Source organism: Nicotiana tabacum, chromosome 6 (genome assembly GCF_000715075.1).
Source record: "Nicotiana tabacum cultivar K326 chromosome 6, ASM71507v2, whole genome shotgun sequence".
Lineage (NCBI taxonomy): Eukaryota > Viridiplantae > Streptophyta > Magnoliopsida > Solanales > Solanaceae > Nicotiana > Nicotiana tabacum.
This window is the reverse complement of record NC_134085.1, coordinates 172,769,186-172,841,274: the sequence shown is the minus strand read 5'-3', so window position 1 is coordinate 172,841,274 and position 72,089 is coordinate 172,769,186. Positions and strand designations below refer to the sequence as shown.

Sequence of the window (72,089 nt, the reverse complement as noted above, 5' to 3'; positions counted from 1 at the left end):
CTAAAGTTCGACGGTTCAAAGATATCAAATCTACCGATTGACCGAGTATATCCGACATAAGTTCACTACGAAAAGTTCAAAGGGAAACCTACTTATCCATATGCAACTAATTCTTGCTTGCAAATCACACAAGTTTTTGATGCATACTTCCGTGATATAGCCATTCCCCATTCATGTGGGGGATTGTTGAGTTTTGGATTGTTGAGTTTTTGTTTAAGATGAAATAGTTTTAAAATGAGAGTGAATGAGAAATGGGATTTGGATTTGGATTTGATCAAATGATCGATCGATTGATTAATTATTTAGACCAAATTTATTTGTTTATAGTGAATATTAACGTGATATAATCCGTATTTGTAATGGATGTTTTCCAATTCGTGTATTGTGTTGCACCAAGAAAGCAACAAGATGCCTAGTGCACCTCCCACCATGACCAAGTGCTCCTCCCACCAAGCAAGTGTTCATTCCACCATGTAAGTGCTTCCTCCATGATATCCTAATGCTTGTTCCACCATAGAGGGGGTGGATTTCTCTCACATGACTGCTATAAATAGAGCAGATGTTGTAGATAAAGAAGAACACACCGGAAAAAAAACACTCGAAACACTCAGTATACAATTGATATACACTCTGTATATAATTGATATATACACTCTGTATACAGTCAAACTACACTGTGTATACACTGGAAAAACGAATTGCAATCTGATATCCTCTTCAGTAAGAATTCAACATCGGCTATATATTGCATTTTTTCCTCTCAGAATTTCCATTCAACTTCTGAGTTCTCCTCCCTTGTTCTGCATTGTTTTAAAACGACAAACAAAGCAAATGTAAGTGTGATTTGCTGTAGAACTTTGCGTTCGTTGAAATACTGGGGTTTAAAGTACCACTACACCAGTGTGTAATTCGTTCTATCCTGAGAGAAAATAATCCATAACTTTGGGTACTATGAGGGGATTAAATTCATTAAGCTTAAGGAATTTATTAATTTTAATTTCTGTATTTGTGTTACTTTTATTATTCTGGAAATTTAAAACCTTTGTGGTTTTGTGTACTCCCATTTGGAGAGTAAAGCCTTCGTGGGGTTTTGTTGGAGATTTAAGTCTACGTGATTTTTCACTCTAGTTTTAAACGTTTATTAAACGTTTGTTTGTGTCATTTTTATAGTAAAAATGGCGAATGACGGAAATCAAGTTGTTCCGATGATGACTGCCAACGCATCGACAAGTCGAACTCCGGCGTTGGCACCGACAGAGAAACCCGAAAAATTTTCCGGGATGGATTTCAAGCGCTGGCAGCAAAAGATGTTCTTCTACTTGACTACGTTATGTCTACAGAAATTCATCAAGGAAGATGTTCCTGATCTTCCAGATGAAACTCCAGAGAATGATAGCTTTCTCGTGATTGAGGCATGGAAGCATTCTGACTTCTTGTGCAGGAATTATATTCTTAGCGGACTGGAGGATAATCAGTATAATGTATACAGTGGCGTGGAGACGTCAAAAGAATTGTGGAATGCGCTTGAAAAGAAATACAAAACTGAAGATGCCGGGATGAAGAAATTCGTCGCTGCAAAATTTTTGGACTACAAAATGGTAGATAGCAAGTCTGTTATTACCCAAGTCCAGGAGTTACAAGTGATTATTCATGATTTACTGCTGTAGGTAGCTGATAAAAAGGATAATATATATCTAAGAGAAGAAAAGTTAAAACTTTATCTTCCATCATTCCATATTTATACCAGATAAAAAGTACTATACAGGAAAAACAACAACAAGAATTGTTGAGTTTTGGATTGTTGAGTTTTTGTTTAAGATGAAATAGTCTTAAAATGAGAGTGAATGGGAAATGGGATTTGGATTTGGATTTAGATTCGGATTTGATCAAATGATCGATCGATTGATTAATTATTTGGACCAAATTTATTTGTTAATAGTGAATATTAACGTGATATAATTCGTGTTTGTAACGGATGTTTTCTAATCCGTGTATTGTGTTGCACCAAGAAAGCAACAAGATGCCTAGTGCACCTCCCACCATGGCCAAGTGCTCCTCCCACTAAGCAAGTGTTCATTCCACCATGTAAGTGCTTCCTCTATGATATCCTAATGCTTGTTCCACCATGGAGGGGGTGGATTTCTCTCACATGACTGCTATAAATAGAGCAGATGTTGTAGAGAAAGAAGAACACACCGTAAAAAAATACTCGAAACACACAGTATACAATTGATATACACTCTGTATATAATTGATATACACTCTGTATACACTCAAACTACACTCTGTATACACTGTGTATACACTGGAAAAACGAATTGCAATCTGATATCCTCTTCAGTAAGAATTCAACATCGGCTATACAATGCATTCCTTCCTCTCAGAATTACCATTCGACTTCTGAGTTCTCATCCCTTATTCTGCATTGTTTTAAAACTACAAACAAAGCAACTGTAAGTGTGGTTTGCTGCCGAACTTTGCATTCGCTGAAATACTGGGGTTTGAAGTACCGCTACACCAGTGTATAATTCGTTCTATCCTGGGAGGAAATAATCCATAACCTTGGGTACTAGGAGGGAATTAAATTCCTTAAGGAAACACTGTGAATTCAGTGGGCTCGAATTAATTTTTGTTTCAGTTATATCATTTATATTTACGTATGTTACTGCTGTAGGTAGCTGATAAAGAGGATAATATATATCTAAGAGTGGAAAAGTTAAAACTTGATCTTCCATCATTCCATATTTATACCAGATAAGAAGTACTATACAGGAAACAACAACAACAAGCTTAAGGAATTTAATAATTTTAATTTCTGTATTTGTGTTACTTTTATTATTCTGGAAACTTAAAACCTTTGTGGTTTTGTGTACTCCCATTTGGAGAGTAAAGCCTTCGTGGCGTTTTGTTGGAGATTAAAATCTACGTGATTTTTCACTCCAGTTTTAAACGTTTATTAAACGATTGTTTGTGTCATTTTACAGTAAAAATGGCGAATGACGGAAATCAAGCTGTTCCGATGATGATTGCCAACGCATCGACAAGTCGAACTCCGGCGTTGGCACCGGCAGAGAAACCCGAAAAAAATTTCGGGATCGATTTCAAGCGTTGACAGCAAAAGATGTTCTTCTACTTGACTACGTTATGTCTACAGAAGTTCATCAAGGAAGATGTTCCTGATCTTCCAGATGAAACTCCAGAGAATGATAGTTTTCTCGTGATTGAGGCGTGGAAGCATTCTAACTTCTTGTGCAGGAATTATATTCTTAGCAGACTGGAGGATAATCTGTATAATGTATACAGTGGCGTGGAGACGTCAAAAGAATTGTGGAATGCGCTTGAAAAGAAATACAAAACTGAAGATGTCGGGATGAAGAAATTCGTCGCTGCAAAATTTTTGGACTACAAAATGGTAGATAGCAAGTCTGTTATTACCCAAGTCCATGAGTTACAAGTGATTATTCATGATCTACTTGCTGAAGGTATATTTCAAAAGAATGCTAATGTTGAAAGTAAAATTTTTAGTAATTTTACTAACGGAATTTTCATTGAAGGTCTTGTCATCAATGAGACATTCCAAGTAGCAGCAATAATTGAGAAGTTGCCTCCATTGTGGAAGGACTTTAAAAATTATTTGAAACACAAACGAAAGGAGATGTCCCTTGAAGATCTCATTTGTTCGATTGAGAATCGAAGAGGACAATAAAGCTGCTGAAAGGAGAGGCCGTGGAAATTCAACAATAATGGGAGCAAATATTGTTGAAGATAACAAAAAGAGAAAGAAGGCTTCTGGTCTGAAATACAACCCAAGCAAGAAGCGGTTCAGTGGAAACTGCTACAACTGTGGGAAAATCGTACACAAATCTACGGAGTGTCGTGCTCGGAAGAAAGACAAGCAAAGGGGTCAAGCAAACATGGTAGAAAAGCATGATGATGTTGATGACTTGTGCGTCATGCTTTCTGAATGCAACCTGGTAGGAAACCCAAAGGAGTGGTGGATTGATTCTGGAGCCACTCGCCATGTTTGTGCTGTGAGGGAAGCATTTTCTACATATGCTTCTGCTGGACCCGAAGAGACGCTCTCTATGGGAAATGCTGCTACAGCAAACATTGAAGGATACGGTAAGATATTTCTCAAGATGACTTCTGGCAAGGTCATGACTTTGAACAACGTCCTTCATGTTCCCGAGATTAGGAAGAACTTAGTCTCTACTGGACTTCTTGTAAAGCACGGTTTCAAGTGCGTTTTTGTATCTGACAAGGTAGTGATTAGTAAGAATGAAATGTTTGTAGGAAAAGGTTACCTTACTGAGGGCCTTTTCAAGCTGAATGTAATAGTTGTTGAAACTAATAATAAAACTTCAGCTTCTTCTTACTTACTTGAGTCAAATGATTTATGGCATGTACGTTTGGGTCATGTCAATTATAAAACCTTGCGAAAAATGATTAACTTGGAAGTATTGCCTAAGTTTGAATGCGAAAAATCAAAATGTCAAATATGTGTGGAATCTAAGTATGTTAAACATCCTTATAAGTCGGTTGAAAGGAATTCAAATCCTTTAGACTTAATTCACACAGATATTTGTGACATGAAATCAATACCATCTCGCGGTGGAAAGAAGTATTTCATAACTTTTATTGACGATAGTACTCGATATTGCTATGTTTACTTACTTAATAGTAAAGATGAAGCAATAGACGCATTCAAGCAATACAAAAATGAAGTTGAAACGCAACTTAACAAGAAAATCAAAATGATAAGAAGTGATAGGGGTGGTGAATATGAATCTCCTTTTGAACAATTATGTTTAGAATATAGAATTATTTATCAAACTACAGCCCCTTACACGCCCCAATCCAATGAGATTGCGAAAAGAAAGAATCGTTCATTAAAGGAGATGGTGAACGCATTGTTGATAAGTTCTGGTTTGCCACAGAACTTGTGGGGGGAAGCCGTTCTTACGGCCAGCCGATTACTAAATCGAGTACCCCATAGCAAAACACAATCCATTCCATATGAAAAATGGAAAGGAAGGAAGCCCAACTTGAATTATTTTAAAGTGTGGGGGTGTTTGGCAAAAGTGCAAGTTCCAAACCCAAAAGGGTAAAAATAGGACCGAAAACAGTTGATTGTGTTTTCATAGGATATGCGACTAATAGTAAAGCATATCGATTTCTGGTTCATAAATCAGAAAATCCCGACATTCATAATAATACGGTTATAAAATCAGATAATGCTGAGTTCTTTGAAAATATATATCCGTATAAAAAGGAATGTGAGTCGATTGATGAAGGATCTAAAGGACCACGGGAAGAAATAAAAGAAAGTACATTTAATCAGGGGGATCCAAGACGTAGTAAACGTCAAAGAACGTCTACTTCGTTTGGACCAGATTTTGTGACTTTCTTATTGGAAAATGAGCCTCGAACATTTAAAGAAGCTATGTCTTCTTCGGAATCATTGTTCTGGAAAGAGGCAATCAATAGTGAAATAAAATCCATATTGAACAACCATACATGGGAATTGGTTGATCTTCCTCCTGGAAATAAACCTTTGGGTTCTAAATGGATTTTTAAGAGAAAAATAAAAGATGATGACACTATTGATAAATTTAAGGCAAGACTTGTTGTCAAAGGGTATAGACAACGAGAAGGTCTTGACTACTTTGATACATACTCCCCAGTTACAAGGATTACGTCCATACGGATATTAGTAGCATTAGCTGCAGTGTATGGTCTTGAAATTCATCAAATGGATGTTAAAACAGCCTTCTTAAATGGAGAGTTGGAGGAAGAAATTTACATGGAACAACCTGAAGGGTTTGTGGTTCCAGGTAAAGAAAAGAAGGTATGTAGACTTGTTAAGTCTCTTTACGGACTAAAACAAGCACCCAAACAATGGCATGCGAAATTTGACCAAACAATGTTGTCAAATGGTTTTAAGATAAATAAATGTGATAAATGTGTGTACATTAAAAATGTTCCAAATCACATAGTCATTGTTTGCCTATATGTGGATGATATGCTGATAATGAGTAATAACATTGCCAACATAAATGCTACTAAGCGTATGCTAACTAGCAAGTTTGATATGAAGAACTTGGGAATTGCGGATTTAATTCTGGGGATTAAGATCCAAAAGACTCCTCAAGGTCTGGCATTGTCACAATCTCATTATATTAAGACAGTACTTGAAAAATTCAAGCACTTGGGCTTTAAAGTTGCAAAGACTCCAATTGACGTAAATCTTGCACTAGCAAAGAATAAAGGCCAAAGCATATCACAATTGGATTATGCTCGTGTGTTGAGATGCTTAATGTACATCATGAATTGTACACGACCAGATATAGCTTGTGCTATAAGTAAACTAAGTTGATACACGAGCAATCCAGGTCAATCTCATTGGATGGCAAAGAAACGAGTTTTGGGATACTAAGAACATACCCAAAACTTTGATTTGCACTACAATAAATATCCTGCGGTGATTGAAGGATATTGTGATGCAAATTGGATCACCGGTTCAACTGATTCGAAGTCCACAAGTGGATATGTATTCACTATTAGTGGAGGAGTGGTATCTTGGAAGTCATCCAAACAAACAAGTATTGCCCGCTCTACAATGGAGGCTGAGTTCATAGCCTTAGATAAAGCCGGTGAAGAAGCTGAATGGCTCCGGAATTTCTTGGAAGACATTTCATTTTGGCCCAAACCGTTGGCACCAATATGCATACACTGTGATAGCCAAGCGGCAATTAGAAGGGCTGAGAGCATTATGTATAACGGTAAATCTCATCATATACGACGAAGACATAAAACCGTTAGGCAACTTCTTTCTAGAGGAATTATCACGATTGACTATGTAAAGTCAAATGATAATGTGTCAGATCCACTTACAAAAGGCCTAACTAGAGAGGTAGTTGAGAAATCATCGAGGGGAATGGGACTATGACCGAGAACAAGTCATTGTGGCGGTAACTCTACCTAGAAGACTGGAGATCCGAAGATCTAGGTTCAAGGAGATCAAACAAAGTCATTAATGACGGTTCAACATTGTCAACAAAAATTTTTAGTCCATTCTCGTGATGAGACAATGTTCAGTACCAAGGATAAAGTATTAAGGCTTTTTAATGATTTCTAAATTTTATACAGGGTATATTAAATAGTGTATCTACGGGATGACACGTTTAGGAATCACCTATGTAAGTGTGAAGTGTTAGCCGTTTCAAGGAGAATTTTGCAAGGCCAATTCTCTACGCACTTATGAAACTAGGCAGTGTTCATGGCTGAAACGAACACAATAATGAGAACTAAAGACGGTTAAGGGATTGATTGTGTAACTTATGGTTGTCTAGGTATACACTAAAGTTCGACGGTTCAAAGATATCAAATCTACCGATTGACCGAGTATATCCGACATAAGTTCACTACGGAAAGTTCAAAGGAAAACCTACTTATCCAGATACAATTAATTCTTGCTTGCAAATCACACAAGTTTTTCATGCATACTTCCGTGATATAGCTGTCACACCTCCTTTTTCCGCACCCGAGGGGGAACAAGGGAGTTTTTTCCAATTAAAGGACAATCATTTGCTTATTTATTTCAGAGTCGCCACTTGGGAGATTTAGGGTGTCCCAAGTCACCAATTTTAATCCCGCATCGAGGAAAATAATGACTCTATATTATAGTCTGCGTACCAGAAATCCGGATAAGAAATTCTGTTAACCCGGGAGAAGGTGTTAGGCATTCCCGAGTTCCGTGGTTCTAGCACGGTCGCTCAACTGTTATACTCGGCTTATTTATCTGATTTTAAATACAATTATGAGCCATGTGCAAATTTTATCTTTTACCGCTTTATTATCATTATTTTTTAGGAATGTGAACATCGCTTAAAACATATCTTTGGACTGTGTCACATGAAATGCACCCACAATCCGAAACATATTTTATTTGATGTTTTAGGATTTGGACTTGGGTCGCATGAAATACACACCCGAGTTTAAGAAAGTAGATTATTAAACGCGCGCCTAAAGAGACTAGCGTGTTGTTATTTTGGGAAGGCCGTGAAATTTGCTAAACGGACCTCCTGAATTCTAAGTAATTTTAAAACAAGTATTTACTGAGGGCCCCGCAATTTGTCCCTTTTATTTGGCGAGGCTCGTCACATTTTTTTTTTATTTATTATTATATATTTTTTTTTTATATTTTAAAGGGATGCCATTTTTACGCCTTCAACCATACTAAACCTTACAGCTTCTTTACAACTAAAATCTCATAACTTGTTAGAAGTTTAATAAGAAGAGTTTTAGCGAATGAGTATTTCGGGAGTAGTAATAACATGTACTAATAATTTTGTCCGAATGAACTAAGCAAAGGACCCCGAACAAATTAACGTCAACTTGTGTCATAGAACAACCAGTCAAACTTAATTAAATGACATCAAATAAACAAGAATCATATAACGCAGAATGAGCAAAAATGCATACAATGAAAACATAAGCAGAAAATTATCATACCAATTTCTACATTGCATTTTCGAACATTTGACGTAACATTTTCTTATCTAATACTTGAGGTTTACTAACCTTTGTACCTCAGCAAACTCAGGGCGACAAACACGCTCCCGACGGGACTCAAGTCGAACCTCACTGCACGAGGAACAACGACGAAACCTCGGGACAAACTCGACGTACCGGACCTCGACGAACAACGACGACCTCAATGGAGGCGGAAAGCTCGGCAAAAACAATCAACGCAAGAGATGTTAGCTGCTGGATTTTCTCAACGCAGCATGTTGGCTCGAGAGAATGCAACAGGAGGGGTCGTTCAAGTATGAGGAAGAAGCAGGCTGCGGAAGGTCGTTTGGACAGTGGTCGATGGAGCTGAACGACGAGCAGCAGAGGCTGTTGGGGAGGCTTGGTGGTCGATGGAGCTGAACGACGAGCAGCAGAGGCTGTTGGGGAGGCTTGGTGGTCGACGGACTGGTGGAGCTGGAGTTCTGACGAGGGGGTGGCTGACGGGTCTGCTAGGTTTTTATAGGGTTTGATGGTGCTTTTACGGGAGGGGACTGTTTGTTGGTAGTAATGGAGGAGTGGTCGTTTGGTGGTGGTGTTTGGACAGTGACGGAGGTGGAGGGAGTTAGTAGTTGACGGACGCTTGGTGTGGCAATGTGGTCGTGAGGGAGTAGGGGTTTCGACCGGGGAAGTCACTGGTTTTGGTTCATTTCTGGGGCTCGAGGGGTCGTTTGGGCGGTGTCGATGGAGGCTTCTGGGTGGTGTGGTTGTTTGGTGGTCGTCTGGAACTGACGACGGTGGGGGGGGCTGGTTGCTCGGTGGTTATGGCGTTTGTGAAGGGAGGGGACGGGTGGTCGTTTGGTGGTTTGGGTGAGGGTGGTCCTTGGACGTGGAAGGAGGGTGGTTTACCGGAGAGGTCGTGACGGAGGGGTTCAAGCGTGGGGGGGGGGGGGCCGGTGGTTGAAGGGTTTTTTTTTCTTTTACAGTAGGTTTTTTCGTTTTTTCAAAGGAGGAAGACGGAGGAACAGTGCTTTTCCAAAACAAAATTTTCAAAATCCCCCCTCTTTCAAAGTTTGTCCGTGTATTTGTATAGTCTTTGCCCAGAAAAATGAGCCCCACGCGTGGTGGGGTTCAAGGTTTATGTCCCCCACGCGTGGTGGGGTTCCCCGTGTACGGTGGACTCGGTTTATTATGGGCTAGGTCCGAAAATTAGGCCTAAAACCGGGTAGTTTGAACCCGAATATTATTCTTTCGCCCGGATCCGAGAAATAGGAACACGTTGCTTAATTAGTCCTATGTAAGCAAAATAACTACCAAAAATAAGACTAGTATTTAAACAAAACTATATCTTTTTTTTTTTAAATATTTTTCAAGATTTAAAATAGCTACAAAATATTAATAAAACTATTTTTTGTAATTTTCGTTTTTATATAAAGATAAAATATAAAATAATACTTTTGCATTTTTTCCAAATTAAAATGACTACAAAACCTTAATAGAATTATATTTTTTTTGTAATTTTCGAAATTATATAAAGTAAAAAAAATAAAGTGCAATTTTTTATTTTTTCAAGTTTATGAGGGATATATAAACTAAAATTTATATATTTTTTGTAATTTTTCTTTTGCGAGAAAAATAAAGTAAAAATAGTCAAAATAGCTATATTAGTCCTAAATTAAGTATTTAAGCTTAAGAACGTAAAATTCCCGGGGAGGGTCAAAAATCACGTGCTTACAGCTGCCCCTCTTTGACTGGAAACACGAAGAGTTTTCCGACAAAGAACGACTAGACGTGTTTTTGACCCGACCATTACTTGGACGGACTACACTAAGGAAAGGGAGGGAATGTGACCGAGCCCTGGCATCTGAGCTGCCTACATATCCTTGGTTATACAGGAATCAGGCCACGTGTAGTTCGGGAATGAGAGAGAGATGGTAGAGTGCACCGAGGTGGAGAGCCGATCGAGGTGTCGTTCCGTTGAGGTTCCGGTCCGCGGTCTTGTCATTACAACAAAAATGAAAACTGAAAAAAGACTAACTAAGCCTATCAGCTACTAGTTACAGGGATTCCTATCTGTAAGTCTTCTGAAACTTGGTCTTGAGTCTTGAATGGTGCTTCATACCGACTTCAGATTTGAACCTTGATACTGCTAGTTGTAGGTGCTAGTTCTTTGAGCGGACCACATCTGTTCTCCACTTCCGTACCTTGGGTTCTTTTCCCCTCTTGTTTCTTGTTGTCTTTTGTGACCAGCCTGCTGGGGATTTTATTGCTTCCTGCTGGAGATTCCTGTTGTATTCTTCTGCTTCACTGATTCTAAGTGTGCTCCTTCCTCATATGAGCGGGATTTTGACTTCAATACTTCAATTGTATTCCCTTATTCTCCAGGTGGGTTCCTGATTTCTATTTCTTTTATCCTTTCTCCAGGTGGATGCCTGATTTCTTCTTTTCTTTATCCTTGTTCTCCAGGTGGACGCCTGATTTCTTCCTTCCTTTGTCCTTATTCTCTAGGTGGACGCCTGATTACTTCTTTTCTTTGTCCTTGTTCTCCAGGTGGACGCCAGATTTCTATTTTTCTTTGTCCTTGTTCTCCAGGTGGACGCCTGATTTCTTATTTTCTTTGTCCTTATTCTCCAGGTGGACGCCTGATTACTTCTTTTCTTTGTCCTTGTTTTCCAGGTGGACGCCTGATTTCTATTTTTCTTTGTCCTTGTTCCCCAGGTGGACGCCTGATTTCTTCTTTTCTTTGTCTTTGTTCTCCAGGTGGACGCCTGATTTCTTCTTTTCTTTGTCCTTGTTCTCCAGGTGGACGCCTGATTTCTTCTTTTCTTTGTCTTTGTTCTCCAGGTGGATGCCTGATTTCTATTTTTCTTTGTCCTTGTTCTCCAGGTGGACGCCTGATTTCTATTTTTCTTTGTCCTACAACAAACTCCGTTCTACAGGCGGGTCTCCTATTGGTAAGATTAAACTTAGGAAGTGCGTCTCCTATGGTGAAACTAAACTGAGGAAGTGCGTCTCCTATTGGTAATGACATGCCTGCATTTATACTTGTGGGCGACCTAGAATATGGAATGAACAGACAAAATGTATTCCCGCATTATACTGGTGGGCGACCTAGAACTTAAAAGTATTCCCGCATTATACTGGTGGGCGACCTAGAACTTAAATGTATTCCCGCATTTTACTGGTGGGCGACCTAGAACTTAAATGTATTCCCGCATTTTACTGGTGGGCGACCTAGAACTTAAATGTATTCCCGCATTATACTGGTGGGCGACCTAGAACTTAAATGTATTCCCGCATTTTACTGGTGGGCGACCTAGAACTTAAATGTATTCCCGCATTTTACTGGTGGGCGACCTAGAACTTAAATGTATTCCCGCATTTTACTGGTGGGCGACCTAGAACTTAAATGTATTCCCGCATTTTACTGGTGGGAAACCTAGAACTTAAATGTATTCCCGCATTTTACTGGTGGGCGACCTAGAACTTAAATGTATTCCCGCATTTTACTGGTGGGCGACCTAGAACTTAAATGTATTCCCGCATTATACTGGTGGGCGACCTAGAACTTAAATGTATTCCCGCATTTTACTGGTGGGCGACCTAGAACTTAAATGTATTCCCGCATTATACTGGTGGGCGACCTAGAACTTAAATGTATTCCCGCATTATACTGGTGGGCGACCTAGAACTTAAATGTATTCCCGCATTATACTGGTGGGCGACCTAGAACTTAAATGTATTCCCGCATTTTACTGGTGGGCGACCTAGAACTTAAATGTATTCCCGCATTTTACTGGTGGGCGACCTAGAACTTAAATGTATTCCCGCATTATACTGGTGGGCGACCTAGAACTTAAAAGTATTCCCGCATTTTACTGGTGGGCGACCTAGAACTTAAAAGTATTCCCGCATTTTACTGGTGGGCGACCTAGAACTTAAATGTATTCCCGCATTTTACTGGTGGGCGACCTAGAACTTAAATGTATTCCCGCATTATACTGGTGGGCGACCTAGAACTTAAATGTATTCCCGCATTTTACTGGTGGGCGACCTAGAACTTAAATGTATTCCCGCATTATACTGGTGGGCGACCTAGAACTTAAATGTATTCCCGCATTATACTGGTGGGCGACCTAGAACTTAAATGTATTCCCGCATTATACTGGTGGGCGACCTAGAACTTAAATGCATTCCCGCATTATACTGGTGGGCGACCTAGAACTTAAATGTATTCCCGCATTTTACTGGTGGGCGACCTAGAACTTAAATGTATTCCCGCATTTTACTGGTGGGCGACCTAGAACTTAAATGTATTCCCGCATTATACTGGTGGGCGACCTAGAACTTAAAAGTATTCCCGCATTTTACTGGTGGGCGACCTAGAACTTAAAAGTATTCCCGCATTTTACTGGTGGGCGACCTAGAACTTAAATGTATTCCCGCATTATACTGGTGGGCGACCTAGAACTTAAATGTATTCCCGCATTTTACTGGTGGGCGACCTAGAACTTAAAAGTATTCCCGCATTTTACTGGTGGGCGACCTAGAACTTAAATGTATTCCCGCATTATACTGGTGGGCGACCTAGAACTTAAAAGTATTCCCGCATTTTACTGGTGGGCGACCTAGAACTTAAATGTATTCCCGCATTATACTGGTGGGCGACCTAGAACTTAAAGTATTCCCGCATTATACTGGTGGGCGACCTAGAACTTAAATGTATTCCCGCATTATACTGGTGGGCGACCTAGAACTTAAAAGTATTCCCGCATTATACTGGTGGGCGACCTAGAACTTAAAAGTATTCCCGCATTATACTGGTGGGCGACCTAGAACTTAAAAGTATTCCCGCATTATACTGGTGGGCGACCTAGAACTTAAAAGTATTCCCGCATTATACTGGTGGGCGACCTAGAACTTAAAAGTATTCCCGCATTTTACTGGTGGGCGACCTAGAACTTAAAAGTATTCCCGCATTTTACTGGTGGGCGACCTAGAACTTAAATGTATTCCCGCATTATACTGGTGGGCGACCTAGAACTTAAATGTATTCCCGCATTATACTGGTGGGCGACCTAGAACTTAAATGTATTCCCGCATTATACTGGTGGGCGACCTAGAACTTAAATGTATTCCCGCATTTTACTGGTGGGCGACCTAGAACTTAAATGTATTCCCGCATTATACTGGTGGGCGACCTAGAACTTAAATGTATTCCCGCATTATACTGGTGGGCGACCTAGAACTTAAATGTATTGAAATTGCTTCCCCGTTCTTCCGAGAAAATTTTCGATAATCGGCAGAAAATTTTCTGCCCCGTTTTTGGTGACTTCCCTGGCGTTGCCTCTTGCTGCCATCATCAATCCTTTGTTTTCCTGCAGCAGACAAAAGAATTTAATTAGTTTTAATTGTGGTGGTAGAGGGTGCCTTTCCGGCGGATGATTTTTCCTCTCTTCCCCTTTTCTCGCTCTATGTCCCCATAATTGGTTAGTGGACAAAATTGCCTGCTGGGGGTCTCTAGCCTGCTGGGGATTGGCTTTCAATTAATCCCCTTTTCTGCTTTCTCTTTAAGCACATGCTGTGGGAGTCTGTTTTTAATTCCCGAAACCACTCCCTTTATGAGCTTACTTCCTCCAAAATTGCCGGGCACTATCACTGCATTGCCTGGGATCGGCCTTTAAGACTGTTTGTATTATCCTGCATTGGATGAATTCCCCTCCGGTTTCTGGTAGTAAGCTTTGAAAAATCCTTTCAAGACACATTTTAGGAAAAGAAATAAAAGATAGAAAAAGGAGAAAATCTTTCTGAACCAATATTTTGGTGGGAAAAGAAACTCAAAAGAACTTATCTGGAGGACATGACTGGTCCCCGTGATCATGACGTGCACCACCGATTCCTGACCCAGTCTATTTGTATCAATCGATTTGCCCGATGGTTTGATTTGCTGGGGCTGATAAAGGAGTGTCCATTTCGAATGTTGTAGCTTTTGTTGACCTGTCTTGTCGCCTCATAGTGCCCTTCGAGGGGTTTTCACTAATGAGACTCTCTCTTTTCTCTCATCTCCCGGCGCCTTATGGTGCCTGTGAAGGTTTTCACCAATAAGACTCTCTCATTTCATGTCCCTCATCTTACATCGCCTCTCGGTGCCTGCGAAGGTTTTCACCGATAAGACTCTCTCATTTTATTTCTTTCGGGGAATCGGGGTGTTGTAGATACGACCCTCTTTTCTGGAGATTCCCTTGACCATCAATTCATTCCCAGTCTTACGATCCTCTTCCTTGCTTGGGATGTATCATTCTCGGCCTTATTTGCCGGACTTGGCATCTCTTGAACAGTGATCGGGAGGTCTTTTGGACGTCGATGTTGGCACTGGTGTGGGGTTAAAGAAAGGCTATAAAAATGAAAATAATTTGATGGGTGATGTGCTACAACTTTTGGAATCAAACCTTTGTTGGAACTTAAAACATAACCTCTGCCCCAGTTTTCTTGCTTGGGGAATTTATTTTTTACACTTGTGTTGCGCTATGTGCGTTACGCACACTGTGCCTATTATGCACACTATGTACACTATGCATCTTATATTCACTATGATGCACACTATGACCGAGCCGTGAGGCGCCTACGTATCCTCTTCGAGGAATCAGGTCAAACGTAATTCCCATCGGTTTTGTATTTTCTTATGATTTTATCTTCTTCTTTTTTTTTCTTTTTCTCTCTTTTTTCATGTCTTTTCCATTAGTGATTCCAAAAGAGGGGTATGAAAGAATTACTTAAGGCTCAAAGGGGGAAGCAAGGGTTAAAAGTGTTTGGATAGAAGAAAGAATTGCCTCCGTCATCTCATTATCCAACAAATGCCAAATACAAACAAATAAACCAAAAATTGCCATAATTAAAGAAATTACGCATAATATCTCTTGACTGCATCTGAATTGATAGCCATGTCGACACATCTACCCTCGACATCTGTCAAACACAAAGCACCGTTGGACAGTACTCTGGTCACGATATAAGGCCCTTGCCAATTTGGGGCGAATTTGCCTTTTGCCTCGACCTGATGCGGGAGGATCTTCTTCAATACCTGCTGCCCTACTTCAAACTTCCTGGGGCGCACCTTCTTATTATATGTTCTTGCCATTCTCTTCTGGTACAGCTGACCATGACACACTGCTGCCAATCTTTTCTCATCTATCAGGCTCAACTGTTCCAATCGAGCTTTGACCCATTCATCATCATTAATCCCGGCTTCAGCGACAATTCGGAGGGACGGAATTTCGACCTCCGCTGGTATTACGGCCTCAGTTCCATACACCAACAAATAAGGAGTTGTGCCTATGGAAGTTCGGACGGTAGTGCGGTAACCCAACAAAGCAAAGGGTAATCTCTCGTGCCATTGTCTGGACCCTTCCACCATTTTTCGCAGTATCTTCTTGATATTCTTATTGGCTGCTTCGACTGCTTCATTCGCCTTGGGACGATATGGGGTGGAATTGCGGTGTGTAATCTTGAATTGTTGGCATACCTCTCTCATCAAGTTGCTATTAAGATTTGCACCGTTATCCGTGATGATCACTTTTGGGATCCCAAATCTGCAAATGATATGGGAGTGAACAAAGTCCACCACTGCCTTCTTGGTTACTGATTTGAAGGTTTTAGCCTCAACCCATTTGGTGAAGTAATCAATGGTCACTAGAATAAACCTATGACCGTTGGATGCTGCCGGCTCGATGGGCCCAATGACATCCATGCCCCATGCCACAAACGGCCAGGGTGCTGACATTGTATGTAACTCTGTTGGCGGAGAATGAATCAAATCTCCATGTATCTGGCACTGATGGCATTTCCTCACAAAAGTGATATAGTCGTGTTCCATGGTGAGCCAATAACACCCTGTTCGAAGGATCTTTCTTGCCAATACATATCCGCTCATGTGTGGCCCACAAACTCCAGCATGCACCTCTGCCACAACCGTCGTTGCTTGACTGGCATCTATGCATCTCAACAATCCCAAATCTGGGTTTCTTTTGTACAATACTCCTCCACTGAGGAAGAAACCATTCGACAAATGCCGAAGGGCTCTTTTTTGGTCTCTAGAGGCATGTTCTGGATATATCCCCATTCTGAGGTATTCCTTGATATCATGAAACCAGGGTTCGCCATCTGCTTCTTCTTCTATGGCATTGCAGTAGGTGTGCTGATCACGGACCTGGATGTGTAGAGGATCAACATACATTTTGTCAGGGTGGTGCAACATTGATGCTAAGGTGGCCAAGGCATCCGCAACCTCATTGTGAACTCTCGGGATGTGTTTGAACTTCATCGATCGAAATTGCTTGCTCAGATCATGCAAGCATTGTCGGTATGGTATGAGCTTTAGATCTCGTGTTTCCCATTCACCCTGAATTTGATGTACCAAGAGGTCCGAGTCTCCCAAGACCAAGACATCTTGGACATCCATGTCAGCAGCCAAGCGCAGACCCAGAATGCAAGCCTCAAACTCGGCCATATTGTTGGTGCAATAGAAACGTAGTTGAGCTGTAACAGGATAATGTCGTCCTGTTTCAGAAATGAGTACTGCTCCTATTCCAACCCCTTTCGCGTTTGCAGCTCCATCGAAGAAAAGCTTCCAACCCGGTTCCTCAGGCAATTCCAACTCATTTGTATGCATTACCTCTTCGTCAGGAAAATACGTTCTTAAGGGCTCGTATTTTTCATCAACGGGATTCTCTGCCAAATGGTCTGCCAGCGCCTGGGCTTTCATGGCCGTCCTCGTTACATAGACGATATCAAACTCTGTGAGTAGAATTTGCCATTTTGCCAACCTTCCCGTGGGCATAGGTTTCTGAAAGATATACTTCAATGGGTCCAAACGGGATATGAGATAAGTAGTATACGAAGACAGGTAGTGTTTTAACTTCTGAGCTACCCAAGTTAGGGCACAACATGTTTTCTCGAGTTGAGTGTACTTGACCTCATGTACTGTGAATTTCTTGCTAAGATAGTAGATGGCTTGCTCCTTCCTTCCTGTGTCATCATGTTGCCCCAATACACAACCAAATGAATTTTCCAAGACCGTCAGGTAAAGAATTAGGGGCTTCCCGGGCTTAGGCGGGACCAATACGGGTGGATTAGACAGATACCCTTTGATTTGGTCGAAAGCCTCCTGACACTCTGCCGTCCAACCTACCGCAGCATCCTTTCTCAGCAGCCGAAATATGGGCTCACAAGTTGCTGTGAGTTGAGCGATGAACCTGCTGATGTAATTGAGTCTACCCAGCAAACTCATTACCTCTGTTTTGTTCCTTGGCGGTGGCAAATCTCGGATGGATTCAATTTTGGATGGGTCTAACTCAATCCCCCGTCGACTGACGATGAATCCTAGCAACTTTCCTGATGGAACCCCAAATGCGCATTTGGCCGGGTTAAGCTTGATATCATACCTTCGGAGTCTTTGGAAAAATCTCCTTAGGTCTGCCACATGGTCCTCCTGACGCCAAGATTTGATGATCACATCATCGACGTACACCTCGATTTCTTTGTGTATCATGTCATGAAACACGGCAGTCATTGCTCGCATGTACGTTGCCCCGGCGTTCTTTAACCCGAACGGCATTACCCGATAGCAGTAGGTTCCCCATGCCGTAATAAACGCTGTCTTCTCAGCATCCTCTTCGTCCATTAGGATCTGATGATAACCCGCATAGCAATCCACAAAGGATCCGATCTCGCGCCCAGCGCAATTATCGATCAGGATATGAATGTTGGGTAACGGAAAATTGTCCTTGGGACTTGCTTTGTTGAGGTTGCGGTAGTCGACGCACACCCTGATTTTTCCATCCTTCTTTGGGACTGGTACCACATTGGCCAACCACTCGGGATATCGAGTGACCTGAATGACCTTTGCCTGCAACTGCTTAATCACCTCTTCTTTGATTTTTACACTCATTTCTGTTTTAAATTTCCTTAGTTTTTGCTTGACCGGAGGGTATGCCGGGTCAGTGGGCAATTTGTGAACCACTAAATTGGTGCTTAATCCAGGCATATCGTCATATGACCATGCAAAAACATCTTTGAATTCCATGAGGGTTTTGATCAATTCTTCTCTGACATTCGGCTCAATGTGGATACTAATTTTGGTCTCTTGGACATTATCAGCATCTCCTAGATTCACAGCCTCGGTGTCATTTAGGTTAACTTGGGTTTCTCTTCAAATTGGCACAGTTCTCGGTTTATCTCTTCGAAGGCTTCCCCTTCGTCACATTTAGATTCATCATCACAAACGACCTCTTGCATCATTGAGTCAGATTCAGATTGATTTATTAGACTAGGTCGAAGATCCGCTGTGCACGCCATGTCATTAGAACCAGTAAAAAGAGAACTGTTCAGAAAGACAAAAGAACGAAACAAAATTAAAATGTGCAAAAGAAGAGAAGTTTATTAAACTTGCGGGATAAAAGGGTTCACACTTTTACAAAAACGAAAGTAAAATTTGGATTACACCCTGGGATAATCCGAACAAAACAAAACACACAAAACATAAATCAAAGCCTACTACCAAGACTCCCCTCGGACAGGAAGAGGAGCAACTGTCCAATTGTTGGTCTTGGCCTCAGGTCCCACAAACTGTATCTCTATTCTGCTGGAACCTTCCCCAGCTTCTACCACGCTGACATCAGCGAAGAGCCTCTCAAAACTCTGATTCAGGTCTTCATTTATACCGATCAAAGTTCCTAGAATCTTTGGGACCGGTGACCCCTTGGCACTTGCTTTGACAAAAGACCTTGAGAGGCGTGGCACTGGTTTAGGCAGAAACCAGACCATCTTCTTCATTTTTCGCGCTTGCTTCCTGTCTGCTGCGGTTGGTTTGAACCCCAATCCGAAAGTTTCCAGATTTTTAGGAAGGGAGACAGGTTGGACAATCCCTTGAAGCTCGACTCCCAGTCCTTTTCCCGGCACAAATCCATTACCCAGCATTTCTGAGACCATCATGACTATTGCGGCAGCTACCCTAGGGTGCGGGATGATTTCTCCTTCAGAAATTTTATTGGCCGACCCTGTATCGAAAATCTGGTAGACCCAAGGACCTTTGTCATCAGCGGTCTCTATGAAAGGTACAATGGTTCCGCCCATGGTGCACGTTGTATCCTCGCCGTGTAACACGACCTCTTGTCTTTCCCACTCGAACTTCACCATCTGATGTAGGGTGGAAGGCACCGCTTTGGCTGCATGAATCCATGGTCGACCTAACAGCAGGTTGTAAGATACCGTGGCGTCTAATACCTGAAATTCCATGGTAAACAGGACCGGACCGATGGTCAGTTCAAGTACAACATCCCCTACAGTGGCCGTTCCGTTTCCGTCAAACCCTCGGACACAGATATTGTTCTTGTGGATCCTTCCGTGGTCGATCTTCAACTGGTTCAAAGTAGATAGTGGGCAAATATTGGCGCTTGAGCCGTTATCCACCAATACTCGAGTTACCACCGAGTCTTCACATTTGACAGCTAGGTATAGAGCTTTATTATGCTCCGTACCTTCCACCGGCAGGTCATCATCTGAGAATGTTACCCTGTTCACCTAGAAAATCTTGCTGGCAATGGTTTCTAGGTGGTTTACAGCAATCTCACTGGGTACATGAGCTTCGTTCAATATCTTCAGCAGGGCCCGACGATGCTCCTCAGAATGGATCAGTAACGACAACAGTGAGATCTAGGCCGGTGTTTTTCTTAGCTGTTCGACCACAGAATAGTCCTGTACTTTCATCTTCCTCAGGAACTCTTCAGCCTCTTCTTCGGACACAGGTTTCTTGGTTGCAACTGGGTTGGTTCTTCTTAGCACCATCGGAGCAAAACATCGACCTGATCGAGTCAGCCCTTGCGCTTCACAACTGACTTCTTCCACCTGTTTTCCTTTGTACATCACCACCGCCTTTTCATATTTCCAAGGCACAGCCCTGCTGTCAATCATCGGCAGCTGGACCACAGGCCTTATGGTCACCAGTTCTCTACATACCCCTTTTAACATGACTGCCGGTGTGGGCGGGATCCCTGGTATTACCAACTTGCTTGGCTCAGGTTTGCTCGTTATGGCGGGCGGGCTCTTTCCCAATATCACTACCGGCTTGACGCCTTCTCCCTGCGACTGTACACTCGTTCCTCCACTGGTTGAGACTTCTTTCGGGGCGGCTTGGATCATCATCACTGTTTGTGAGGGTTTTCTCAATTCTCCTCCCTCACACACCAACTAAATCATGTGAGTTTCGTGGTGCGCTGGCAGTGGGTTTTGGTTGATGTTAGGAGCTTCTGGTGTCTGGACCTCGATCTTATTGGTGTCGATAAGATCCTGTATGGCATGCCTTAATTTCCAGCACTTCTCGGTATCATGCCCGAGCATCCCTGAACAGTATTCACAACTGATTGATTGATCCAAGTTCTGAGGTGGGGGATTTGGTTCTCGAGTCTGGACAGGACTAACCAAACCCAATTGCCTCAGCTTGTGGAACAAAGCGGTGTAGGTTTCTCCCAACTCCGTGAAAGTTCTCTGCTTCCGCAACCTGTCATTCCTAGCATCTGGATTTCCCCGGAAGCCTGCCCCTGAAGGGTTTCTATACGCCCTCGGTGGAGGATAGGTGTTTTGTGGTGGTGCATATATGTTCTGGGGAGCTGGCGCACGCCATTGTGGGCGAACCGGAGGCTGAGTGTATGCTTGGGCCTGGTGTACGGAACAATGTGGTTCTCGAGGCGGATATAAATTTTGTGGTGGGTTGTATGGGTAGTTTGACCTGTGAGGTCTGGGTTGGTTGTAGTGCGGCCTGCCAACCCTGGACCAACTGCCTGCCTCGATCGTGGCAACCTCTTCTTTCTTTCTTCTCAGCGCACTTCCCGTGCCGCTTTGAATAGCCTGGGTTGTGGCTTTGAGTGCCAAATAGTTCAAGATTTTGTCAGACCTCAGACCCTCTTCTATCATGACCCCTATCTTGACCACCTCGTTGAAAGATTTTCCAACTGTTGTCACCAAGTGACCAAAATAGGTTGGATCCAGTGTCTGCAAGAAATAGTCCACCATCTCTCCCTCTCTCATGGGAGGATCGACTCTAGCTGCTTGCTCTCTCCAGCGGAACCCGAACTCGCGAAAACTTTCCCCGGGTTTCTTCCCAGTTCTCAATAATGTGAGACGGTCAGGGACTATCTCGAGATTGTACTGGAAATGACCTGCAAAAGCCTGCACCAGATCATCCCACGTGTACCACCTGCTGGAATCCTGCCTGGTATACCATTCTAGTGCAGATCCGCTCAGACTTTGGCTGAAATAAGCTATCAGCAGCTCATCCTTGCCGCCTGCCCCCCTCATTTTGCTACAGAATCCCCGCAAATGTGCCATGGGATCACCGTGCCCTTCATATAAATCAAACTTAGGCATCTTGAACCCAGCCGGGAGTTGGACGTCCGGGAAAGGGCACAGATCTTTGTATGCTATGCTGACTTGATTGCCCAGCCCGTGCAAGTTCCTGAAGGACTGCTCCAGGCTTTTGAACTTTCTCAATACTTCATCCTGTTCAGGGGCCTTAGCCGGCTTCTCAATCTCTGCCGGCACTTCCAAATGTGGATTGTAAGCCTGTGGTTCGGGGGCATGAAACGTAGGCTCGGGGGGGTAGTATTGTGTATCGTGAGCCTGAAACAATGGCTCACTGGTCGTTCTTTGCAAAAGGGCTGATGTTGGTCCCACAAAAATGGGAATATTGGGTGTTGGGAGAGGTTGATGGGGTGGTGGAGCTTGGGAATCATGAGGGCTTCTTTCTTGATGATAAAGGGGATTTGGGCGGCTTGTGGAAGGGCCAGAGTGAGGGTATTCCGGCATGTGCCCCAGTGTTTCAGGGCTCTTTTGTGTTTTGGCTATGGCTAGCTGCATTGCATTCATCTCTAGTCCCATCCTTTCAATCTTTTCCATCGCTTCTTTTAGCAACTGGCTCATCGGCCTCTCTTCCTCATTACTATTCTCTGAAGTAGTCATGTTGGTTGCTATCGGTCCTTTGGATCTGGTTTGATAGGAGTGTGTTGCCAGAGTTCTTTAACAACTTTTTTATTTGATTCAGACAACAACAAACTTTGTTAGCGTTAGAGTTTAACAGATTTGATCATAACACATAGAGGATGCAATGCACCTAGGCAGTTAATCGTTTCTACATGCTTTGCTTCAAATAACATGCGTCATCCCGGTTTGCTCATTCGTCCCCTTTTAAAGTACTTTGGGAAACCCTGTGTTTTATTTTATTTTGTATTTTCTTTTCTTTCTTTATTAAAAGCGGTCGAATCTTATGGGGATTGCCTACGTATCACGTCCCCGCGTGAATCAGACCAGGCGTAGTTCTGCCTTAAAGTAAAGAAACACAAAATTCTTGTGAAATCGTTAAATTCATTCTCAAAATTTTGCTATTACAAATTACTTCAAGCAAGGAATAGCAATAGTACAGACTCTACAGTTCTTAACCCGTTTTGACTAAAAGAAAAGAAAACAACATATGGAAAAACAACAAAGCCAAATAAACAAGACTCAACCAAAGATTAATTTTCCAACTTAGGGGCCCGCGAGGCATCATTCGGCCTTTCCGCGGCCCTTGGTGTGAGGTCCCTCTGCAGGCTTTTCAACTCATTCATGATTCGGTGGACGCAACCCATAATGGAAACAAGGAGGGTCTTCCGAGGCATTTGCTCGCATGCCAGGCATCTCATGTAGATGTGATGCCCAATCTCGTCGATCCTTCCTCGAATGTTGTCCCTTTCTGCGAACAAATGCCTTATCTGTCGGTTCTTCAATCCCAGTGTTTGCGCATTGTTGGCAAGCTGATCCTGGAACATCTCCATTTGTCTTTCCATTCTGGTCATTGCATCGTAACATCGCCTTCTATCGGCTTGGGCATCTCGTGCTTGTTTGACGATCCGATCATGTAGAGTGGAGTTCGTCTCCCTCAATATTCCGACGCTCATCTCATAATCCCTTATGACCTGTTGCAAACGCTGCTTCCGGGCCATTGTGTACCTTGCCCATCTGACCTTCATCCTTGCTATGCAAGCTTCTGATTGTTCTAATTCTTCTTGGCTCTGGATGACCTGACTTCTCAAACTTGCTATCAATCTTTCGTCAGAGAGACGCTTCTGTCGGTCAACGTTACTCTTATTGGCTTGGCGAAGGCGGGCCTTCAAGGTTTGGTTTTCTTGGGCTAGCTTGTTTCTTTCAGCCTGCTCCGAGGCGACTTGCACATTGTTCTCAAATACAAGCCTTTCGACTTGTTGCTTTAGCTTCCCGATTTCAACCCGGTAACCTTCCTCCCTTTTTAACCATCCCCATTGCTCTTGTGAATCATCTGTGAAGTGTTGGACGTGTGCCCTTTTAGCAGGTCTTTGCCGGATCTGAAACCTTCTTTCGAACCAAGCATCGTACTTTGGGTCTACCTCACCTTTAGCTAGTTCCCGCACCATGGTCTTGGGCTCCAAGAATCTACATTCATGCCACAGTTTTCTAATCTTCCCCTCGGGGAATATGACTCCCGGGCTTAATTCCAAGGCATGCTTGCTCAGATCTTCATCAGTAGGGACTACTTGAAACCTGCCCAGTTGTCATAATACCCGATGAGGGGCATATGGCTGGATGCTGCGAAGCCCCATTAAGAAAACATGACATTCTTCAGCCGACATATAGATCACCTCAGTATCAGTCAACCAACCGAATGCCCATTCAATTTGGTCAGCTGTTGTTGACCTTAACCGTGTAAACCATGCTTCGACACCTTCAGGAAATCTAGCGCCTGTCATACGCTTCTTGAATCCGCTGATACAATTCCTCTCGGTCAACCCGTGGTTCATGTATCCTACTCGGTGATGGAGATGTTCCTGCATCCATAGCTGAAGTAACAGGTTGCAACCTTGGAAGAACTTGCCTCCTTCTCGGCATATAGTCAGAGCCCGGTAGATTTCGGACAAAATCAAAGGAACCACAGTACTATTGGTTCTTTTGATTGCCACGTCGGCCATCCCTACCAGACCTATCTCTATCTTTTTATCCTTCCTTGGACAGACCATGACTCCCAAGAATGCTGTGATAAAAGCCAAAGTACGTCTTGCTTCCCAATTGTTTCTGTTCCCGCCGTGAGTTAGCCCAAGGTTCGGTTCCTCGAAACCCTGCGGGGTTCCGTACCGCTGATACAAGAAATGGAGATCACAATATCCTCTCGATAAATCGTCATGTTGTACCTTCCGACTAATGCTTAGTAGATCCAGAAACGCATGCGGAGACACTGGCCTTGGCGAAAGCAAATATTGCCCTCTTAACCTCTCATTCAATCCCGCATATCCGGCGACTTCCTCAAGTGTTGGTGAAAGTTCAAAGTCAACAAAACGGAATACATTGCGGGTTGGGTCCCAAAACGGTATTAGAGCTTCAAGAATATCTGTCCTTGGCCTAACGCCCAACAAATTTACAAAACCTCCCAATATTCTTCCTACTACCTCTTTGCCATCGGCTTCCAAATCATTCCACCACATGTGGAGTTGTAGGGGGACCTCGCTGAGGGCCGAGAATGGTTCATTTTGCTCTGTGCTCATCCTGCACATTTATTAAGGTGACCTTTTAGGCGAAAACAGAAACCTTTATTTTGACTCTAAACAAAAATCTTGGAAAACAAAACAAACAGTATACGTATTTATATACATGTGTATATGTACATATATGCTTTATGGTATATCATTATTGGTAAAATGAAAAAGGGAGTTGGACCCGATGAGGGTTGCCTACGTATCTCACATCCGGTGAGAATCAAACCGACGTAGTTCGGGTTATAAACTAACTAGCTTATTATTTTATTTTATTTATTTATTTTCCTTTTTCTCTTTTTTTTTGAAAATAGAGTAAAAATAAAATAAAAACTCATTCCTCATTCCCAGCTTGCCATTTGTTTTTTTTTTCTCTTTTCCTTTTTCCTTTCTTTTTTTTCATTCTTTTTTTTCATTCTCTTTTTCGTTTCCTTTTTTTTTTGTGGTCGAATCTTATGGAGATTGCCTACGTATCATGACTCCGCATGAATCAGGCCTTGCGTAGTTCGGACCAATAAGAGATAAACAATAACAAACAATTTTTTCAATTTTCATATTAAAACAAACTGGGTTTCAAGGATTTAAAGATGACCCGCAAACTTGAAAATCAAACAAACCGCATGTTCTGATCAAAAGATTGGTAGACTCAAAAACAAAATTCCAGCTCCCTTTCTCTGTTAGACAAATGCAACCAAATGGTTATTTTTTACAAATGTGGCCCCTTCCAAATTTCACATGAATTTTGAGGTCGGGGAAGATTATTTTGACACTTTACAAACTTGTCCATTCTTTTACGAAAATAACCGTTCGACAACTGAAAGATACTCTAAGGCTATTTCGGCAAGAACGGTTTAAGACGCGGCCGAAGCTGGCTCGGCTTATTTTATTCTTTCATTTTTTTTATTTTTTTTTTGACTAAACATCCAAACGGCATTCACCTGACCGTTTACTCTTTGTTTTTTTTTTCAAATTACGACAAAACCCTTGTGTTGCAAACACGGCCTTTCGACGTCTCGGGGACGAAGCTTTTTAAGGCTGTGTGGGTCAACTGGACCAAACTCCCAGACACGACCCAAAAGGTGGCTGTTTACGCAAAGTCAGCCTTCCGGCGTCCCTTTCGGGAACGTTCGGCTATGTCTTGATAAAACAGCGTCACCCGATCTCTTTATGACAAGAACTAAAATTTGACATGTATATATTTTTTTTTATTATTATTATTATTATTTGTTTTTTTTTTGGATTTTTTAGCAAAAGATGGGGTTGGACCCGATGAGGGTTGCCTACGTATCTCACATCCAGTGAGAATCAAACCCGCGTAGTTCGGGCAAAAGAACTACTTTAAAAGAAGAAAGGAAGCATTTTTTTTTGATTGATTTTCTTTTTTAAAAAAGAAACACTTCTAAGATATATTTTTGAATTTTAATTTGCCTTTTTTATTCTAAAGAAGAAGAAGAAAATATTTTTTCGGAATTTTACTTTTAATAAAAGAAATGCTTCTCAAAATGTTTTTTTTTGAATTTTAAATTTTCTTTTCAATTTTGAAAAAGAATCAAATATTTTCGGATTTGCTTTTTTTTTTTATTTTATATTATATTATTTTTTGAAAACAATTAGAAAGACTTCCTAGAGAAGCCAATAATGGAGAAAATATTTTTGGATTATTTTAATTTTGTCATTTTCATAAACAAATAAATAACACATATTTTAAAAACAAGACTTTTTTTCATTTTTATGGCAAGACAAACAATTTTCTTTTCTATTAATGCTTTTTTTTTAATAAAACAAACTAATAAGACATTTATTTTTTATTTTATATTCTCAAAATTTCGGCAGAGTTTCGACACTACTTGGACATTTGTTTTTTTCTTTCTAAAAATAAGTAGTTATATCTCTACACTGTCATTTCCTCATCTTTTCACGATTTTCTAATTTGTGGAAAATGATGACAACATACAAAATCTTTTGAATATTCATGCCTTGTTTTTATATGTATTTTTATTTTTTTTTATATTTATTGTTATTTTCAAAATGTGGCATGGGAAACATAAGGATTTCCAAGACATCTTGGATTTCGCAAATGTTCCCCATGCGCTGTTTCCAACATATGAAGCGTGGGGGACATATGGGAATTCCAAGACTTCTTGGATTCCACAAATGTTCCCCATGTGTTTTCCCAAAAAGTAAGCGTGGGGGACATAGGGAATTCCAAGGCTTCTTGGATTCCACAAATGTTCCCCATGCTTTGATTAAAATAACATCATGCTGGAAATGACCAAATGACCCATTCGCCCTTGACTGAATACAACATGTAGCACATAGGATGCCATAAGATGGTCTATTATTTTCAGGTTGCTTGTCCTAGACGGACCCAACCCCTGTGTTGAGTCCCCTAAGTCAAATGCACATGATGCAAATAAACGTTCCTACTAGGGATCCGGCATGTGGCTTTGTTATACTAGGTTCAGACCTGGGTGTTTGTTCTAGACCTGGCTTACCCGAGCGGACAACTCGAGCCGAGGGGGGCAGCGTACCGGGAATACAGAAGCTTCACCGGCTTAGCAACTTGTCTGAACCTCGTTCTAAATTGGGATTTGACACTATACAGAAAAGAAGTCGTACGAAGTACACCCTTCTTCATGATTTAGAAGACTCAGAAAGGATATGGGTTTCAGCACAGTTTATATACAGTTCAAATAATATCAAAGCGGTAAAAGCAGCATTTAACACATTAGGCTCAAACATGTAAAAATCAGATAATAGATAAAGTCAAATAATAACAATTATTTTAAGCTCGAATTCTTAACCCTGAACCAGTGGTTCTGGGTAGAAGTCCCCAGCAGAGTCGCCAGAGCTGTCACACCTCCTTTTTCCGCACCCGAGGGGGCACAAGGGAGTTTTTTCCAATTAAAGGACAATCGAAACGGGATTTGCTTATTTATTTCAGAGTCGCCACTTGGGAGATTTAGGGTGTCCCAAGTCACCAATTTTAATCCCGTATCGAGGAAAATAATGACTCTATATTATAGTCTGCGTACCAGAAATCCGGATAAGGAATTCTGTTAACCCGGGAGAAGGTGTTAGGCATTCCCGAGTTCCGTGGTTCTAGCACGGTCGCTCAACTGTTATACTCGGCTTATTTATCTGATTTTAAATACAATTATGAGCCATGTGCAAATTTTATCTTTTACCGCTTTATTATCATTATTTTTTAGGAATGTGAACATCGCTTAAAACATATCTTTGGACTGTGTCACATGAAATGCACCCACAATCCGAAACATATTTTATTTGATGTTTTAGGATTTGGACTTGGGTCGCATGAAATACACACCCGAGTTTAAGAAAGTAGATTATTAAACGCGCGCCTAAAGAGACTAGCGTGTTGTTATTTTGGGAAGGCCGTGAAATTTGCTAAACGGACCTCCTGAATTCTAAGTAATTTTAAAACAAGTATTTACTGAGGGCCCCGCAATTTGTCCCTTTTATTTGGCGAGGCTCGTCACATTTTTTTTTTATTTATTATTATATTTTTTTTATTTTTTATATTTTAAAGGGATGCCATTTTTACGCCTTTAACCATACTAAACCTTACAGCTTCTTTACAACTAAAATCTCATAACTTGTTAGAAGTTTAATAAGAAGAGTTTTAGCGAATGAGTATTTCGGGAGTAGTAATAACATGTACTAATAATTTTGTCCGAATGAACTAAGCAAAGGACCCCGAACAAATTAACGTCAACTTGTGTCATAGAACAACCAGTCAAACTTAATTAAATGGCATCAAATAAACAAGAATCATATAACGCAGAATGAGCAAAAATGCATACAATGAAAACATAAGCAGAAAATTATCATACCAATTTCTACATTGCATTTTCGAACATTTGACGTAACATTTTCTTATCTAATACTTGAGGTTTACTAACCTTTGTACCTCGGCAAACTCAGGGCGACAAACATGCTCCCGACAGGACTCAAGCCGAACCTCACTGCACGAGGAACAACGACGAAACCTCGGGACAAACTCGACGTACCGGACCTCGACGAACAACGACGACCTCAATGGAGGCGGAAAGCTCGGCAAAAACAATCAACGCAAGAGATGTTAGCTGCTGGATTTTCTCAACGCAGCATGTTGGCTCGAGAGAATGCAACAGGAGGGGTCGTTCAAGTATGAGGAAGAAGCAGGCTGCGGAAGGTCGTTTGGACAGTGGTCGATGGAGCTGAACGACGAGCAGCAGAGGCTGTTGGGGAGGCTTGGTGGTCGACGGACTGGTGGAGCTGGAGTTCCGACGAGGGGGTGGCTGACGGGTCTGCTAGGTTTTTATAGGGTTTGATGGTGGTTTTACGGGAGGGGACTGTTTGTTGGTAGTAATGGAGGAGTGGTCGTTTGGTGGTGGTGTTTGGACAGTGACGGAGGTGGAGGGAGTTAGTAGTTGATGGACGCTTGGTGTGGCGTTGTGGTCGTGAAGGAGTAGGGGTTTCGACTGGGGGAGTCACTGGTTTTGGTTCATTTCTGGGGCTCGAGGGGTCGTTTGGGCGGTGTCGATGGAGGCTTCTGGGTGGTGTGGTTGTTTGGTGGTCGTCTGGAACTGACGACAGGGGGGGCTGGTTGCTCGGTGGTTATGGCGTTCGTGAAGGGAGGGGACGGGTGGTCGTTTGGTGGTTTGGGTGAGGGTGGTCCTTGGACGTGGAAGGAGGGTGGTTTACCGGAGAGGTCGTGACGGAGGGGTTCAAGCGTGGGGGGGGGGGGGGTCCGGTGGTTGAAGGGTTTTTTTTTTCTTTTACAGTAGGTTTTTTCGTTTTTTCAAAGGAGGAAGACGGAGGAACAGTGCTTTTCCAAAACAAAATTTTCAAAATCCCCCCTCTTTCAAAGTTTGTTCGTGTATTTGTATAGTATTTGCCCAGAAAAATGAGCCCCACGCGTGGTGGGGTTCAAGGTTTATGTCCCCCACGCGTGGTGGGGTTCCTCGTGTACGGTGGACTCGGTTTATTATGGGCTAGGTCCGAAAATTAGGCCTAAAACCGGGTAGTTTGAACCCGAATATTATTCTTTCGCCCGGACCCGAGAAATAGGAACACGTTGCTTAATTAGTCCTATGTAAGCAAAATAACTACCAAAAATAAGACTAGTATTTAAACAAAACTATATCCTTTTTTTTTAAAGTATTTTTCAAGATTTAAAATAGCTACAAAATATTAATAAAACTATTTTTTGTAATTTTCGTTTTTATATAAAGATAAAATATAAAATAATACTTTTGCATTTTTTCCAAATTAAAATGACTACAAAACCTTAATAGAATTATATTTTTTTGTAATTTTCGAAATTATATAAAGTAAAAAAAATAAAGTGCAATTTTTGATTTTTTCAAGTTTATGAGGGATATATAAACTAAAATTTATATATTTTTTGTAATTTTTCTTTTGCGAGAAAAATAAAGTAAAAATAGTCAAAATAGCTATATTAGTCCTAAATTAAGTATTTAAGCTTAAGAACGTAAAATTCCCGGGGAGGGTCAAAAATCACGTGCTTACAATAGCCATTCCCCATTCATATGAGGGATTGTTGAGTTTTGGATTGTTGAGTTTTTGTTTAAGATGAAATAGTCTTAAAATGAGAGTGAATGGGAAATGGGATTTGGATTTGGATTCGGATTTGATCAAATGATCGATCGATTGATTAATTATTTGGACCAAATTTATTTGTTAATAGTGAATATTAACGTGATATAATCCGTGTTTGTAACGGATGTTTTCCAATCCGTGTATTGTGTTGCACCAAGAAAGCAACAAGATGCCTAGTGCACCTCCCACCATGGCCAAGTGCTCCTCCCACCAAGCAAGTGTTCATTCCACCATGTAAGTGCTTCCTCCATGATATCCTAATGCTTGTTCCATCATGGAGGGGGCGAATTTCTCTCACATGACTGCTATAAATAGAGCAGAAGTTGTAGAGAAAGAAGAACACACCGGAAAAAAAACACTCGAAACACTCAGTATACAATTGATATACACTCTGTATATAATTGATATACACTCAGTATACACTCAAACTACACTCTGTATACACTGTGTATACACTGGAAAAACGAATTGCAATCTGATATCCTTTTCGGTAAGAATTCAACATCGGCTATACATTGCATTCCTTCCTCTCAGAATTATCATTCGACTTCTGAGTTCTCCTCCCTTGTTCTGCATTGTTTTAACAAATAAATTCATGGAACTCAACAGTTCGAACTTCATATGTGAAGCAGAGACTCAAAGCAAATCCTGCATTCATGGAAAGGCTGCGTGCAAAAACCATGAAGCTAAAAGAATCTAGCTTGCTGCATGCATGACATAAGCTCTTTCCAGCTGGCATTTTCTTGTAGAAGATAAAGGAGAGGTTATTGATGTGCCTTCTCTTTGATATTTTAGAACGTTTTTCCACATTCACAATTAGTACAGGTTTGCAAGGGCAACTCTTACATGGTCTGGTGCGAAAGAATTATCAGTTACTTTTGGTGGCATCTTCTTAAAAACAAAGTTCTTTCCTTCATTACATGGAAGCACTTCATATCTGACTTGTGCTTCTCCATTAACATCCATATATTGGCAGAAGCTCGAATTATGATAGCCTGGCCGAATAGAAAGACTGATCGCTCAACTATGCTTGCTTTTTCCTGATTTGAACTCCTTGAAATTTTGTTTCGGTGATAGCATAGGTTCAAGTTTTCAACATGTTTTATCTAGCTAGGCTTTGATAACTTTAGATACCTTCGGACAAGTGACTTGATATATGTGGTTTTACTCTTAAATCATAGAGGTCATCTTGACCTTTTAATCCAGTTTGTATGAAATTAATCTATTTGCTCTATGTTTGAAATTCCCTGCAGAAATTAGAAGTGGAGCCTGCTCTCTCTTTCCGGATTGTCATTTGCAACAGCCAACCATCCATGAGTATTAGTTGCTGTCATGTTTGTATGTGTATGTGCCAATCACTGAAACACAATACTAAAAGATCCAATCTTTGGGGTGAACAAATTTGTAAATGCCTGATTGTCTGTGAAATTGTTGTAAGTGAGAACAGTCTTGCTTGACAATTTTATTTCAACAGATATAGCCTGAATCACTCTTATCTTCTAAGCATCTATCTTTGGACATAAAGCCCGACAATTCCAATGTAAAAGTGAAGGATTAGGAACTCAAGATAAGATGTATATCTAAGTGTGGCAATCAACTTGAAGCCATATGACCTCTGCAAGGCTACCTGAAAAAATGAAGCCTCTAAAAATGAAAAAATGAACTAATTCTATTCCATCATCCTTTTACCCTCTTGAGTCTTCTTAGTGATTACTAATTACATCCTTACTTAGGTATTTCATTAGTTATTTCTTTTTAGTTAACTGAATAGAACATCAATATAGAGATTTGATCGCTTGCAAAAATTTTCATCGGATTGCTTTGCCTTAAGTCGGCCTTCTAAAACATCTCAAGAAGTCCATATTTCTTTTGATTAGTTAAAACATTAACATTTATTAGATTTTAGATAAAATGTTTTCTTACGTTATTTTCTATTCTCAAGTGCTTTTCAGACACAACTTATAATTTAATCTTTTTCTCTAATTTTTCCTATATCTAATTTTAAGAATTCCAAAAGATACCTTTTTTGCAATTTGTGGTATCTTTTTTATTCATAGCAAATGTCATTTACATTTCTTTTCTTAAGTGGAGAATTACCACATTTAAGCTTCTAATTCAACCTCCGCTAAGAGCCATAGTTTTTCGAGAAAAACACGTGTATACACTCACCATGGCGGCTCAATCTTCCTACCACCAGATTTGTGTGTGTGTATATATATATTCAAGCAAAATTAATGAATTATCATAATCTTTTAATCGATGCCTTTTTCAATTGGTTTAAGAGATATGGAAGAACTTTCTTCAACAAAAAAAAAAAATAATCAAATATGTGCAATAATGGAGTAGAAATAAAACTCTCTTTTCTTATTCACAACAAACTCCAGCATAAACCCCCAACTTCTTTACAATAATTTGCAGTTTTACTTCACTATCACAACAGCAAAAACTTCCATCTGTAGCAGTATTTTTATTGCTTCCATGGGGAATGTAGGAGAAGAAGGGAGAGACAATGTATATCAACTTCTTCTACACCAATGGGACTTCTCTTGACTAATTCCTAATGAATGGCATGACCTATTCACCAAAAGATATCCACATATATTACAACACTTGTCATGTAAATATAACAATATCAAACAAAAGCTCACAAGAAAAGAGAAATAACTTATATTGTTGAAATTTCCTGAATCCTGTGGGTGTAGAAAAAATAGCCATTAATATAGGAAAAAATAATTCCAACTAAAGCTGGATTTGATTAGTAACTAAATTAACCAAGAGTAAAATTGTATCCTTAAAGATAAATTTTCTTTGTGTTATGGTGTCCCGTTTTAGTCTATCATGTCAAATATAGAGCCTCTCACAATTTTTATATACAACAATTATCTCTGCCTTACCACAAAAGAAATAAGTTATTACATAGGCAAAGGACTACATATCTTGAATAGTAGCTTCATGTCATACTCTGGTTCTTAGCAACTTTTTGCATCAAATATAGAACTCTTGAACTTGTGATTAAAAAAATCTAAGACATTATATTTTCAATCTTTCATTTCAAAGTAGTTTGGCTTCTAATGCAACTGCGCATTCTTGCCAACAAAGTCATAAATGCTTCTTGCGTTCATATCAAAGATAATGAAAGCTTATTCAAGTTTAATATTCTATCTATGAATAATATCTTTAACAAATTTTATAACCTATTTTTTCCTATGTATATTAATTACACGTATATAGATATATCCAGTTTTAGTCTTATTGTAAGAGTCAAATTTACTATTTTAAAATTTGATTAAAGAAGGTAACCAAAATTAGAGAATGTCCCAAAAGTCAATTATGTCATAGCCATAGTAAGAATTGATAGTCGAGTAACTCTAAGAAGCTAGAGAAAATACAAAAAATCGATCAATATGAAGGACCATACAGTCAAAAGAAACATAGACCAAATATAAATAGAAGCGTCGCACAAAGAACGAACTAACATAGAAATCGAGCAAAGCCGGAAATGTGAAGGGAACAAATGAAAAACGGACGAAGATGCAAAGTGTACACAACTAATCATCAGAAAATCAATTTGAGTAAAAGGAAAGTAAAATAGTTATTATTAAACATACCAAAGAAAATGAAGCACACTGATAATTACCCAAATGAATCTAAAATCCAACCGAAATTCAATATACTGGAAATAAAGATACACTAAATACCAACAAAATAAATTTCAAAAGACAGAAAGAGGATATTTACCTTGATTATTGCCTGTGGAGAAAGGAGGAAGAAGAGGTAAAGTGATAAGGAAAAAGGAGATAAAGAAATGGAGGCCTAATTAAGAGAATTAAAGGAAGCAAAGGTTCTTTTTGGAAGAAGAAAATGGAGGAAGAGAATGGAGGTCTAATTAAGAGAGTTAAAGGAAGTAACCGTTTTTTTAGGGAGAAGAAGTGACTGTTGAATTTTCTTTAGTGAAACATTTTTTAAATAATTTCACAAAGGAGAAAAGACTAAAAATTGACAAAATAGATAAATAGAAATACTAGCTATAGAGGCACGCCACCTCAGTTTTCCTATTTATATATATATATAGTCCCTGAAATATTTTAAAAAATTATTTTGGTTCTTATAAATATCTGCCAAGCATATTCAACCTTCACCTAATTAAGATATACACTTTTGATCCCTCCACTAGTAAATTTTACAAATTTAACGAATTATTAAATTTTAAACTACTCAATTATGTTAAATTTGTAATGTTACTCCATATTTAAAGATAATACAATTTTATAAATAATCTAAATATAATATATTTCTTATATAAAGTATTCCTTTTTAATTAGGGATCTTTACACAAATAGTCGACAATATTCATTGTTTACTTTTTCTAATCATATACATATATTATACATTAATCATACATATAATACATTAATTATGCATATATTATACCTCCATCGATTATTTTTAGTTTAATTAGTTGGGTGGACAGCTATTGTGTTAACTCTTCTTTTAATTACATCTAGGCCCAAATAATATAAACGATTGGTAAATCACATATTACATCTTATCATGCGTTGAAATGAAGTTTTCACTGGTTGTACCTTTTCGTATTAATTATTTAGTAAATACATTGACTTTCTTTTTATTTATCTTATCATTAATGGATCTTTAAATTATGGTCTAAATATCTGTTTTGCAAACTAAAAATCTTATGAGAAAACGTTAGACCACGTCTACAATTTTGTAAGATATAGCAAATGCTAGTCCACAGCCTAATATTGTGTGAGCAAACTGAAAATTATATGAGCAAATATTCTACTTGAGTCTAATATTGTCGGAGAAATAATTATTCAAGGCTATATTTGCACCATATTTAAAAATAAAAACACAATCTAAACGCCCAAAAAGGGATATTTACGGAAATCAGCCTGCGGGGGATTTGCATGTATACCCGTTTTTTGGGTTACGTTTTAGCTTGTGCCCGTTTTGCAAAAAATATTACAAGCATATCCACTTTTTCGCGAACTTCAGCATACGGGGCTAAAGTAGCAAAGGCAATCACGCAAAACTTCAGCATTCTAGTAGACGGACCTGAAGTAGCAAGTGTGCTGAACTTTTTGTTCGTAATTGCTGAACTTAAGCATAGTAGCTGAAGTTTTGTTCTCTATTTGCTGAAGTTTTTGTTTGTAATTGTTGAACTTAAGCATAGTGGCTGAAGTTTTATTCTCTATTTGCTGAAGTTTTTATTTGTAATTGCACTAAATAAGCTAAAGTTTTTTTTGTCCCTGATTTATTAGTTTTGTCATTAAGCTTTTTCAAAAACTTCAGCAGAAGATGCTGAAGTTATTTAGTTCATTTATAAAAACTTCAGCACTAAATAAGCTGACGTTTTTTTGTCATGGAAAAACTTTTTCAAAAACTTCAGCAAAAGATGCTGAAGTTATTTAGTTCATTTGTAAAAACTTCAGCACTAAAAGCTGAAGTTTTTTTTGTCATGGATGCATTAGCTTTATCGTAAAAGTTTTTTCAAAAACTTCAGCAGAAGATGCTGAAGTTATTTAGTTCATTTGTAAAAACTTCAGCACTATAATCTATATAACATATTAGATAAATAATTAGATTGTCAACAGTATCTAAATCATAAATTTTGGAAACAATAAATGTTAAAAGAACATAATTATCATTATCTACTAACTTACGTACGTGGAAATATTCACAAATTATTGTCTACTAACTTACGTAATTATTTATAATTTGTTATTAAATAATCTAATAAACATATTTATGACAATTATCCCATGAACTGAGGTTTCATAGCAGCACCAACATCAGTAGAAGAAGAAAGAAGAAGAAGAAAAAAAGAAAACAAAGGAGGAGAAGGAAGAGGAAAAATGGGGCTGAAATTGTTTAAAATATGGGTACAAATTAAAACTTTAAAAAAAAGTGAGATATAGGTTAAATGGGGGCGATCAAATAGGGCGACCCGTGCAATTTTTATCTGCGTGCGCCACAATCAGATTGGGCTTTTATCCAAATGGCCTTCTATGTAAATTCTTCATTTTTGGTGAAGAACCGAACGAGAAACTAAACTGTTGAACCGGTAAGGAAATTTGCAAAAGCTGAAGAACAAAAACCCTAACGCGAAGAAGATCGAGATGAAACCATCCGTTGCAAGAAATGTTTACCTCTATTCGCGCAGTTTGTTAATGCCGAATCCTTGCCCTGCTACCACTTCATTTTGGTCCAACTATAGACTTTTCTCTTCCAAAAGCCCTAATCAACCTCTTGCTGGATCAAACTCGGGTCATACTCGTGATAGCAATGATAATAGCCTTCACGATGAAGATGATATCAGCAATAAAGGTGATTCATTAGTTCCAAAAAAGAAGTTAATAGTTTAGCTTGTTTCGAGATCGTAATTTTGTGTTTCAATTGTCAGAAAATTTGATTTTCACGACTCTATTCATCTTTCATTATTGGGAACACTTCCGTGTTTTCATTTTGAATTTCCTCCCCTTCTCCCGGAAAATTTGAGTTTACTAAATCTTGAAATATGAGTTGTTTGAGAGTAAAGTTGTCAAATTTCTACCAAAATAACTGGATTGACAAAAGAAAAATGGAAGTTCCAACTGAAGCATTGAGTAAAGAGGATAAAGGCTAAGCAGAAATTACTTTATTCGATTAATTGTATTGATATTTATATTTGACTTCAGTTTTTTTTCTTTATTGGAAGTAATTGTCATTAACACTAGTTTGAGGTGAATTAGCAGGGGCGTAGGTTGAGTACGGGATGCGGGTTCGGCCGAATTCAGTAACTTTTGTTCAAATTATGTATTTATCTTAAGAAATTCATTGAATATGTACTAATTATTAATTTAGAACCCAGTAACTTAACATGATTACAATTCCGAACCCATAAGGTTCAAATCCTGGCTCCGCCTATGTGAATTAGCACTAGTTAGATATCAACCTTTACATGTAACTCATAGCTTTCCCAGTTAATGGTCCTCCCCATTAGGTATTGTCTCAGTTACAGACATATGGTTGAAACAAGGATGGAATTTATATCTAAAATTGATTTCTTGTCCTATTATTGCAGCGCTGAAGAGGCAGATAGATAAGTTCTTTGAAGGAGATGAAGAAGCATTCCCATCAATATTTGAAGCCATACTGAAAAGAAAGTTGGCTGGAAAAAGTGAGGAATCAGATGAGGAATTGATGAATGACCTTCAAGCCCAACCCCGACAGCATGATGCTGCTGATAAAGGGTCCAACTCCGATTGAATTGAAGCACAGAGTAATTTGTACCTGTATGAGTACTGCAATTGATTAACCATTGAGAATACAAGGTTATAGATCCATGATTGTCATCGAGCGAGTTTTTAGAGTATTAATTTTTTGTATTTTCATGTTTTTGTCGATGTAATTCCATCTTTATATATCTTGCTGTTTTTTCTCTTTTCTATAAAGATCACCATTGTGGTGGGAGTTAACCAAAAGGAGAATACATAAGAAAGAGGACCAAATAATTCTAAGTTCCTCAACTGTACTGTGCATTGAACAGGCTCAATCCAATGTAAGATGTTATAAAATACAGATGACTTGTACATGTTCTATAGCCGAGAACATGGTGGTGTATTATGTCCAAATTGCAGACACTTGTTATTTCCTTTTTTTTTTTTTTTTTTCATTAGTCCATTTGGGCTAATGATAGAAATTGAAATACTTTTGGAGCTTTGCGTCTATCATACTTACCCGCACGGATGTTTATACCAATGTTAACTTACAATAATTTAGGAAAATGCAACATAGTCATTAGTCCTACTTTTTAGCAGTTAGAAAGAAAGTTATGTGAAAGAGGATTGCAATCTTTTCAAATAACCATTCACATTCTACAGTCTAGATGAAGGTTATTGGGTTAACTATTCTTGAAATTAAGCTAGCGTTTGGCCATAGATCTCAAATTTATTTTGAAAAATCTGATTTGGGTGAAGTTTGGTTTGAAGATGAAAATGTGTTTGGACATATGTTTTCAAAATATATTTTTCAACTTTATTTTGGAAAAACACATATATAATTCCAAGTTTTAGGATTTTGGCCCAAAATCATGGGATTTAGGATTTGGAATTTGGCCAAAATGTGGGAAAAATTTATGGTCAAACATGAGTTTTGAAAATAAATCCCAAATTTATTTTGGCAAAACTCATGGCCAAAACGGGCCTAAGTTGGGTGCGCTTGTTGCTTGTTGAGTGGAAAGCAAATTATACTTGGATAGTATAAAGACTCTGGTCTATTTTTAAACTAGATGGCATGTGCCCGACCTAACTATTTACTCTAGTTGTTCCTACAAAATTCTCATAAGGTTTTGGATGTCACAAATAAAATGTCTATATGGGACCAAATCACTATACTTGAATCCTCAATGATACTATAAGAACTCAACCACATAAAATGTCACATCATATACATTATTCATGTTCATGGCATGGAGGGCAGAAACCAAGCACCTCATAGTGCAATATTACAAGTTCCTTCTAGTTCCAAAACATATGCGATTAGAGTTTGTCTAAGTGTTGAAACATCAGCATCATGCATCATGCATCCTTCCATCAATCGTAAAAGCATAAGCTTACTGCTTGGAAGAAATATTTACATTTATTTTTTCTTTAAAAGGCTTCATCTGAAAACTGATACAAAGTAAAGACAAAAAGCTAAAATCATCTACTGCAAAAATAATGGAAGTGAATTAAGTGCCAGCATAGAAACAAAGCAAAGGCAAAATCATGTATCTGTTAATTGTGTAGGTGCAACTTGACAACTTAAAAGATACGTCAAAGTTCAGGATATAGTATCTGCGAAAGCGTTTTAATTGTTGCTGGAAGTAAATTCAAATAGTCCCTGACACCATATAAGACCCTGGGCAGTGCTATGAATTAAGTTAAACCACATTATGGCATTGGCATATTTACTAGAGTAGAACATCGAAAGTTCTTTCCATACATATGTTGATTATATTGAGCATCTCTGTACAAATTAACAAGGGGACATGCCCAAATGAAAGCCTCATTCTATTAGTGTTTTTAGTATTCTAAGAAAAGTAGTTATCTAAGAAGCTAAAGATGGCATTCTAGTAAAACAAGAACAAAATGCATTTTTTGATCTTTGGCTTCCTGTCAGGTAGAGGACAAATCACAAGGTAATTACTTTCTCTTATATAATATTTTATACAATCATTGGTTGCATTTCAGAACTACCTGACCTTAAGTGAATTTGAAGTGCAATTTTTTCAGTTCAGACTTATTTGACATTAAGTACATCTTACGTGCAATTTTTTTACTTCAGACCTCTCTGACCTTAAGTGCATAAAAATATTTGTTGCACTTCATACTTATTTGGCCTTAAGTACATCTTAAGTGCAAAAATTAACTTTAGATTTAGTTGGCCTTAAGTGAATTATACTTAGACTCGATAAGTTTGAAGTTGATCGTAAAATGATTAGGCTTGCAAATTTTTTACAAAATGGGTATAGCTCCAATTGTAACCCCAAAATCGGGTATAGATGCAAAAGCTCCGTTGCAATCAGATTGGGCTTTTATCCAAATGGCCTTCACTGAAATTCTTCATTTTTGCTGAAGAACCAAACGAGAGACGAAACTGTTAGATGTGAGGAAATTCGGAAAAGGTGAAGAACAAAAACCCCTCCTAAAACCCGAGAAAAAGCTGAAACTTAGAGAGAGACGCTAAACCCTAAAGCCATGAGACGAGCTCTTTCTCTGTGCTCTCGCAACTTCCATCTCTCTCATAACTTCAAATCAAATCTGAATTATATCAACAGTAGCAGCTAGAATCATACACTCCCCAGTTATTTCTCATTTCCCCCTCAAAGTTTAGATTCTTCTCATCATCAGAAAATGATTCATCGAATCAGAACTCATCTGAACCAAGCCCTCAGCCCGAGACTAGCTTGGTTGAATCCACAAAGAAAGAGGTCTCTCTCAATGTTGAAGATATCAACAACAAAGGTGAGAAACCTTGTATTTTCTGATCTTCATATTTTTTTGGGGGTTCAGCGGTAATTTCTGAAATATGAGAAAATGGGGTTGTGGGGTTAATTTCCTCGCTGAAAAAAGTATGGACGAAATTAGTTTTTGGTCTATGATGCATGTAGTATACTAGGAAACTGCATTATTTAGCGATTTTGCTGGTTAAATTTTTTAAAAAGAGTGATTTTTCTGGTTAATCAGTAATTTAATGGATCTCTCTTGCTAGGATTGATGATTAGTTACCCGATAAGTGTTGGTGGGAGGTAATAGGTACTTGGTGGAATAGTTGAGATGCGTAAGCTGCTGTTATTGAAAAAAAGAAAATAATTGATTCTGATTGCTGACAATAAGATATTGGAGACAGTTTAAAGGATAGAATTCTGGGTTCTAGTTTATTATCGTCTCTATGTTTGTTATTCCAATTGCAATGTCCCAGAAAAAAAAAGTTGTTTTTCAACTTTCATGGCGTTCTGTCCAATGGATATTCCTTTAGGAGTACTTTGTTGTATAAGATCGGGGATTATATATTTTAAATTTAAATCGGTATCTTTGTTTTCATATTAAGTAATCTCGTTTGTTATATCTGCTGTAGAGTTGAAGACGCGGATTGAGGAGTACTTCAACAAAGGCAATGAAGAGGCGCCTCCGTCAATTCTTGAAGCAATTTTAAAGAGGAAATTAACGAGAAAGCATGAGCATACAGATGATGAGTTAATGGAGGAGCTTCAAATGAAACCCTGGATGATGTAAATGACCAAGAGATTGAATCGGATTTCGAGGACGCTCACTCCACTGATGAAGAGATTGAAGATTTGTATGACACAACGGATTTAGTGAAAAAGAGAATGGCGTCTGATCAATTCTTCAACATGGGTGACAGAAAGTGGGATGATATGATAAAAGAGGCTACGAGCATGGGTATCTTAGGGATACGAAGGAGTGTGTGGAAATTTTGCAGGAGATGCTTAGCTGGGATAAAATTCTACCTGGTACTACTTTTGAATGCTCTATTGACTTCTTGAAAAGTTTTTCATATTAGGCAGGTGCATAATTTCCTTGCTCCAGTTAACAATTAAAAATAATATCTATGCTCCAATTCAGCTATCCTACTGATAATGCCGAAACTTTGATGGGCCCAGGGTAAGATTTCCACAGTAAGTTTTATAGTTATATAAATTTTCGTTTTCTAATTTTTTCCCACTAGGCTTATGAAATTGGTGTAGTTAAGAAAAGAATGGTTAAATCTCAAAGAGGTGTGGTAGAACAATGAAAAAGTAAATTAAAATTTCTTGATTGAGCAAATTACATGTTACCTTCATAACAAAATTCTTTAACTCTTCAGTCAGCTATATATATATCCTTGCTTCCTAATTTTTTGATAGCTTGTATGAAGTTGCAACCTTTATATTATTTCAGTTTCACCTAATGTTGTCTCTTTAGGACAATACCTGAACTTGTCTTTTACAGATTGTAGAGTCAGTTTTTGTTGATCTATTTGACATCCCAATCTATTTTGTATTTGGATTCCTTGACTCATTGGATGTTTTATTTTACCCTGACGAAATTAAGAAGAAGGTGGAAGTTAAGTTTGATGAGATAGGTGAAAGGGTTGAAAAAGGTGAGATTACCCTTGAAGAAGGCTATGCATTGTTCAAGGAGTTCGAGGATGGGGTGGTCGTGGAGTGCGCAAAACTGATGGAGAAGGATGCTCCACAGTTTGACGAGACTACTTTGCCAGATAAGAATAAGAATTTGTATGACCCGCCAGGTGAAGGGCCAGTTCTTAGATGGCAAACAAGGGTGGTCTTTGCTCCTGGTGGTGATGCATGGCATCCAAAAAATAGGAAAGTCAAATTGGCTGTTACGGTGAAGGAGTTGGGTTTGTCAAAGCATCAATTTCGTCACTTAAGAGAATTGGTTGAAAACCGCTATCATCCTGGGAGAGACGAGCTTACCATAACCAGTGAAAGGTAAAGTCACATTGTAGATGCATCTAGATTACTAGTGTCTGATCTTGTTATGGGTTTGTTGTATGTTTAGGCTTAGCTTCCAACTGAGTATTATTGTGTAACTATCTGTTGAAACAGTTACTTAAGGAAGTATTTGACTGCTGCTTATTGGTGCTCCTTTATACGCCCATTTGAAGTTTGTGAAACTTACCATGAATCAAATGTTTCTTTTTCCTCAGATTTGAACACCGTGAGGAGAATAGAAAGGACTGCCTAAGGACTCTATTTGGTCTCATTGAAGAGGCTGGAAAGGCTAACAAAATGGTAGAGGATGTTCGAACTTCATATGTGAAGCAGAGGCTCAAAGCAAATCCTGCATTCATGGAAAGGCTGCATGCAAAAACCATGAAATTAAAAGAATCTAGCTTGCTGCATGCATGACATAAGCTCTTTCCAGCTGGCATTTTCTTGTAGAAGATAAATGGAAGGTTATTGATCTGCCTTCTCTTTGGCATTTCAAAATGTTTTTCCACATTCATAATTAATACAGGTTCGCAAGGGAAACTCTTACATGGTATTTTGCATAAGAATTGTCAGTTACTTTGGTCGCATGGTGACGTATTAGCTATCCTTGTTCTCAAACCATATCAAAAACCATGTTAATGAGATGACCTATTCGTATTTTAACAGCTGCTTCTCATCCCCCCTGCACCCCACCCCCTGAAAGAAAAGGAAAACAAAATGAGTCTCTTCTTTGAGAGAATAGTACCAACTTCAAACTTTTTGAAGCTGCTTTTGCCATCTATATTCTAGTTCTTAAAGCCCTATAAGTTGTCTGCTAATCTAGGCTGTGGGGTGTGAACTGTGGCAATAAAATGAATTATCTTCCTTTAATTATCATTTGTTTGTTAAGTACTCAGTTGTGTTAAGTGATTAACACAAGATAGCACACAATTTGTGACAAATCGATTGAAATTAATGTTTTTTCTTTGCGGCAGCTAATTTTGTTGCATCTTCCTTGCATGAGCATGACATTTATTATGTTTCTATAAGGTCAATATATACATAGTAAATGCTAAAAGAGCAAAGCATATCACATAAGGCTGACACTATAGGACATGTTGCACTGTTAGCATGGTTGGAAAAGTTTCTAAATCAAGGTTATCTTAACATCAGCATTCTCCTCCTAGTTCTCCTCATAATTTCCATGATCAACCACCGGTGGTGGCCGCCTGCAGCTGCCACGACTTGATGGATTTTGCATGTAACATGTCTGTGATCTGTCTGCTGTTCATTAGAGTCGGTGAATTCTTCTCTTTGTGTATGTACCAAGTTTTTTGACACAGTCTGAGTTAGAGGTAGGGAGTTATGTCAAACCAATTGGAGCGGAGACTAATGCAGTGATGCTTACTACAAGAAAATAGGCCTTTAGCGAGGGAAAATTTGGTCGTTAAAAATCCAAATCCGATCGTTATAGGTTGTTAACGGCCAAAAAAAATCCGGTCGTCACCGGTCGTTAAAAGCCCAGACGTTAAAAGTTAACGACCGAATTACAGGCCGGTCGTAAAATATCCTTTAGTGGCGACATAATTTTCCGGTCGTTATACATCCCTTTTAACGACCGGATTTTCCCTTCACTAATTTGTTATCTAGTCGTTAAAAGTCTTTAATGACAACAACTAATTCAATCATTACAAGTGCTTTAGCGACTGATATTCCCTTCGTTAGAGGTATAACTACTTTTAAGAACCAAACTGCCCTTCGTTAATGTCCATTTATCTGTTTGAGAAACTTATAGTTAAAGAGTTTTGATTGACCACATCTTCCTTATCTAATGTAAAATTATAGTAAATATAATTACGAAAATTTATATGCTTTCATACACACCCAACAACACTCAAAAATAACCAAATACTTGATATCTTTGTTAATACAAGAACTAAAGTATCATATTTACCAAAAACCAATCTAAATTGTATGACATCATTTTTTATAATTCTTAAAAGAGAAGCATAAAATTGCATCATATGTACAGTGTCTTTAAATCATCCCTAACAAAATATAAATCTCTTGTACTTCACCTTGCTAACACTTTCTTCAAGGATAGGTTCTTCGGACTTCAAATATTTGATCTGTTAACATAACAAATGTATGCTAGTTTAGTAACAAAGAATAAATAACTAAAAAAGAAAGAGCAAATGTATGCCAGTTAATAAAGAAAAATCAGATCTGTTAACATAACAAATGCATGACAACTTAATAATTCCATTAAAGGCTTCATTGAAAGGCTTCATTAAATTTTCTCTGTTTGTGTACAATGATCATAAGACTGACTAATGACATATAATTTTACATCACTAAATCCTATTACATTAAAACCTGCACGACGACACTTTTTGGAAAGCAAATCCTGTATCCAGCTTCTTGCAATTCTACAGATCACGGGGATAGGCGATTGAGATACAAAAAATGAGTTAATTTTCCTAATTAAACTTTTTAATGGGCACATGAAAAAAGCTATTTTTGATGCAGCAACAACAATATCAACACATTTAGATTTCATAAGACATCCTACAGTTGTATTAACTCCATCTCTATTAGTGGAATGATCTTTTCCATATGCCAATGATGCTGAATTGATGAATTTCTATTATATATAAAATTGTTTTTATGTTTTCTTGCAGAAGGTATTATATATAAAATTGTTTTTATGTTTTCTTGCAGAAGGTAGTAACCAGATGACTAATCTATACTTCTTCAAGATAGTGTACGAGGTACAACCATGTTGTTCCTTTTGCAACTTAGTAGTTTCCTAAATTACTTTAGTGATGATTTTATTCTTTTTTTATTTCAGTTCTTAGAACCATACTTTACAAAATGTGGGCAACTAATGTAAAGGAATCCTCCACTTGAAAAAATATGGACACTAAAGCTTTTTCATCAAAAGGATGATATTAAAGTTATACTAAAGTACGATATTGACAAGTGTGATTGGAACTCCACATGTACTTGGTGACAATCATATATACTTCCTATCAACATTTTCATCATCATACCCAATATCCACTTATTTTCGTCTGTCATTTTCAAGTCCTAATTAAAGCTAGGATTTTCAAAAAGTCATTCTTTTTTTGGCTACTTTATCAACGAATTTCCAGAAGAATAAAGGATGCATGAAATTTATTGATGTAGAGAAAAAACGAAAAAGAAGGATTAGACAATCCAGAGTTTCAGTTCGGGTCATTTTTGTACAATTGGAACTTGACTGCAACTGTACCACTTCATCTCCCAACGGTCCGTACCTTTTCATAGGACCGCATCAAGGCACAGAGTCTTGGACATGAAAATATGGCAAGATTTATACCACTTTATGCAGCAGTTTATAGCGTTAGAACAATATCAAAGTCATGTAATAAAGCTGGCTGAAACTAACATTTCTTTAAAATTGTAGTGCATGCAAGGTTAAGCTAGCGCGCACCTCGACTAGAGGCGGACGCGGCTCTAAGATTTTTATAACATGGGTTTATCACTAAACAAAGGATAAAAATAAAGTACTTAATGGGAAACAGATTGTTATGGAAGTTTAGGGGAAAAGTATGTAATTGTATGTGACTTACTTAAATTCACTTGTTTCAATGACTATAAATTTGTTTATTCATAAACCTGAACAACATAAGAAGAAAATTTCACATGAACATTGCAATAATTTTATCACAGAATACAATAGGACTTCAATCTACTAACCTGTTAAATGCTTCAATATATTGCTCAATTGAAGATGGTGATGAAGTCTGATCAAATACAACACTTGCAAGCTGTGCATATTTACTCTCTAACACATCATATTTACTCTCTAACACATCATATTTACTCTCTAGCCCTTCCATGCGTCCTTTTAGTGATTCGTTTTCTTTTTCAGTAGCATTCGACATCTCTAGTAATGCAGTTTTCGAGGAGTTACCACCTTTCAACTCCTTAGCGGTTATCCCAGCACCTAATCCAACTACATAACTCTTGCATTGAGGTTCAAAGCACCTCTCTACAACCTCAATGTTTGTAAGAGATGATTCAGATTGCACCACTTCTTGGATTTTAACCTATAAAATGAAAGATAATTTAATTAAATACTGCAACAACGTAAACTAATGATGTAAAATAAAAATTATCAATAAATATACATATTTTTCATTGGTTTCAGGTTCAACAAACTTGTTGTCCTTCTTACGAGTTTCAAAAAATATAGTTGCCACATCTGGAGGATTACTCACCAATTCATAAATGATCTCTCTAATTGGCTTCCTACCCGTACGATGAGACATACTCAACTTAGACCTATTGACTGAATTTCTTGCACTTTTTTCCTAAATTGAAAATACATTGAAAAATTATGGCCAGCCACTTAATATTACAAGATGTTAATAAATAGCTACGATATCATACCTAAAAAATTTCAGTTAAAAAATTGCTCCTTGACAAACCATTCCCAATCACTCTTGTCTACCTCATTTGGCACATCTTTTAGAGCATCACGAAATGGCTTCGACTTAACATCCTTGCGCAACAATCCTCTCCAATTGTTCCATAATTTTCTCATATGTTTCAAGACATGATCTCATTGATCATTTATGTCATCACTGTCAAATTTGTTCTACAATGTTCAAAAGTATCAAAAAAACATGAAACTTATCTAGTAAACTAGAAAATAAAAGTTTAACCACCTGTGAGTATCAAAAGAGATGAAAAAATAAAAATTTAACCAGCTATGCTATAAGGATTGCAATGCCTCATCTATTTTGCAGGGAACATTACTGTGGCTATGCCTCATCTATTGACGAACCTTCAAATGGTGGTATTAGCACATTGTACTCATTCCACTGAAGGGAAATCATGGATGAGCACAAGCATAGCAGCAAGGAAAGGAAGGAGCACACTGCTGATCAGATTTTCTGTGGTATGCAGGTGCTATTACCAAATAATCCTAGGATCAAATGGGGCTTCATGGGAGGAGATACAAATACATATAGACAACTCAAAGGCACATGAACTGGAATACATCAGAGTTCACTCTAATCAGCACTGGAAAATACATGCATTCATTGAAATATTTTTCTTCAGCTGTATACACAACTGGTGTATAGTGGAAACTGTTAAGCATGCACGTGGAATTTGGGGTTTGTGGAATTTGGGGTTTGTGGATCGTAATCACGTTCCAGTCTACAACTTCAACAAATCATATCGGGGGCCAGGCAATATACAAGGAAGAACAATGTGTTTCTGAAGGAAATGTCACAGTCATCTATCATGCTCAAGTCCTTAGGGAGGAGAACAAGGTGATGAAAATTTTCACTAACGAAGTTTTCTTTTTTGCAGGGGACGTTACTGTGGCTATGCCTTATCTCATGAGGAATCTTCACCTGGTGGTATTAGTACTAGGTACTCGGTCCATTGAGGGGGAATCATGGATGAGCACAAACATAACAGAGAGGATAAGAAGGGGCAGTTCTGATGCCCATTTTTTTCACATAAATAATCATGCATACTACTGGAGTTGGCGATGGTCTCTTGATAAAATAAATATTGCACGTTGAAAAATCACAGTGCAGCAAAATAATCTACCAACCCAGCTGGCAAATCATGCAAAGATATCAAGAAAATGCAAAAGGAATACACGCGATTTTGGGCACAAAAACAGCAAGGTGGTGCAACTTTGGACAGGACATGCGACATGGCAATTTTGGCAACATATTTTGGATGCATTAGATACAAACTGGGCGTATATCTCATTGCGATGTAATAATATGACAATCCAGGAGGGATTATATGCAAGAATATCAATAGAATGCAGATTGATATCAAGCAAAAGTGAAGGCAAAGACAGCGTCAGTCAACAGTTAAGGGCAGTACTTCTTGGTAACAATATAAGCCGCTTGGATCATTGGAATACATGCTATTGTTACTGGGAGGACATATTGGATAATTGGAATGGTAAGTCAATAGAAATGGTATCACGAGATCATAAAATGGAGCTTCATATCAATGCAATACGGGCAGTGCTAAATATGCAAGGAATTGGGGGCTATATATGCAATCAGCGCAGTTGGACTGTAATTTTTCAATGGCTAGTTTTTATAATTCATTTTCTTAGTCTTTTTATTATGCAATTTGTGATACCAGTGACGAGTTCACAGCTCAACACTGGTAATAGGATTCATGTAATTGTCAAGTTTTATTTCTTTCATCATTTAAGATCTCTTGACAATATATTTTGATTTTTTTTTATTTTCTATATATATAAAAACTAGCGCTAGGCACATCGCCTAGTGAATTCGCTAAAAAAAGGACTGCAATGGTGTGTCACCCACGACGAACCGGATGATGACTGTGATAATAGAGACAGACTATATGATTCTAGTGAATTTTATTAAAGGAGACACCAAGGTTTTGTGGCCAGTCAGAGAGCAGATCACTCAATTGCTTACCAGAGGCTGATTTCATATAAGATTTTTCTACAGGGAAGACAATTGTGTAGCAGATGCTCTAGCTAATATTGGAGTAAAGGAGAAACAAGAGATATTCTTCATTGAGGTTATTTCGTTGCCAAGGCAAGCCAAAGCCATATTGAAGAATGATCAAGATCTATATCCAAACTTCAGAATTAGAACTAAGAAGGACCAGTTTAACTTTGATCATGGATAGTAGCTTTCTATTTTTTATGACTTCTGTTTATTGATAATCCTGCTTATCGCCACTTAATGACCATGCATATGCAATGGTGAGAGTAGAAGTTAGATAAATCAGAAAACTAGGACTTGATGAAATGTGAAAGGGAGACATTTATTCATACAGAGAAATAACAAGATCTTAAGTGCACACACATACCGGATCAAAATAACCACAAACTTAGTCTTAAGTACAAACTTAAAGAAACTTCAACGAGCAATACACTTAACATACTAAATTACCTCTAGAAGAACTCTCAGTTCATCAATTTTATTTTGCAAACATTAGTACTCTTGATAATTGAAGAAGAAAAGGAAGCCATATCAGTTTCATCACCTTTCTTGTCTGGCACCAAGTCCCGCCTTTTTCCAGATATATTAGATAACTTAAAAATTCCAATCGAATTCCAAGAACTTTTCTCTGCCTGTAAGAATGAGAAAAGCATGTTTCAAGAGCTTTAATCTACTCTAACTCAAATGGTGAGAGCAAATTTTGGGTTTTCACTTTCATTTTCCCTACTAATTGAAAGAGGAATTCTATACTATACACGAAGAAACAGTGACATTAGTTAACAATTAAGTTTTCTTTATAAGGCTGACATTAGTAAGCAAATATGTCGTATAACTAACTACAACTTGGTTACAAAAAAATCTGAAAAATGAGTGGAAGACAGCAATTAAAACAAAAGGAATTTCTGCAATGTACAAAAAATTAGTAATTACTTTTGCTTATAAAAAAAAGGTTGCTACAACGTATAGAACTGATCCTCCTTCTCATATTATAAGAAATCTAAATGGCAGCGGCTCTTGACTTAAAATAATCAGCATTCATGATATTTCTATCCAAAAACAACTGAAGCAATAAAAAAGAGCTTACTTGTGTTCCTGCTACACAATATACATTGTGTGGAAACTCAGTTTGCACCAAGCCCAGCGAGTCACGCAGCACATCAAAACTGCCTCATTCAAAACCACAAGAAATTGCAAGAAATATATTACATTCAAACAAAATATATAACATAACTAATATCAACAATTGGTACAGTTATTTATGTCGTATACTTAACACAAATGATATGGACTCTTGTTAACCCAAATCATAAAAAGGAAGCGTCTGTATATTTGACAAACATGTAATTCTAAGAAGAAAATCCAGAATACTTGAGACACTACCTTTTGAAAAAATCAATAATCAATATCTTTAAACAGAGAAATCACTGAAACAGTAAAAGAATACCAATTCCACAATTAATTTTCACAAGTTCTTATTTTGCTATTAACACTACCAGCATAAAGGACATAAAATTCTTAGGTAGGGGCATATAAAGACATTTAACTGACATGAAACACATGAGTACAGCGAATGAAGAGACTAAAGCATGATAAGCTCACAATGATTGCACAACTCCAAATTTAGAGGTGGAAGAAATCTAGCAGGGAAGATAAGGAAATACTTGACCCAGTTAAGTTGTGAGTTCACAGGTTACTACACTAGCATTTGGATTTAGCAAACAGAGAATACATATTTAAACTAGCACCTACTATAAATATATTATATTAATGTTCGTAGCTACAGAGCAGCATCAACAATCATTGAACTGTTAGGAATTAGAACCAGCAGTTAATCCACAGAAATTCACCTCCTTGAACTAGGTAACAAAATGTTAATTCAGTACCAAACCAGAAGCACCCAATACGGCTCTAATCAAAAGCGAAATCCAACAACATACTGTTTTAGTGAAGAAAGACTTTCCAACTAATTCGTTATCAAGATATTCTCTTAAAGGGCAACTCTAAAACAAATCCATAGAGTCAACAAGAAAGCTTTACTTAATTTTAAATGAATGGATTCGTAAAGAAATCAATTATCTAACTAAACAATTTATACCCCAAACTCGGCTTATCCTTAAACGGCTCATTTTGAAGTTCGATTCACAATTAGTTAGTTAAAATAGAAAGGGAGTGATAGAAATTGACCTGTTAAGCCAAAACTTTCCTTAATAGAAATTGAAGAATCAACAACTACACATATTTTGACTCCAAAATTCAAGCGAGGAAAAAAGCGACTAACTGAACTCGGAATCGTGAACTTCGTTCTCGAACAATCACGTCCGAACCCGTGAAACACCAACCAAGCTCAAGCAAGATCCATGAATGAAGAACAACATGGCAGAAACTAAAATAATTTTTTTTTGTTTTATACCTATGTATATAAAAGAAACTTAACTCCAAAATGAGAGGAGTAATAGCCGAAAATCAGAGAAGAAAACTTAATATCTTTGTACATCTCTTTTTGTATTTTTTTTCTTTCTAAAATTTGAAATGCGAACAGAAAATCGAAGAAGAAAACTCAAGAGTAGAGAATAAATTTTGCACTTAAAACCCTAGATTTTCACTCACTTTTTCTGTTCAAAACATAATAATTGAATTTGAACATCCATGGTTTAGAACTGAGTTTCATCTAAACGAAAATTAAGTAGGAGTTCATCTAAACGAAAATTAAGTGTAGGAGTTCTCCACTCTTTCTTGGACAAGTATGTACGGCAGTACCGTAGAGAGGTGTTGCATAGACAGTTTGAGTGGCTGAAGTAGGGGGATATGACTGTGTCACAGTATGAGTCAAGGTTTTCTGAGTTGGCTTGTCGTGCCGTCTGGATGGTTCCGATAGATCGCGAGAGGATCGGGAGATTTGTTGATGGCCTTAACTACCATCTTCTTATTCTTATAACCAGGGAGAAAATATTGGGTGCTACGTGAGGTGGTGGATATCGCTCGCGAGATTGAGACGGTTCGCCGTCAGGATCGAGAGGAGAGGGAGGCCAAGAGGCCTCGAGGATCTGGCAGTTACAGTGGTTCTCCTTTGAGGGGTCAATTCCAGCATGGTAGAGGTCATCCTTTCAGGCCTGCTCAGTCGGCCCGTCCAGAGTATCGCGGGGCATCTTCAGGTTGTGGTTATCATGGGACTCAGCAGGGTCAGTCATCACTCAGCGCCCTTCCAGCCCAGAGTCATCTCGTGCCCCGTCAGCTCAGGGTTCTTCTATGCCGAGTGCATCAGCTGGTCACTCCGGTGCGAGGGGTTCCCTTCAGTCCCCTTCTCCAGCACCTGGGAGTTGTTTTGAGTGTGGAGAGTTTGGACATGTGTGGAGGCAGTGTCCTCATCGTGTTGCTAGTTCGTCCCAGCAGAGGGGCCAGCCCTCGACTTCTGCTCCAGTTACTTCACCACCCGCCCAGCCAGCTAGAGGTGGAGGTCAGGCAGCCAGGGGTCGCCCCAGAGGGGGAGGTCGATCAGGCGGTGGCTAGGCTCGTTTCTATGCTATTCCAGGCAGGACAAATGCCATTGCTTCAGATGCTGTCATTACAGGTATTGTTTCAGTCTGCCACAGAGATGCCTCTGTATTATTTGATCCTGGTTCCACATATTCCTATGTGTCCTCATATTTTGCTCATTATTTGGGTATGCCCCGGGAGTTTCTTGCTTTACCTATTCATGTGTCCACCCCGGTGGGCGATACTGTTGTTGTAGACCATGTGTACCGGTCATGTGTGGTAACTATTGGGGGTTTGGAGACCCGAGTAGACCTATTGATATTGAGCATGGTGGATTTTGATGTCATTTTGGGAATGGATTGGTTATCTCTGTGTCGTGCTATTCTAGATTGTCATGCTAAGACAGTCACTTTGGCTATGCTGGGTGTACCGCGGATCGAGTGGCGTGGTATGACTGATTATCTTCCTAGTAGAGTGATCTTTTTCTTGAAGGCCCAACGTATGGTTGGAAAGGGTTGCCTTTCATATCTAGCGTTTGTGAGAGATGTTGGAGCTGAGACTCCTAGCATTGATTATGTTCCAGTTGTGGGGGATTTTCCCCATGTTTTTCCTGCAGACCTGTCGAGCATGCCACCGGACATGGATATTGATTTTGGTATTGATCTGGTGTCGGGCACTCAGCCCATTTCTATTCCGCCGTATCATATGGCACCAAAAGAGTTGAAAGAATTGAAGGAGCAGCTTCAGGAATTCCTAGATCAGGGGTTCATTCGGCCTACTGTGTCACCTTGGGGTGTGCCGGTTCTGTTTGTGAAAAAGAAGGATGGCACAATGAGAATGTGCATCGATTATAGGCAATTGAACAAGGTAACAATTAAGAACAAGTATCCTTTGCCTCGCATTGATGATTTATTTGACCAGCTTCAGGGAGCTAGGGCGTTCTCCAAGATTGATCTCCGTTCGGGCTATCACCAGTTGAAGATCAGGGATTCAGATATTCTTAAGACTAGTTTCAGGACCAGATATGGTCATTATGAGTTTCTTGTTATGTCTTTCGGGATGACCAATGCCCCAGCAGCGTTCATGCATTTGATGAACAGTGTATTTCGGCCTTATCTGGATTCGTTCGTTATTGTATTCATTGATGATATTCTGGTGTACTCGCGTAGTCAAGAGGAGCACGCGGAGCATTTACGAGTTATATTGCAGAGATTGAGGGAGGAGAAGCTTTATGCAAAATTCTCCAAGTGTAAGTTTTTGCTCAGTTCAGTGGCTTTCTTGGGACACGTGGTGTCCAACGAGGGTATTAAGGTTGATCCGAAGAAGATAGAGGCGGTTCAGAGTTGTCCTAGACCGTCCTCAGCCACGGAGATTTGTAGCTTTCTTGGATTGGCAGGCTATTATCGCCGGTTTGTTCAGGGATTCTCATCCATTGCATCGCCCTTGACCAAGTTGACTCAGAAGGGTGCTCCATTTGTAAGGTCGGACGAGTGTGAGGAGAGCTTTCAGAAGCTCAAGACAGCTTTGACCACAACTCCAGTATTGGTTTTGCCATCAGCTTCAGGTTCATATACCGTATATTGTGATGCTTTGAGAGTTGGGATTGGTTGTGTATTGATGTAGGAGAGTAGAGTTATAGCTTATGCTTCTCGTCAATTGAAGCCCCATGAGAAGAACTACCCCGTTCATAATTTGGAGTTAGCTGCCATAGTTCATGCATTGAAGATTTGGAGGCATTACTTGTATGGCGTATCTTGTGAGGTATTCACTGAACATCGCAGTCTTCAACATTTGTTCAAACAAAAGGATATTAATTTGAGGCAGCGGAGATGGTTAGAGTTTCTTAAGGATTATGATATCACCATATTGTATCATCCGGGAAAGGCCAATTGGCCGATGCTTTGAGCCGAAAGGCAGTGTGCATGGGGAGTTTGGCATATATTCTAGTTGGGGAGAGACCCCTTGCAGTTGATGTTCAGGCCTTGGCCAATCGGTTTGTGAGATTAGATATTTCGGATCTCAGTCGGGTGTTGGCTTGTGTGGTTTCTCGGTCTTCCTTATATGATCGCATCAGAGAGCGTCAGTATGATGATCCGCATTTCCTTGTCCTTAAGGACATAGTTCATCATGATAATTCCAAAGATGTGACCATCGGTAATGATAGGGTATTGAGGATGCATGGCCGGATTTGTGTCCCAATATGGATGGGCTTAGAGAGTTGATTCTGGAGGAGGCTCATAGCTCGCAGTATTCTATTCATCCGGGTGCCGCGAAGATGTACCAGGATTTGAGGCAGCAATATTAGTGGAGAAGAATGAAGAAAGATATTGTGGGATTTGTAGCTCGGTGTCTCAATTGTCAGCAGGTGTAATATGAGCATCAGAGACAGGGTGGCTTGCTTCAGCAGATGGTTATTCCCGAGTGGAAGTGGGAGAGGATCACTATGGACTTTGTTGTTGGACTTCCACGGACTTTGAAGAAGTTTGATGCTATTTGGGTGATTGTGGATCGGCTGACCAAGTCCGCGCATTTCATTCCTATCTGTACTACTTATTCTTCAGAGCGGCTGGCAGAGATATATATTCGAGAGATTGTTCGGTTTCATAGTGTCCCAGTTTCCATCATTTCAAATTGGGGCACTTAGTTTACTTCCCAGTTTTGAAAGTTTATTCAGCGAGAGTTGGGTACTCAGGTGGAGTTGAGCACAACATTTCATCCTCAGACGGACGGGCAGTCCGAGCGTACTATTCAGATATCGGAGGACATGTTGCGTGCTTGTGTTATTGATTTCGGAGGTTCATGGGATTAGTTTCTACTGCTTATAGAGTTTGCCTACAATAACAGCTACCAGTCGAGTATTCAGATAGCTCTGTATGAGGCTTTGTATGGGAGGCGATGTAGATCTCCAGTTGGTTGGTTCGAGTCCGGCGAGGCTAGACTATTGGGGACAGATTTAGTTCGGGATGCCTTAGAGAAGGTGAAGGTGATTTAGGAGAGGCTTCGTACAACACAATCACAATATAAGAGTTATGCGGACCGGAAGGTTCGGGATGTGTCCTATATGGTGGGTGAGAAGGTCTTGCTGAAGGTTTCGCCCATGAAGGGTGTTATGAGATTTGGAAAGAAAAGGAAGTTGAGTTCGCAGTTCATTGGGCCTTTTGAGGTGCTTCGGGGGATTGAAGAGTTGACTTATGAACTTGCTTTGCCACCCAGCTTGTCGAGTGTGCATCCGATATTTCATGTTTCTATGCTCCGAAAGTATATTGGGGATCCGTCTCATGTTTTGGACTTCAGCACGGTTCAGTCGGATGATAATTTGACCTTTGATGTAGAGCCAGTAGCTATTTTGGGTCGTCAGGTTCGGAAGTTGAGGTCAAAGGATATAGCTTCAGTGAAAGTGCAGTGGAGAAGTCGGCCTATGGAGGAGGCTACCTGGGAGACCGAGTGGGAGATGCGGAGTAGATATCCTTACCTATTTGAGGCTTCAGGTATGTTTCTTGACTCGTTCGAGGACGAACGTTTGTTTAAGTTGGGGAGGATGTGACGACACGGCTAGTCGTCTCATGAGTTACCGCTCTGTTTCCCCCATTTCTACTTCTTTATGCTTTGTTATCCGTGTTTTATGGGATCGAGTTGAGTAGTTTGCGTTCGGAGTGGACTTGGTAAGAAATGATACACTTAGTCTCTTTTAAGAAGGTTCAAGTTGAAAAAGTCAACCGGATGTTGACTTATGAGTTAGAGGGCTCGGATGTGAGTTCTGAAGGTTCAGTTAGCTTCGGGAGGTGATTTATGACTTAGGAGTGTGATCGGAATTGGTTTTGGAGGTCCGGTGTAGAATTAGGCTTGAATTGGCGAAGTTAGTATTTTGGCGACATTCGGTTGGTAGGTGAGATTTTAATCAGGGGGTCGGAATGGAATTCGGAGAGTTGTTGTAGCTTCGTTATGTCATTTGGGATGCGTGTGTAAAATTTCAGGTCATTCGGACGTGGTTTGGTGGGCTTTTGATCGAAAGCGTATTTCGGAGGTTTTTAGAAAACTTAGGCTTGAATTCGATGTGAATTGGTGGATTTGGTGTTGTTCGAGGTGTTTTGATGATTGGAGCAAGTTTGAATGAGGTTTAGGATATGTTGGTGCTTTTGGTTGAGGTCCCGGGGGCCTCGGGTGAGTTTCGGGTGGTCAATCAGACTATTTTTGACTTTGAGAAGTTGCAGATTTGCTGTTCAGATGTTGCAGAAACTTTGGCTTTCGCGATCGCGTAAGTTGTGTCGCGATCGCGTAGAAGAAATTTGTAAGGTCAGGATTTAGACTTTCGCGTTCGCGTCTGAGGGATCACGTTCGTGGAAGGTTAGAAGTTTGTGTTTCGCGTTCGTATGAGGATGTCACGTTCACGTATAAGGATTTGGGGGTCCAGTGGAATTGCTCTTCGCGTTCGCGCTATAAGTCTCGCGTTCGCATAGTTTGGAGAGAGGAAGCATCGCGTTCGCAGCAGAAGTATCGCGTTCGCACAGGGTTATTTTGGGAAGTTGAAAATCGTGCTTCGCGATCGCGAGGCTTGGGTCGCGATCGCGATTAAGAGAAACCAGAACTGGGCAGAAAGTTTATAAGTTATTTCATCTGCGATTTTGGGTCATTTTTACTCCATAGTTAATCATTTTGAGAGCTCTTTGAGGGATATTGAAGAGGGATTCAAGGAGAATTGATTGGAGGTAAGATTTTTGAACCTAAAACGTGATTCTATTGTGAAATTAACCTAGAAATTCATGGAAATTAAACTAAAAATGGAAGAACTAGGGCTTGGGATTTTGAACTTTTGAATTGGGATTTGAAGGACCCTTTGAGGTCAGATTTGAGAACTTTTGATATGTATGAACTCGTGGAAGGATAAAGAACCCATTGATGTAAAAATTTCTGAGTTTCGAGAAGTGGACCATGGGCTTGGATTTTGCTAATTTCGGGATTTTTGATATTTTTCGATTGTTTCGCTTGGGTTTTGTTCCCCTAGCATATTGTGACGTATTCGTTCTAATTTTGGATAGATTCGACGCGCGTGGAGGCCGATTCGAGGGGCATAGGCATCGCGAGCTAGTATCGTAGCCGGTTTGAGGTGAGTAGTGATTGTAAATGATATCCTGAGGGTTTGAAACCCCATTGCACATCGTAGTACTATATTGAGGTGAGACACGAGCTCGATGATGAGCATTGGGTCATTTACTACTGGGGATTGTGACTTGGTCTGTCCCGATTGATGATCTTACCGCATATTTGACTGAAACTTATTTTTTATCATCATGATTTGAGTTGATTGCCATATTTGGGCTTCGTGCCAATTATTTGAACCCTTCGGGGATTTTTATCACTATTTTCTCATTATTTTGACTTATTATTTGAACTCAGTCCTATTGATATCTACTGTTTTACAAACTCAGCCACTTTTACTCAGATTTGAAACTTAAATACTATTTCTAAATGTTGTTTTGGGCTGAGAACTACTGTTTTACTAATGCCCGAGGGGCTTGTGATGATTTTCGGACTGAGTGAGGCCAAGGGCCATATGTGACGATATACTGAGTGATATGAGGTCGAGGGCCTGAGATACTTCTATACGCCACGAGGTGGCTTGACTGATGCGAGGCCGAGTGCCGAGTGATGTGAGGCCGAGTGCCGAGAGATGATGCCACGAGGTAGCTTGATATAGCGCTTGGTCCGTAAGGGGCCCTCCGGAGTCTGCATACCCACAGTGAGCGCGAGTACCTATTTGATCTGACAGTGAGCCCGAGAGGTTGATACTATACTGAGAGTGAGCCCGAGGGGCTTATACTGTTTTGAGTGATTGATACTGTGCCCGAGGGGCGGATTTCTACTTGTTATTTACCTGCCAAACTACCTATTTTACTTGTTTAAAAGGGATTTAACTTGATTTATTCACTGATTTACTGCTTTAAGTGATTTTACTGCTTTGATATAGAATTGCCTTGTGCTTTTACGTGTTTTCATGCTTTCAACCATTATTTATAATTATTACTCACTAGGTCAGAGTACTCACATTACTCCCTGCACCATGTGTGCAGATTCAGGCATCGCAGAGTCCGCTCCTGAGTGTTGATCCTCCCAGACCAGGCAGTATTTCGGTAACTACAAGGTAGTTGTTGGCGTCCGCAGCCCCCGTGCCTCCCTTATCTTATTATTTCCTTGTTCTTGAACTATTGTATCAGATATCGTAACTAGTGGACTTGTATCAGGTTATTAGTGCTCATGAATTGTGACACCCCAGTTTGGGCTGTGTCGGGATGGTTTCTTCTATTGTCATCGTTATTTTTGCAAATTATGGCTATTTTATCATGTTTTGAGCTGTTTATGATATTTAACTGCTTAAAAGAAGTGTTCTGTTTTGGTCTGGCTGGCCTTGTCTTCACGAGAGGCGCCATCACGATCGGGTTCGGGAATTGGGTCGTGACATTCTCTAATACGATTATATTAGCATTTGAAGACCAGCAGTTTCGTCACATTTTACTTTGCAGTTGCAAGTTTAGGAAAATAATGTTTACAATAGAGGTGTTGGAGAAGTCTTAGGGTTTTTTGGGGGAAGGTTGGCGGATCCAGGTGTGGTTCTGGGGAAAAAGAGGGAAAAGTTAGCGCCACTTTTTATTAATTAATTGTTTAATAATGGGAATACTATTCCTTTGTTAATATTGAGCTAATAATTAGTTTCAACGACTGGAAAAAAATTTGGTTGCTATAAGTACACTTATAACGACCAGATTTATGTCCCCTCGTTAAGAAATGGTCGTTAAAAATCAAATTTCTTTATATAATTAGAATAGTCTGAGAAGATCACTAAGGTAGCCATTATCTTCAAGGTTTTTAAATGATATATGTGCCTCGGTGGTGGATCTGGATTGTAGTTGTTTAAAGGGCAGCCTAGTGTATAAAGCATCTCACGTTCACGCAGGATCCGAGAAAGGGTCGCCCAAGGAATGTGATGTAGATAGCCTACCCTAATGCAAGCACTAGGGCTATTCATAAAAACCCGAAAAATCGAACCAAATCGAAAACCAAACCAAACCAACCAAAAAAACTAATACTTTGGTTTGGTTTTGGTTTTGAATTTTAAAAACCGATCAAATTTGGTTTGGTTTTGGTTTTAACCAGGAAAAAAATCGAGCCAAACCGACTATAGGAATAGCTATTTCAAATTTGTTATTACACCTATATATATGTATTATACAAAGTTTCAAAAATTCAATGGTAAATGTTAATAGTTTGCACTTTTAGTATAGTTCTTTATATTTACATTCTAGTTTGATTGGTAGTTTTCTTTTGTCAAGTGTAAGAATCCATTTCGTGTTAAAAATAGTATATTTTTAATTGAGTCCTTAAATTATTTATCACTATTTGATCCAATTATCGTCAATATATCTTGGTAAATAATATATTTCTCAAACGATAATTGATTTGATAGTGTTATGTTGAAAATATGATCTCCGGAATATGTGTTTGGTAGTATATGTCTTATATTTAAGAAAAAACCGACAAAAAATCGAAAAAACCGACAAAACCCGACATAAACCAAATCGAGAAAAAATCGACTTAATTGGTTTGGTTTGGTTTTAATATTTGAAAAAATGACTTACTTGGTTTGGTTTCTTTTAAGAGAAAAAATAATCCAAACCGAACTATGAACACCCCTAACAAGCACTAATGGCTCTTTCCACGGCTTGAACCACTTTGACTTGTACGGTCGGGATAGTAGTTGTTTCTGTTACCTAAACTAGCAATGATGGTTAATTCGAAAGAACATGTACTTTTAACCATTGGGTTTAATGTTTCTTGGGAATGTAGAGCGAATAATATCCTGTTTGTACTTGTCTGGATAGATTTTGCATACCTCGGATTATTTCTTGAATAGTATATTTTCAAATTAAAATAAAGTTTGGTACAATATACAACAAAAAGTTTGAATTCTTTGTCAAGAATGGGATTTGAACCCATGCCCTTTCGGACCAGTACCTGAAACTGGAGCCTTAGACCAACTCGGCCATCTTGACAATGGATTTATCTTGCTCAAGTTACTTCCAGGAAGCAATAAATCTTATGTCAAAATAACATGAGCTCTATTATAACTTTCTTTTTCTAATCAGCAAATGCAGAATTCAAACTCCTTTGTCACCTTTAGTTTGAGCGCTTGACCTCAAACATATAACATCACTTCATTGATAACTTTTTCTTGCCCATGTGTTCAGATGGAATAGTAACTTGAGTATAAAGGAAAAAGAAAGAAAGGAAAAAACTTAAGTAGAACAGAAAGAAAGAGTAAAGCTTGAGCCTCGAGCATAATTATTGTTTATTTTTCTTTCCCATCATTGATTATTTGAGAATGCTATCCTTTTCTTAAAGGATGACGAATGCAGTGTAGATTATTTAAAAAGAAAACTAGTAGAAGAATACAGAAAAACCAAAATCAACTAGATAAAGTCAAAACTACTGCATCAGCATTAACATCAGTGGTTTTTGCTTCTCTGCATGCTTTCTAGTTAATTCTAGGCTTCTAACTTAAGAGGATTTCTATATTAACTTTCATCTTTAGCATGAGTACAAGAGATTGTTTATGACTAGAAAAACACAGCCAGGCGGATTTAGGGTGGATTCTATGATTCAAATGAATTCCTTATTTTTTATTGAACTATCTATATATATGCAAAAAATTTAATATATGCATATGTTAAAATCACATTCGTTTTCAAGTCACTGACTCTAAATTCTAAATTCAGTTGTGTATCAAGCACCACATCTTCCACCATAACCTGCACCACAGCATGCTGCACATCTTGCGCCTCCATAGGCTTGCTACTGATTTATCTCTTGGCACTTCCCCTTGTGCACATGACAATATTATGAACGTTACGACGAAAACCGCAGCCAATATTCCCAAGAATGTTACCAAAATGTTAGTTCCAATATTACCAAAGCCTTCACTATCAATCAAACTCCTCAATTCCCTTGCCATCTTTTCTCTTCAATCTTTATGTGTGATGGTTTTCTACTTGTTTTTTCTTGGAAATGAAGGCAGGGTAGGAGAATCTATAGTTGTTCCAAAGGCCAAATTCACTAATATTGACCCTTCTTTTCTTTGCTAAATATGTCTTTCTAAGTCATGTCTAAACATTTTATAACTTTATATATATGTGATGTTTCTCTATTTCAAGACTTAAGATGGTGGGTCAACACAACCCACTATCAAGATTTGGAGTTTTCAGATCCCACTCTACTTTGTCACTTTCTATGATGTGTGAGAAAGATAGCATCACAGCTATAAGCCCATTAATTTGACAACTCAAATCCAAATTAAGTGTGAAAATAGCACGGCCTATCCAGTTTTCGAATTGGTAATCAAAAAATAGCAAGTGTTTGCTAAGTCATTGAAAAATAGCCACTGTTTTGCTGAAATACGGAAAGTTCTAGCATAATATGTTGGATTATGGAACTCTTGCATATAAACTTCCAGCATATTATGTTGGAACTCCAGCACGGAAAATTTCAGCATAATATCCTGGATTATGAAGCTCCTCCATTTAAACTTCCCGCATATTATGTTAGACCTCCAGCACATTATAAAATTCCAGCATATTATACTGAAATCTCATATGTAAAAAAATTCGAACTCCAGCATATTATGCTGAAATTTTATCAAAATTTTAAGGGTGTTTTTGTTTCAATTATTTCTTTACATGAAAAAGTGACTAAATTTCAATTACTTTTAAAACTATGTCTATTTTTCAATTATTAGTAGTAAATTTGGCTATTTCTGATTTCCCCCCAAATTAACTAGAGTCAGACTATATGAATTTTCTATATTTATTCTGGTTTATTTGGACGGTTTAAATCAAATCTCCCACTTTCTTAGCATAAGGATAATACTTAAAATTTAATCTCGCTATATGCCATTGTAACGACCCGACCGGTCATTTTGAGCTTTTGCACTTTGATCCCCAGTTCTCGGGCATGTCTTGCCCCGTGTGATGTATTACGACTTATGTAAATCGTTGGTTTTGGTTTTCAGGGTAATCGGAATGAATCTAGATGAAAACAGTTCTCAGTTGGACTTGAAATTTGAAAGGTTTAACCAAGAGTTGACTTGTTTGTATATGATCTCGGATCAGAATTTTTATGATTTAGCTAGTTCCGTTAGGTGATTTGGGACTTAGGAGCATGATCGGAATGCATTTTGGAAGTCCGTGGAAGGTTTAGGCTTGAATTGGCGAAATTGAGATTTCGGCGTTTTCCGGTTGATAGGTGAGATTTTGATCCAGGGGTCGAAATGGAATTCCGAGAGTGTTGTAGCTTTGTTATATCATTTGGGATGTGTCTGCAAAATTTCAAGTCATTCGGACGTGGTTTGATTGGGTTTTTGATCAAAAGCGTGTTTCGGAAGTTTTTAGAAAACTTAGGCTTGAATTCGATGTGAATTGATATTTTGATGTTGTTTTGAGTATTACGAAGGTTGGAACAAGTTTGAATGATGTTATGGGATATGTTGACATATTTGGTTGAGGTCCCGAAGGCCCCGGGTGAGTTTCGAGTGGTCAATCGAACCATTTCTTGTTTTGAATTATTGCAAAAAACTGCTAAAGGATTTCAGGAAAATTGGCCTTCCCGTTCGCGGGCAGGTCCTCGCGTTCGCGAAGGGTTAGCTAGTGAGGTTGAGTAATTGGCCTTCGCAATCGTAATGAGGGCTACACGTTCGTGAAGGGGTGGAGTCTCATGCATCGCGTTCGCGAGGTCCATGCCGCGTTCGCATAGAAGAAAAATGGTCAACTGGGTTTGAGAAGTTATTCATCGCGTTCGCGAGCATTGGGCCGCGTTCGCGTAGTTCTGTATCAAGTGTGCATCGCATTCGCGAAGCTGGTGCTGCGAACGCATAGAGCAATTTTTGGATGGTTGGTTTTTGTTCATCGCGAACGCGATGGTCATCCCGCGTTCGCGAAGAAGGCTTTTAAAGCCTGGGCAGAATGTTTTAATAGCCCTTTGAGGGGATTTGAAGAGGGATTCAAGAGATAACACCTGGAGGTAAGATTTTTGAACTCAATACTCGATTCATATGTGAACTCCACCTAATTAATCATGGAACTAAGCCTAAAATTGAAGAACTAGGGCTTGAGAAATTGGACTTTTGATTTGGGATTTGAAGGACCATTTGGGGTCGGATTTGAGAAATTTTGATATGTATTAACTCGTGGGGAGATAAGGAACCTAATGATGTAAGAAATTCTGAGTTTCGAGAAGTGGGCTTGAGGCTCGGGTTTTGGTAATTTCGGGATTTGTGCCCGATATTGATTGTTTCGCTTGGGCTTTGTTCCCTTAGCATATTGTGATGTATTCGTTCTGATTTTGGATAGATTCAACACTCGTGGAGGACAATTTGAGGGGAAAAGGTGTCGCGAGCTAGAGATTTTGCCGGCTCGAGGTAAGTAATGATTGTAAATATTGTCCTGAGGCTTTGAAACCCCGGATTTATACATCGCTGTGTTATTTTGAGGTGACTTACACGCTAGATGACGAGCGTGGGATAGAGAACCACTGGGGATTGTGACCTAGTCCATCCCGAACGACTATTTTAATGCGTATTTGATAGTTAACTGTTTGATGTTATTATAATTTGGGTTGTATGCAATGTTTGGGGCCTTGTGCCGACTTGTTGAGACCCTTAGGGGTATTTTTACTATCTTTCCTCACTCTATTTGTTTGAAAGCATTCTCAGTCATGTTTTACCTATTTAATGCTCAAATCTGGCTTTATCACTATATTCTTAAAAGTGTGGAAACTGTTTTGGGCTGAGATCCCTATTTTATTGAGATAGACCGAGGGTCTAATTGTGAGATTGATGACTGAGATAGACTGAGAGTATGATGGTGAAGTTAATGACTGAGAGTTTGATGGTGAAGTTAATGACTAAGAGAGGCCGAGGGCCTAGTTGTGAGGATTATATATCTATGGATCGGGCTGCACGCCGCAACAATATATATATATATATATATATATGGATCGATACGGATCGGGCTGCACGCCACAGCGATACTTATATGGATCGGGTTGCACGCCACATCGATATGTTGGATCGGGCTGCACGCCGCAACGATATAGCGCTTGGGCTATAGGAGCCACTCCGGAGTCTGCACACCCCCAGTGAGCGCCATCGACGAGATATATGGATCGGGCTTCACGCCGCAGCGGATACTATTTGGTACCTATTAAGCATGAGTGCTAAGTGTGAGTCCTGATTGGTAGGAGTTGAGTCACGAGTGACTAAGAGGCTAGCCCGAGTGGCGATGGCTATATACATGCACATGAGTGATGTTTGCCTGAAGGGCCTGATTATGAACTTATTGATTTTCACTTCTCCTTAGAGTGAGTTTCTATCGAATATGTTGATTTAAATGGCTGTTTTCACTCATCTTTACACTAATCCTCTGTCGAAAATGCTAGATAAATGTTTTTTAAAACAACTTTCCTTTAAATTGGGGTTTATGAGATATTCAGAATTTAATCACTGATTTGGCATTGGTTATTTCCACTGAAATTTTCAAGTTATGAGGTGTTTATGAATACTGTTTTGCCCGAGGGGCTGTTTTACGAACTATATTTTGCCCGAGGGGCCGATTATGGTTTTCATCTCTTTTATTACAAATGGTATTGAACCCTTACTGAAATTGCTGGAAGGTATTTTAAATGATTTTTACCAAAAGCTGGATTTTAAATGAGACGACTGACTCGTATTCTGAATTGAAAGCCTGTTGTGCTTATTGGGTTAACATAAATGTGAATTTATTATTTCCTACTGCTCAGTCTTTATTTACTCTTATTACTTACTAGGTTGGAGTACTCACATTATTCCCTGCACCTCGTGTGCAGATTCAGGTATTTCGGAACCCGATAGCAGGTGTTGATTGTTCAGACGCGGAGTCATCAGAGTTAGCAAGGTGGCTGCACGACGTTCGCAGCACCAGTTCCTTCCTCTCATTTCTATTACTGTATTTAGTACATTCTCAGACTTTTGTTATATTTAGACCTTGATAGATGCTCATGACTAGTGACACCCCGATGTTGGGCTTGTATATTATTTTCGCACTGTTCATGTAGACTTATATTATGAAATATTGTTTAATTAAAGGTTTAGAAATGACTCTTAATGATAAAAGGGTTAATGTGAGTGTTGTATCGGCTGGCCTTGTCTTCACGAGAGGCACCATCATAACCGGGCCGGTTTAGGGTCGTGGCAAGTTGGTATCAGAGCCTAGGTTATATAGGTCTCACAAGTCATGAGCAGGTTTAGTAGAGTCTCGCGGATCGGTACAGAGACGTCTATATTTATCCTCGAGAGGCTGCAGAACCCTTAGGAAAACTTTACATTCTTGAATTCTTATCGTGCGTCCTTGATTTAGCTTGAAAAGTAACTCTTGAAATTCCTTCCACGCATTCGCATGCGCGTATGAGCGCTCAGTATCAGATGTGCCTTGATGGCTTGTGATTCTCTGATCGAGTGGCGAGATGTGGCCTCTGTGAGTTTGATGTTTGGGGCCAGTCTAGAGGACTTGAGGCCGGATCTTTGCCTATGGCTTGAGCACTGAGGTGTTGATTGTGCGAGCAAGTATTTTTGAACTTATATGCTCGGTATTGTCCATATTAGTGGAAGCGACGGCTGGATAGCTACGTGATGAGTATGTTTGGAAACAACAAGAAGGGTCTGTTGGAGGGTAGATGAACTATTAAGTGTTTGATTTCCATGGTGATTGGATATGTAGCCCCGAGTTATGGGTGCGTGAAGAATCTTTTCATGTCTCCTAGTTGGGAGCGAAGTAAATTTCATGTTGCGGTATGTGTTCAGAGTCAGGAAGTCTAAGTGACTAGGTAATGTGTATGACGGTGGAAGGTATACAGAAATGTTAGATTTAGGCGAAGCAGGTGGATTATCTCCTGCGGAGTGTTCTGAAGTGGTGTGATCCTTATGTTGTCTGTTAGAAGATCTCATTTACAAGTGAAATATATGTGTTGGAATTTAAGTTTTGGGTCGTTTAAGAGAGTGGATTTAGCTGCTATGATAATGAATGCGAGATTTGAAGAAGATATGGAGTACCAGATGGTCTGTGTTCCACAATCTTATGAAGGGTTGAGTTAATATCACTATGGTATTATGGCAACAATAAAGTATATGCGTTATGAGTTATTGTGTGTGTTTTGATCTATAGCTTCGAGCCAAGTGGGGGAGTTTGCTATTGATTAGTTGGTTGCACAATTATATGCTATGTTGGTTCCGGTTTGAGGCGTGTGGTGAAATCAGTTCTGGTTTGCGAAGATTGAGCCCGAGGATGGCTCGAGTAAAGAAATTTTTTTGACTAAGGTAAGGTTATATGTTGCAGTGTCAGAAGTGCTAATGAGGCACTGGTTGTTCGGTTCTGTTGATCGGGTTAATTGCAATTTGAATGGCGTGAATGACTCTCGAGAATAGTTCTAATGTGTTCAAGATGCTACATGTAACAATTGGGTATCTCAAAGTTGTATATGTGGTTAGAAATCGAGTTTTCATTAGAAGGGTTCAAGACTTATGGTATTTCTATGTTAATTATGGGATTCTATATATCAGTATCACGAAGGTAAAGGTAACAGATTTAGATTCGCAGGAAGTCTCTTCAGAGTAAAGTGTTTTGATCGTGTTGCTCGTAGAAGTATTTGAGAAAGTATTCGGCGGATTATGAGCCTTAAACGATGCGACTTTATGCTTGGGTCCGGTGTGGGAAGTCTGGGTTGAGGAATTGTGATGTTATAGCAAGAATGAGTATCAAGTTGAAGGTAAATCGGAAGGAAATTCGGATAGATGAGGTAGTTGGGTAGTAGGCTGAGTTAGTATGGTAAGAATATGATTAGCTCTTTGGATACTTACGAGATAATGAGTTTCTACAGGTGTTTCGCGGCAATTCTCTTGGGTTTTAGTGACCTGCATAGTTCGGTCAAGTTAGAAGGAACCAGTCCTAACGATTTAGATTTGTGCAAATGGGATTTGGAGAGTTCTTAATGGTTTTTACCGCGGTTTGGGGATGTATATCTTCTATGGGCATGCGAAGCATGGGATGTATAGTGATTTTCTTCTAGATTGGTACCAATGGAAAGTCCTTGACTAGTTGAGTACGTAGATGTTTGTGGCTCGGAAGGGATATGAAGTTCTCCCGGTTATCCTAAAGTGGTACAGTTTATGCGATATGTTGTGTAAGATTGAGATTTGCATGTGTAAGGTCACAGTTTAGATTTGAATGGAAGATCATAAATTCTTAAGCAACGCGGGCAGTTTCAGATAATTAGAGAAATGAACTTCAGATGATTTGATAGGGGATCTCCAGATGATTAAGGAAATGGTAATGCCAATTGAGGTGATTTGATGAGGGTATATGTTCCAGAAAGAGGCAATGTGATTGAGTTGATGGTACTTCGGTAGTATTGCAGCACTTCTCGTCAGGTTAGCTACTGATATTCAAGTTTGCTTGGCAGTACAGAAGAATCTTAGAGTATCTCTCATGGAAAGATTGAGTTCTAGAGGTAAGTTATGCATGTGAGTGGCAGAATTGGGACCAGATATGGAAATTCGTGTGTTCTATGGACTTGGAGACTGTAAGTTCTCATATACAGGTTAGCTCGTGGTTGCGGATGGAAAAATGTGGGTAAGTTAGTCAGATGTTAGTATGTACTATGATTCAGTCATTGTGAACCTTCGAAGGATTATTTATCTGTTGTATAACTAGAGTTTATGTGTGGTCCATTGGTAGACCTATATGGATATGTGTCCGGCATCGAGACAGTTTTGTTGACTTCGAGTTGCTATTGGTGAAGGATGTGTTGATTCAGTTATTTTGGAGCTATTAGCAATTAGGGGGATCTATGAGTTACCTTTCTATGTTGCGAGACGTTACGATCTGTTGGTTATAGGCACCTATAGTGCGGTTCTATCGGAGTTTCATAATGGAAGTCGAGCGGGAAGAGTAATTGGGAGTTGCTCGGTGAATGGTGTATCGGTTATGTCCTATCGGTTTTACGTGGTGTATGTTATTTGTTTCATCGTGGGTGTAATGATTTGCTTTGGTTCCAGACATCAATTGAGCGTGGTTATCGATTTCGAGCATAGTGACCTGAGGTGTTTCATGTGGAGCAGTGTTTAGATAGGATCGCGAGTGGTAGCGAAGCTATGTAGAAATATGACCTTGCAGGTTAGATTCGTGTGTTCTATTTCTATGATGTGAAACGGGTTCTCAGCCGTGTGTTGTGATGGTACTGGTGAGTTTGAGGTACAACTCTTTCATTTGAGTCAGTTTCATGATGTGAGTATGTTCGGATTGTTGCTTATTGGTGCGCGGACTGCACAAGTTGTGGTTTTAGCCTGTTTTGATGTGTCATGTCACCATAGTAACTGTGTTGGATGAGATGAGATCATTGGGGTTTTTAATGAATACAAACAGATTCGATTTCAGCATGTTTGACGGATAAATATCGAGGTTCGGCTCAAAAATTTTCTATGGTTCTTGCCAAAGGAGAAGTAGCCTTATGGATGGTTGATCTGAGAAATGGTTATGGTTTATTGCGTGCTTCATTTACCATTGGCAGTATATGGAAGTGTTGGAATGATACTTTAGTTGTTAAGAGGTTTTCTATCGGTATTCAGTTGTTATGTGCAACTGCTGTGATTAGAAGTTATCGCTGCGAGTGTTTGAGTTATGTGGTATATCATGTGATTGTGCCTGAAATAGCAGATATGGTTTGTTACATCTTGTTTGGACTCATTCACAGCATAAATGTGGGATTCTAATTGTATTGAGGATTTTAGAAGCAGAAATGTGGTTCTATGGTTTATGGACTAGGATGGATTGTGAAATTTCAGTTATATTGTGTTATCGAACCTATGTGAGATAGGGTGACGCGGGATCACCCCCGGGTATGCGTATGGTAAGGTTAGTCAGCGATTGGTTGGCTTTTGGAACGACTCCGGGTACGTTCGAGGACGAATGTATGTTTAAGTGGGGGAGGATGTTACGACCCGATCGGTCGTTTTGAGCTTTTGCACTTTAATCCCAGTTCTCGGGCATGTCTTGTCCCGTGTGATATATTACGACTTATGTAAATCGTTGGTTTTGGTTTTCAGGGTAATCGAAATGAATCTAGATGAAAACAGTTCTCAGTTGGACTTGAAATTTGAAAGGTTTGACCAAGAGTTGACTTGTTTGTATATGATCTCGGATCGGATTTTTTATGATTTGGCTAGCTCCGTTAGGTGATTTGGGACTTAGGAGCATGATCGGAATGCATTTTGAAAGTCTGTGGAAGGTTTAGGCTTGAATTGGCGAAATTGAGATTTCGGCGCTTTCCGGTTGATAGGTGAGATTTTGATCCGTGGGTCAGAATGGAATTCCGAGAGTTGTTGTAGCTTAGTTATGTCATTTGGGATGCGTGTACAAAATTTCAGGTCATTCGGACGTGTTTTGGTTGGTTTTTTTATCAAAAGCGTGTTTCGGAAGTTTTTAGAAAACTTAGGCTTGAATTCGATGTAAATTGATATTTTGATATTGTTTTGAGTGTTCCGAAGGTTGGAACAAGTTCGAATGATGTTATGGGATGTGTTGACATGTTTTGTTGAGGTCCCGAGGGCCCCGGGTGAGTTTCAAGTGGTCAATCGGACCATTTCTTGTTTTGAAAATTTGCAGAAAACTGCTGAAGGATTTCAGGAAAATTAGCCTTCGTGTTCGCGGGCAGGTCCTCGCGTTTGCGAAGGGTTAGCTGGTGAGGTTGAGTAATTGGCCTTCACGATCGCGATGAGGGATACGCGTTCGTGAAGGGGTAGAGTCTCGTGTATTGCATTCGCGAGGTCCATGCCGCATTCGCATAGAAAGAAAATGGTCAACTGGGTTTGAGAAGTTATTCATCGCGTTCGCGAGCATTGGGCCGCGTTCGCGTAGTTCTGTATCAAGTGTGCATCGCGTTCGTGAGGCTGGTGTCGTGAACGTATAGAGAAATTTTTGGATGGTTGGTTTTTGTTCATCGTGAATGCGATGGTCATCCCGCGTTCGCGAAGAAGCCTTTTAAAGCCTGGGCAGAATGTTTTAATAGCCCTTGTCCGCAATTTTGGAGCTAACTTTCACCATTTTTGGGCGATTTTGGAGCTTCTTGAGGGGATTTGCAGAGGGATTCAAAAGATAACACCTGGAGGTAACATTTTTGAACTCAATACTCGATTCATGTGTGAATTTCACCTAATTAATCATGGAACTAAGCCTAAAATTGAAGAACTAGGGCTTGAGAAATTGGACTTTTGATTTGGGATTTGAAGAACCATTTGGGGTCGGATTTGAGAACTTTTGATATGTATGAACTCGTGGGGAGATAAGGAACCTAATGATGCGAAAAATTTTGAGTTTCGAGAAGTGGGCCCGGGGCTCAGGTTTTGGTAATTTCGGGATTTGTGCCAGATATTGATTGTTTTCGCTTGGGCTTTGTTCCCTTAGCATATTGTGATGTATTCGTTCGGATTTTGGATAGATTCGACGCTCGTGGAGGCCAATTTGAGGGGCAAAGGCGTCGCGAGCTAGAGATTTCGCCGGTTCGAGGTAAGTAATGATTGTAAATACTGTCCTGAGGCTTTGAAACCCCGGATTTACACATCGATGTGTTATTTTGAGGTGACTTACACGCTAGATGATGAGCGTGGGGTAGAGCACCGCTGGGGATTGTGACCTAGTCCATCCCGAACAACTATTTTAATGCGTTTTTGATAGTTAACTGTTTGATATTATTATAATTTGGGTTGTATGCCATGTTTGGGGCCTTGTGCCGACTTGTTGAGACCCTTAGGGGTATTTTTACTATCTTTCCTCACTCTATTTGTTTGAAAGCATATTCTCAGTCATGTTTTACCTGTTTAATGTTCAAATCTGGCTTTATCACTATATTCTTAAAAATGTGGAAACTGTTTTGGGCTGAGTTCCCTATTTTACTGAGATAGACCGAGGGTCTGATTGTGAGATTGATAACTGAGATAGACTGAGAGTCTGATGGTGAGGTTAATGACTGAGAGGGGCCGAGGGCCTAGTTGTGAGGATTATATATCTATAGATCGGGCTGCATGCCGCAGCGGATACTATTTGGTACCTGTTAAGCGTGAGTGCTGAGTGTGAGTCCTGATTGGTAGGAGTTGAGTCACGAGTGACTGAGAGGCTAGCGCGAGAAGCGATAGATATATACATGCACATGAGTGATGTTTGCTTGAATGGTCTGATTATGAACTTATTGATTTTCACTTCTCCTTAGAGTGAGTTTCTATCGAATATGTTGATTTAAATGGTTGTTTTCACTCATCTTTACACTGATCCTCTGTCA

General features: G+C 39.3%; 1 protein-coding gene, 1 long non-coding RNA gene, 1 other non-coding gene and 1 pseudogene across 3 annotated transcripts; 2 read left to right on the top strand and 2 right to left on the bottom strand.

The window, feature by feature from the left end:
• The first annotated feature begins 36,756 nt into the window (after window positions 1–36,756).
• On the top strand, window positions 36,757–38,291 carry LOC107801405 (uncharacterized). Its single transcript, XM_016624733.2, has 2 exons — window positions 36,757–37,070; window positions 37,807–38,291. Exons 1-2 carry the CDS (start codon window positions 36,863–36,865, stop codon window positions 37,989–37,991), a joined length of 393 nt encoding a protein of 130 aa, XP_016480219.1. The 5' UTR covers window positions 36,757–36,862; the 3' UTR covers window positions 37,992–38,291.
• Window positions 38,292–40,226: 1,935 nt separating this feature from the next.
• Window positions 40,227–43,386, top strand: LOC107801409 (uncharacterized; annotated as a pseudogene).
• Window positions 43,387–44,620: 1,234 nt separating this feature from the next.
• Window positions 44,621–46,795, bottom strand: LOC107801408 (uncharacterized). The gene is made up of 2 exons (XR_001651633.2): window positions 46,444–46,795; window positions 44,621–44,831 (listed from the first exon to the last, which is right to left on the bottom strand). It is a non-coding gene; the product is annotated as an uncharacterized LOC107801408 (long non-coding RNA).
• Window positions 46,796–60,649: 13,854 nt separating this feature from the next.
• TRNAL-CAG (transfer RNA leucine (anticodon CAG)) lies at window positions 60,650–60,730 on the bottom strand. The gene has a single exon. It is a non-coding gene; the product is annotated as a tRNA-Leu (tRNA).
• Between the last annotated feature and the right edge of the window lie 11,359 nt (window positions 60,731–72,089).

Bases quoted from the DNA above. Each gene is read 5' to 3' on its own strand.
- LOC107801405 (XM_016624733.2), top strand. From the start codon at position 36,863: ATGAAACCATCCGTTGCAAGAAATGTTTACCTCTATTCGCGCAGTTTG. The intron at 37,071-37,806 runs GTGATTCATTAG...CTATTATTGCAG, and splicing joins AGATGATATCAGCAATAAAG to CGCTGAAGAGGCAGATAGAT.